Source organism: Anolis carolinensis, unplaced genomic scaffold (assembly GCF_035594765.1).
Source record: "Anolis carolinensis isolate JA03-04 unplaced genomic scaffold, rAnoCar3.1.pri scaffold_8, whole genome shotgun sequence".
In the NCBI taxonomy this organism is placed as follows: domain Eukaryota; kingdom Metazoa; phylum Chordata; class Lepidosauria; order Squamata; family Dactyloidae; genus Anolis; species Anolis carolinensis.
The window spans coordinates 23,838,814-23,910,902 of NW_026943819.1; the positions used below are offsets into that span (position 1 = coordinate 23,838,814).

The 72,089-nt window shown below is 40.4% G+C and overlaps 2 protein-coding genes across 4 annotated transcripts; both read left to right on the forward strand.

Annotated features, from left to right (window-relative positions):
* Positions 1-5,770: 5,770 nt before the first annotated feature.
* Positions 5,771-37,068, forward strand: adamts8 (ADAM metallopeptidase with thrombospondin type 1 motif 8). Its single transcript, XM_062961424.1, has 9 exons — positions 5,771-7,126; positions 20,323-20,562; positions 22,111-22,243; positions 23,590-23,757; positions 24,605-24,903; positions 25,586-25,769; positions 26,295-26,467; positions 27,433-27,608; positions 28,413-37,068. The coding sequence occupies exons 1-9, from the start codon at positions 6,455-6,457 to the stop codon at positions 29,161-29,163; spliced, it is 2,796 nt and encodes a 931-aa protein (XP_062817494.1). The 5' UTR covers positions 5,771-6,454; the 3' UTR covers positions 29,164-37,068.
* A 5,920-nt stretch (positions 37,069-42,988) lies between these two features.
* On the forward strand, positions 42,989-69,751 carry zbtb44 (zinc finger and BTB domain containing 44). 3 transcript variants are annotated; one of them, XM_062961425.1, is made up of 6 exons: positions 42,989-43,131; positions 56,270-57,339; positions 60,695-60,779; positions 61,798-61,961; positions 62,676-62,976; positions 64,620-69,751. In XM_062961425.1, the coding sequence occupies exons 2-6, from the start codon at positions 56,322-56,324 to the stop codon at positions 64,900-64,902; spliced, it is 1,851 nt and encodes a 616-aa protein (XP_062817495.1). In that variant the 5' UTR covers positions 42,989-43,131; positions 56,270-56,321; the 3' UTR covers positions 64,903-69,751. The 3 variants fall into 3 exon arrangements, with proteins under 3 accessions (XP_062817495.1, XP_008112554.1, XP_008112555.1); XM_008114347.3 differs by lacking the exon at positions 42,989-43,131 and adding an exon at positions 44,985-45,283; XM_008114348.3 differs by lacking the exon at positions 42,989-43,131 and adding an exon at positions 44,985-45,283 and having other exon boundaries at positions 62,676-62,759; positions 64,620-64,762.
* The last annotated feature ends 2,338 nt before the right edge of the window (positions 69,752-72,089 follow it).

The following is a 72,089-nucleotide window of genomic DNA, read 5'->3' on the forward strand; positions in this document are numbered from 1 at the left end:
ATAAATGCACATCTCAGAATTTTACAACATCAACGTTGTCAACTTTAAGCAAAACAAAGGATAGCCTCAAGTGATCTAATTTTCAGTTGCTGCTGCTGCAAAACTCACTGTCAAGGCACAGCTTCAGCGCATAGGAAGCAAATGATTCTTAAGACATCATAGCATGAATATGGTGAGCCAATGTCTTAACAGCCAGCCAGTGGCTCCTTGCAGAACTGATCATTGTCCCTGCCTGACTTCTGGTGCTTCAGAGGCAGTGACCCAATGGCTGGCTGCCAAGACACATTTGAGTGTTATTTTGCACACACAGCTGTTGCTCCTGCATCTGCATTCACAGGGACAATGTAATTTGTCTGCTGGCAGCCAACAGCTGTGAGAAAGCACCAGCCGCTGGCACCTTGGGGGTGCTTTTCTTCAAACAAGATCCATTTGCCTTATGTTAACATCTGTGAGATACTGGACCACCCCGTCTTCCTTTCATGAATGCAGAGATGTGGGAGATTGATGCTCACATGTGGAAAACCCTGTCCCTATGTATAATGTGGGAACCAGCCTTAAACGGATGTTTGATTTAGGACAGTAATCATCGCCGGTGCCGCACTTGATGAAAACAAACATGTGAGATCCATCCAACAAAATAGCACATTGACACGTATCAAGTGGTACAAGTGCAATATTCCCTTGTACTTTTGCAGACACGTTTAGAACATTTAAGAGCCCAAGAAGGATGAAATGAATGAACTAGAATCCTTGATCCAATCCAGCAAGAGGCCATAAAGGTTAAGGATTCTGAATGTTGTAGCTTTCCAGGCTCTGCTTGAAACTTTCAGGGAGTTTTGCTATTCACTTCTTCTACTCCCCTAGTTAAAAATGGCTCTTAAATAAGGTACTAGTTATGGTTGCCTGGGGCTGTCTTGGTCTATTCTTCCAAAGGTACTTTAATCAGCCCTTGGGAGGCTGCCTGAAACGACCAGAAATTCCAGGCCACCATTTAATGAAACTAATGAAAACGGAGACCACCTAGAATCAAAAACCACCAACCGTGTTCTCAGAGGTCAAAAGTAAAAGGAGGGCATGGGAATGAAATGCATCCTGCGGCAAAGCATTGTGTGCAAGCATCATGCAGGCAGGACTTTGTGTTCTTGCTGCTTTCAAACTAAGTATTGATTGATTGACTGGTTCGCTTGCCAATAGCCAGCAGATGAGGTGCCTGCAGATGCACATAGATGGCAAGTTACAATAGAGTGATCTGGCTAGCCTCCTATGTGCTTAGCAATGCAGATATTTGTTTGACTAGGGGAAAAAATAAGAAAAATAAGAAATAAGGGAAAAGAGGGGGGATCTAACCAGCACATGAATCTCTCTTAATCTGAGTATAGAGACTTCCAGAATGCATGTTTTCCCTGCATAGGGCTCTTATAGAACAGGTCTCACCTAATATGTCACTGAGCCAGCTTAGTTGAACTCAGTGCTTCTTCAGTTGAAGGCAGATTTTGTGAGTGTTATTTTTTGTGTATGACAACTCCTAGAATCCTCCAACTCCACATTTTCCCACCATGAGTGTGAGCATATGTTGGCATGTTGAGAAAAGTGTATCTTTTAATTACAAATCTCCTAGGCATCATGGCCACAAAAAAATGAACGGCCAGTTTAACATTCAGAGTGACAGTTTTATCTCATAGGAAGTTTAAAGAGCTTAGTTGTGAGATGTAAAGTCCCTTTTCAATAAGGTAAAGGTAAAGGTTTTCCCCTGACATTAAATCTAGTCGTGTCTGACTCTGGGGGTTGGGGCTCATCTCTATTTCTAAGCCAAATAGCTGGCGCTGTCCATAGGCACATCCAAGGTCATGTGGCCGGCATGATTGCATGGAGCACCATTACCTTCCTGCTGGAGCAGTACCTATTAATCTACTCACATTTGCATGTTTTCAAACTGCTAGGTTGGCAGATGCTGGGGCTAACAGTGGGAGCTCACCCACTACCCGGATTCGAACCACTGACCTTTCAGTCAGTAAGTTCAGCAGCTTAGTGGTTTAACCTACTGCGCCATAGGGGGCTGCCTTTTCAATAGGAGAGAAAAAAGTTAACTTTTTATTTTTTATTTTTTTTGAATGAGAAAGAAAACCAATGAAAAATGTAACTTGCGTAGCAAAATGTTTTGATCTCAATAGAGATGTGCATGAAATGGGTTTCTTTGTCAGGTTGTTATGTAACTGCATTATATGGCAGCATAGATGGGGCTAAAACAGCTGAGAGCATTTGCAGCTTGACTTTCTGGCTTGTGGGCTTTCTGATCTCAGCACATGGCAGCACACAATTAATTTGAAAGCCAAATATCTGACTGTTTGAGCTCTTGACTGCCTTATCAGTAGACACAGCTATCTTTCAATGAACTTTCAATGAAGATACCAGCAGAGGGCTCTTTTTCTCCCAGTCCATTCTACTTCCAGGAACAGCTTATGTGACACATAATCGGGTCAATCCAAAGTTTGCCCTGTGGACCAGATTCCTTGCAGCAATTCATGAGACGCTGTAGGTTTCAACCCATGCTTTTTAATATATCAAGCTTCTTGCAACTGTGATATCAGTTTAGGAATCTGAAATTCTCAGCCCAGTGAACACCCATCGTAGCTTTGCATTGTTGTTATTTTGGGGCTGTTGTTTTTTAAAGCACCCAAAAGGGCTGCACTTTATAAAAAGACATCCCGTCATTAGAAATGTTGGCCCCTGGGCAGCACGCGGCTATTTCGAGAGATGGCTGGTGTGCGTCTGAGTATATGAAGGGGGTTTTTCAGCCACAATGAGCAGATGGAGATATTCTTCCCCCCAACAGTCACGTTTATGCAGAGTCAACGGTCTTTAAACATTGACCCTCGTCCCCAAGACTTTACCAGAAAGCTGATTTCTTAGCTCTCGGGGAGGCAGGTATCTGGAACCTCAAAACACTGCTTATATTATTCGTTCAAATATTTGGGGGGATTAAGGCTTTAAATAGCGCGTTGTAAAGGGGGAGGTAGGGACCACTTTGCGGGATTGCTCCAATCCTGATAACCTGAAGCTGCATTGTAAATTCAAGCACGCCGAGGTGGGGGACTATTAGGTGCTTATCACTAGGCAAAATTGACTCTATTACAATAGGATGGGGATGAGGCTGCAGAAAATTGCACTGCAGAAGGGTGACAGAACAAATGCATGTATAGAATGTACTTAGCTCCAGCTCATGCAAAGGATTTGTTCAATTTTCTATTAGCCCCTTTCATTCATTTCTGGTATTTAGACCCGTTGTTTAAGGATTCAGGGAGTTGTAGTCCAACAATATTTGGGAGTCCAAGATCAGGAGTTGGTGTTCTAGATCAACAAAAGATATGGCCGACATAGAACCCGCCCCTTCCTTCCCTTAATATTTGGGAAATATTTATGGTCTAATGAATACTAACTTTTGAAAGAACTGGCTTTTTTATTTCAGACCATCATTTGGTTGATATGCAAATTCCTGAATTATATTTGGTGCTGTTCATTAATGTGAGGTTTGGAGATGCATGTTATTAATATTTAAACCCCACTGGATTATTAATGTTATATCTGGAAACCTGGGGCCTCAGTGGTGCAGCAGATTAAACCACTCGGCTGCAGAACTTGCTAACCAGAAGATCAGCAGTTCAAATCCACAAGTGGTGAGCTGCCGTTGTTAGCCCCAGCTTCTGCCAACCTACTTACTTATTTATTTACTCTATTTATACCCCTTTCTCTACTCTGAAGGGGACTCAAGATGGCTTACATAGAGACAATTATTCAATGCTTTAAACACATAAAATTCCAAAAATTATAGTTAGAATTAGTAAAGGTAAAGGTTTCCCCAGACAATAAGTCCAGTTGTGACCGACTCTGGGGGTTGGTGCTCATCTCCATTTCTAAGCCGAACAGCGGCGTTGTCCATAGACATCTCCAAAGTCATGTGGCCGGCATGACTGCATGGAGTCCTGCCGGAGTGGTACCTATTGATCTACTCACATTTGCATGTTTTCGAAATGCTAGGTTGGAAGGAGCTGGGGCTAACAGCGAGCGTTCATTCTGCTACCGGTTTTTGAACCTGGGACCTTGTGGCCTGCAAGTTCAGCAGCTCAGCGCTTTAACACACTGTGCCACCAGGGGCCCCTACAGTTAGAATTAGATTACATTAAAACATATTAAATATTTAAAAACATTACACTCCATAATTAAAATCTAGCCATTCAGAAACATGCAAATGTGAGTAGATCAATAGGTACTGCTTCGGCAGGAAGGTAACATGCCGGCCACATGACCTAGGAGAAGTCTACGAACAACGCCAGCTCTTCGGCTTAGAAAAAGAGATGAACACCACCCTCCAGAGTCGGACTCTATTAGACTTAATGTCAAGGGGAAAACTTTCCCTTTTATCTGGAAACCTGGGCTTTACTGAACCATTTAAATACAATGGACCTATAACCAACAGATGCAGCCTCACATTCTGCCTGTCACTTTTGCAAACCTTGGTGAAGAAAGGCAGTAAAAGTCTATAAAAACAAATCCAGGGACACCCTTGAGGTTCTGCACAGTCATGATGTTCCACATGAAAAAGAGACGTCTTAAAATAAACCCAGTCACTCGACCAGAGATACACATAAACCAGAAATTGATCATGTCATGTAGCAGACAGCTTGTAAGTAATAAAAGGCATTTTATAAATACAGTAGAGTCTCACTTATCCAAGCCTCTGGATTATCCAAGCCATTTTTGTAGTCAATGTTTTCAATATATCGTGATATTTTGGTGCTAAATTCGTAAATACAGTAATTACAACATAACATTACTGCGTAGTGAACTACTTTTACTGTCAAATTTATTGTATAACATGATGTTTTGGTGCTTAATTTGTAAAATCATAACCTAATTTAATGTGTAATAGGCTTTTCCTTAATCCCTCCTAATTATCCAACATATTCACTTATCCAACGTTCTGCCGGCCCGTTTATGTTGGATAAGTGAGACTCTACTGTATATCCAAAGTATAATAGCCTCATTTCCCCCTTTTTTTCCTTCCTTTTTTCTTTCTTATATGTATTATTGTTATTAATTTTGTCTTTCTTCTCTTTTTCCTTCCCCCTTCCCTTACCTTATGTAATATTTCGGTCTTATTTAATTTTTATGTTGAAAAGCAGTAATAAAAATATTTTTTAATTGTAAAATTTTTGATGTTTAATGTTTTCCTTAATCCCTCCTTATTATCCAAGATATTCGCTTATCCAAGCTTCTGCCAGCCCGTTTAGCTTGGATAAGTGAGACTCTACTGTAAATACAGGACCAGATCGGCGAGATCAAGAACAAAAAAGGTCATATTTTGGGATGTTGTTATCAAAAACAAACACAAAGTCCTTTTCCTCCCCATTCTTGCAGAGGGGAGTTCTTTTCCTTTTTATTCCTGCGATGAACATATCCTGGCAAGGAGGGGAGGAAGAACAGTGTGTACTAAGTAATACGAAGTAAGATTTTCCTTTTTGAAAAAAGAAATGACGTACTCCAGAGCATATATCCCTTCTTTGAATGTGGAACAACCGAAGCCACTATTTTATTTCCATGCAAACCTCTATAAATCATGCCTTTACCTACTCGGTTGTGCCCTTTCCCAATTTCCAAACTGCGATCATAATAAATAGCAAGGTTTTTTCCCTTGGAAACAAAATATATGACAGAACAAGGAAACAGGAGCAGGAGGCATCTTTTCGTGGAAAGAAAAGGGAGATAAAAACTGAAAATAACTCATTATTATATTCCAACTTCAGGCCTTGACAGGGTTAACTCCAAGAGAATGGAAGGCTGAGACTGAAGCAAGAGAGGCGGGTCTTCCCAGCTCAGATTGCATCCCAAACTCCCCCCTTGCCATACATACAGATACACACACCCGCTTTTTGATTCTCCTCCTCTTCTAGGTCCCAGGGGAGGGGAATGTGGGATCGTGAGATCAAAAATAACCCTCTTATGTCAAAGCAGGGGGAAGAAAGTATAAATACCGAGGGTTCGGTAGCCTGCTTTGGTGCTTCCAAGGCTGGAGAAGGAAGGAAGGGAGGAAGGAAGGAGCTATCCATCGCAAGCTCTCCAAGCCTCCTGCAGACACCCTTTTCCAAGGGGACGACTCGCCTTCCTCTTCCTCCTGCTGCTATTTTTGCTTGACACTGTGCAGCATCTTGCTTGGAAAGGAGCTTGGCAGGCCGGGTATCAAAACCCACCACTTTGGGGAGCAGAAAGAGGACTTTGCCCACTTTTCCCTCCCACACTTGGGCAACTTGCATCTTCTAACTCACCCAGTCTTCCCCATTTCTCTCTCTGCTTCTCTCTATCAATTTCTCTTTCCTATCACTTTTGATTTCCCCACTGCCCTCTGATTCTGTGGTTTCCAGATTTGCTTCTCCAGCAACCCAAGTTTTCCTCTGCCTCTATGCCTGCTTTCCCTCCAAGGCCTCCCTCTTTCACTGGCAGGCTGGCACCTGCTCCTGGCTCTCCTTGGGTGCTCTTCTGGATGCTCCTGCCCCATGCCCTGGCCCTGTCCATCCCCACCGGAGACTCCCAGGAGGTGGTGCCAGTCTGGATGGGCAGCAGGGAAGGGCAGGTGTGCTTCTCCCTGGCTGCCTTCGGGAGGGAATTTGTGCTGCACTTGGAGCCCGATGCCAGCTTCTTGGCACCCGGACTGAAGATCCAGCATATCGGAAGGAAGGAGCCCACTGCTGAGTTTCTGCCCGAAGAAGAAGAAGAGGAGGATGCAAGGCTGCAGAGAAGATGCTTCTACTCAGGGACTGTCAACTCGCAGCCAGACTCCTTGGTGGCCGTCAGCTTGTGCCAAGGCATCCATGGCTCCTTCTTAGTGGACGGAGAGAAGTATGTCATCCAACCTCAAGGCCAAGGAAGTGGAGAGCTCCTGCTGCAGGTCCACCAGCTCCAGAAGCAGGGCTGGGCAAAAGAGGTCCCTGAGGACATCCCAGAAGAAGCCGCTCAGGCTGAACCTAGCAGCAGCAACAGCAGAGCCAAGCGGTTCACTTCTCAAGCTCGCTATGTGGAGACTCTGCTGGTGGCAGACACATCAATGCTCCGCTTCTACGGGGAAGACCTGACGGTAAGGTGCTCTTTTGCTCCCTCTCCTTTCACAAAGCTGGAAGCTGGCACAGATGGGCTGGCACGTGCAAGTTGTCTGGGAAAGTCCTTGGCATGGGAACTTCTTGTTGTAGTAACTCTCCCATTACCCAGTAGCATGCCATGTATAAACTCCTGAGCCAGGAAAGTCCTCCGTTCCAGCCCTGCCAGCCTTAACTCACTACACGGCCTCAGACAGACTATGAGTTTGAATCTGGAGCCTCCCTCCTATTGTAAAGGTTTCCCCTGACGTTAAGTCCAATCATATCCGACTCTGGGGGTTGGTGCTCATCTCCATTTCTAAGCCAAAGAGTTCGTGTTGTCCATAGACATCTCCAAGGTCATGTGCAAGGAGCACCGTTACTTTCCCACCGGAGCGGTAACTATTGATCTACTCACATTGACATGTTTTCGAACTGCTAGGTTGGCAGGAGCTGGGGCTAATAGCGGGCGCTCATTCCGCTTCCAAAATTTGAACCTGGGACTCCTATTGTATGGGGCTAATAATCATTCTGATGAACTTCTAAAGCTTGTTTGAACAATAACTGGGGCAATCCCTAGGAAGTCCTTTGAGCACCATAAGGCCAGGGCAGGTATCCTGGTGACCTCAGGATGCTTTGGACTATAATTTGTCAGTCACTGGCTATCTTAAGGACACAAGGAGCGCATCCATACTGTAGAATGAATTCAGTTTGCCACTACTTCAACTGCCATGGCTTAAACTGTGGGATCCTGAGACCTCATAAAACAACAACTCCCATGATTTCATATCATTGAGCCATGGCAGTAAAGGCGACCTCAAACGTCATTGCTTCAACAGTGTAGATTCTTGCTAGACTGCTTGCTCCTGTCTAATGCATAAGTAAGAGAAAATGAAATAATAATAATAATAATAATAATAATAATAATAATAATAATAATAATAATAATAATCTTTATTTATATTCCACCCTATCCCCCCAGGGGGATTGAGTGCAGATTCAAAAAGAGGAAAGAAGAGGAAAAAGGCCAGAATAGAAATTATGTAGGACAGGAGAAGGTAGAACTGTAGCTTCTGTTGCTTCTTAATATGGGAGGTCTGATGGAGTTTGCAGTCGTACGAAAACTTGTAAACTACACTTTCCCCATCCCAGAAAGGTAGCTGTGGGACAATAGGGACCTCACTGTGGTGTCATTTGCTTCCCTGTTTCTTAGCATAGAGCGGTAGTGTGCAGTAACAGATGTGGAGCTGCTTCCAGAGACTCATCTTGTATTGGGGTCCCTCTCCAATGTGCTGTATGACACATTCTCACACACTGTGATGTCATTGCATTATTGATTTTTCCCATCCCCACCTGCAGCTTCATATCACTAAGCATTGCCCAATAGATATTGGAGAAACCATGCGGTCAGGTGAAGTCATCCAATGATTCTACATGGAGAGTTTGACACCCAGATGCCATTTTTGGCAGCAGTAACGAGTAATTCCACCATGTCTGTAAAACTGTAGTTTTTGGAATTGGAAAACAGACCCAGGGTTGGGGCAGATATCTGCATTTTAACCAACCTGTATAGACATTTTAGTGTAGCTTCCTCTCTGGTGTGCCCAGTAAAGTGCCTTGTAGACATTGAAAGCTGGCTAATTCCACTGGGGTTTAGTTCTAGGACAAGCACACATACCTTGGGGATATCAAAATCGATGGATATATAGTCTCATTATATGCAATGGTGTAGTTAAATGGTTTCCCTTGCACAAAATGATACAATCCACCCACCCTGCCCCCAGGTCATGGATAGTTGAATCTACGGATACAGAATCTGTGGCTGCAGGATGCAAAGGGCGAACTGTATTACCTTTTTGTTTACCAAATGATGTATCATATAGGACATCTGCCTGACGTGTGGTAAAGTTGGAGCATTGTTTTGTCAATAAGCCTAATTTTTCTGGTTCCAAAGAGCATATTTTGAGATGTGGGGTGGGGGGGGGGGGGGGAGGAAACATCTCCTTCTCTCGTGCTGTCTTTTTTTCCCAATGGAAGAAGACAACCATTTAGAGCAGAAGTTCCATTTATTTCAGACCATTGACACAAGGAATTTCATATCAGGCAGTGTTGAAATCTAATTCAAATATATCACCTCAAGGGGTTAAAATGTCGAAGAAGAGTCTATCTACAAGGCAAAAATACTTTTCTACTGTGCTACCACCTTCACAGTGGAGAAATTAAACAGCAATTGTATTAAGAATATTGCATTAAAAGGGGAATGAAAACAGATATGCATAGTTCATACCAGTGGCCTTTGCTAGTGAATGAATGTTTTGTAGCTTTGTGTTCACATCCAGTTAAGAATGCTTGAGGATTGGAATTATTTTGTCTGGGGAATTAATGGCAAAAGGGCATTGGGACAAATTAGATTTATGGTGAAGAAACTTCTCTTCAAGCATATAGTTAATGGAACTGCAGAAAGGCTAAACATAGTCATCTGTTCCATTTAGACTCATGGAAGATCTCCACGATATATTCTGTTCAAATGGAACCAAATGCAGATAGATGGCTGAACAAATAAAAACTTGAGCCTAAAGCTAGAGAGAGCAGAAAAGCTTTTGAAATTTGCACTTTGTGTCCCATACAAACATACATGCATCCACACATGCCTTTTATCTCACTATTACTCCTCTTTTTCTTTTTAATGTCAGGAGCGACTTGAGAAACTGCAAGTCGCTTCTGGTGTGAGAGAATTGGCCATCTACAAGGATGTTGCCCAGGGAACGCCCAGATGTTTGATGTTTTACCATCCTGTGGGAGGCTTCTCTCATGTTCCCATATGGGGAGCTGGAGCTGACAGATGGAGCTCATCTGCACTCCCCGGATTCAAACTGCCAACCTGTTGGTCAGCAGTCCTGCCAGCACAAGGGTTTAACCCATTGTGCCACCGGGAGCTCCAACTATTGTTCCACATCAAATAAACTCTGTGTATTTTCTAAATCAGTCCAAAGAACCTCCGAGATTTTCTTAGCAAGGATGATATTAAGATGAATTGCTAAATATACAACAACTACCAATCCGCCTTTTCAAATGATTTCAATTTGGGGTGGATGGAAGGAAGCAGGTGCAGGCAGAAGATTCTACATTATACTTGCTCAAGCTCAATCAATTTCATCCAGCTTCTTGCTGTGAAATTGATCTACTTCAAACATCTGGCTTAATCCTTTAATCCTTATCTTCAAACTGAAGTGTAAGCACACATATTTTCTTCATTTGCCCAGAGACCCTTGGCTCTTCTTTTTCTCCCTTCTCACTCGACTTTCTGAAAATCTAGTTGCTTCTTTGTAAAATGTCAGGGATATTGGGTGGCACTGTGAATAAATAATAGTCCAGACAGGTAAATCATTAGGCTGAACTCTGGCTTATTTTATAGGTTCCCTGCTAGAATGTCAAACCTTTACAGCCCTCTTATATCCAGACATCATGTGGATCTGGGAACCTTGCCTATAATAGTGGAATGTCTAAGCAGAGCAGAACATGAATCATAAATGTGTACAGTGGCCGAGAAGCGTAATGCATTTCTCAAAAAAAAAGATAGAGAAATGCTACATTCAAAAGGTCTATGCTTTTAAAAAAGTATTATCCCTATGACAAATTAGCTATAATTAATCCATTTATTTGATTTATACAATGACCTTGCTTTCTAATGGAGCTCTGGCTGGCCTAGATTGGATTCCCATGCATTTCCCTTTCCAGCATTGAATCAACTTTTGACTTTCCTACATTCCACCCATTTCATATCTCAGTGTTATTTTTTACTCTGGTTTATGAATTATGATATTACATTATGATATTATGAAAGCAAAAATGCAAATTGATTGACGACGCGGAATCCTTTGGTTCAGTGAGATTTACCTAGATGTTGAAGTTATTCTGTTGCCGATTCAACAGTTCTTCTCTGGTTGGAGCCTCTTGTGTGGTTGAGAGAATGTGACTGATGTAAGATCATGGCGTCAGATTGATGGCTGAGCCAGACCTGGCCTTTGGATGACCCACTAACCATTTTATAAATATCGACATCTACCCTTCCTTCCTATAGCTGAGCTAGCAGTGCTGCATTAGGAGGGAAAATATGTTTGCAATGGTTTAGTCTAATGTATCAGGTGGGCACGGAAGAGAAAAGTCAGAAAAGGCCATGTTTACTCAGGTTTGTGTACAGTCCTTATAGCTCTGTTTTTTATTTCCTAAACATTAAAATGTCAAGAGGAACAGTGTTTGTGAGTTATTTCCTGAGATGAATTGAATCCCAGACAGCCCACGAAACAGCTCCGAAGGAACACTCAGAGGAACAGTGTGCCATTGCTAAATCGATGCCAGGATTTTTTAAAATATTGAAATTGCACAATTGGAAAAATAACAGAACCGCAGTAAAAGGCGAGGTTATAACAATGTGCAGAAGTATGATTGCAAGCCCACAAATTGATGAATCATGTAATACTGAAGGTGCCTAACGTAGTATGTATTCATTACACAGCCAATACACATGAAAAATTCTTGGTGTCAGTTTTTAGGCTTGTTTCTGGGCTTCTTTGCCGTTCTGATTCAGTAAATAGGATTGGATAGACTGTATCCACTCTAATTTCTTAGATATGGTTATCATGATTTTCTATGGGAAAGCGGATGAAGAATGGTATATGGCATATGTTCTGTATCTCAAAAACTACAACTGATAGGAGAAAATTGGTGCCATTTATGGAATGAGCAACTCAAATATATCCAGAAGCAGGTGTAACATTTGAGGCACCAAAATGTGTCTTGACCAGTGTTACCTATCAATGCTAATAAGACTATAGCAGAATAGTAGGCTGGTGTGATAAAATCCAGTGATGAAAAAAACTCTAGTATTAACTTTGGGGAATTCCAGCCCATTTCATCATTAGAGGCCATAGAGCTTATGCTAGAAATGTCTTTGCAACCATTAGTCTCAAGGGTGTTACAGGCTTCCTTTATATCTTTTTATCTCCAGCCATGGTTCAGCTTCTTACACACTCAACACACACACACACACTCACCAAGGGCACCAGATTCTTCTCCACTTCCTCCCCTACTTTCCATGTAATGTTTAACATCTGCCACAGTCTGCCTCTGGAGCGGCTGCTGGCAAAGCAACTCCCGATTATGAAGCACTCCGGTATGAAAAACGCGCCACACAAGTGAACTTTGTTATTTTGAAGACAAGGGCTAAGGAGGCGTTGTGAGTAAGCGCCAAGCAGAAATGCTGTCTGTTGTGATATCATTTCCTGATATCTTGCCAGGTTCTAATGCTTTCAGATTGCCCACGGAAATCGTTTCTGTGTAACCGCACTGCTTGCAACATCTGTGCTGAAGCTCTCCATTCCTGAAAAGGCAAAACCATGTGGACTGCCAGGTGTTGGTGGATTGCATCTTCCAGCATCCATTACTATTGGTTATACTGGCAAGGACTGGTATGTGTGCAGTCCAACAATGTCAGGAGGACCTCATGACTGTCACCCATACCTAGTACAGTAGAGTCTCACTTATCCAAGCTAAACGGGCCAGCAGAAGCTTGGATAAGCGAATATCTTGGATAATAAGGAGGGATTAAGGAAAAGCCTATTAAACATCAAATTAGGTTATGATTTTACAAATTAAGCACCAAAACAACATGTTTTAAAACAAATTTGACAGAAAAAGCAGTTCAATACGCAGTAATGTTATGTTGTAATTACAGTAGAGTCTCACTTATCCAACGTTCTGGATTATCCAACGCATTTTTTTAGTCAATGTTTTCAATATATTGTGATTTTTTGGTGCTAAATTCATAAATACAGTAATTACTACATAGCATTACTGTGTAATGAACTACTTTTTCTGTGAAATTTGTTGTATAACATGATGTTTTGGTGCTTAATTTGTAAAATCATAACCTAATTTGATGTTTAATAGGCTTTTCTTTAATCTCTCCTTATTATCCAACATATTCGCTTATCCAACATTCTGCCGGCCCGTTTATGTTGGATAAGTGAGACTCTACTGTACTGTATATATGAATTTAGCACCAAAATATCATGATATATTGAAAACATTGACTACAAAAATGGCTTGGATAATCCAGAGGCTTGGATAAGCAAGGCTTGGATAAGTGAGACTCTACTGTACCTATCACCAGAGGCAGTTTACTATCTATTGGAAAAGATGGTCCATGTCTACAACGTTCCAATGGAATAAGGGAGGGATGGGCAAAGTATGACTCAAGTATGACACAAAGTATGACACAGGTAGACCCCAAGACCATTCCATCGCTTCTCATTCTTATCATTCTCAAAGTCCAGCTGAAGCACTATCCCAAGAACTACAGCGTGTTTCCAATTCCGCACCAAAGAATAACTGATCCCTCTCTTCACCTCTAATAAAAGGCAGAACCTCACCTCTTAAACTTGTCCCCACTTGGCAACTTTCATCCAACATTTTGAATGTCCCAGCTTCTCTCTCCTTCTTCCACTTTCCCTCTTTGTCATCAGCTTACTTAAATTGTTACAAGTTGAATTCAAACTGAGCAACTCATTTAACTCAACTGCGGAGGGGCAGAAAAGAGAGGGCACACTCCTCTCCTTTCCTGTTGACAGGCAAAAGCAAACTTCTGCAATCTCTCCTAGTTTGGATGTTCTTCCTCACTAATAGCTTTTGCCATGTTGATTGCACTTTGATTGTTGCTTGGGCACATGTGTCCCTGTTTTCACCTTTGAAAGGTTGGAAGGCACTTAACTGATGCTGCACTATAACTTTGCAAAGGATAGGTAAAGGTAAAAGTTTCCCCTGATGTTAAGTCCAGTCGTGACCGACTCTGGGGGTTGGTGCTCATCTCCATTTCTAAGCCAAAGAGCCGGCATTGTCCATAGACACCTCCAAGATCATGTGGCTGGCATGACTGTATGGAGCGCTGTTATGTTCCCACCAGAGAGGTACCTATTGAACTACTCATATTTGCATGTTTTCAAACTGCTAGGTTGGCAGGAGCTGGGGCTAACAGTGGGTGTTCATTCCGCTCCCGGGATTTGAACCTGGGACCTTTTGGTCCCAAGTTCAGCAGCTCAGCGCTTTAACACACTGTGCCACCAGGGACTCCTTGCAAAGGATAGATAACCCATTTTCTTTGTCTTCTGCTCAGGTGTGTTCAACATCAGTCCAGTCACATGACTTTACTCTTCTTCTTGGTTCAGGATTAAGATAACACTTTCTGACATTGCTAAGGGGACAGAGAGCCCTTCGTATCCTCTAGGATTTGGTCCCATATCCCCCGTGGATACGGAAACCTGTGAGTGCTCAAGTCCCATTCCATACAATGGCACAGTAAAACGATAAATTATTTTAAAGCCTGAATGATGGAATCCATGGGTGCAGGTTCTATGGGTATGGAGGGCTGACTGCATCGACTACATAGGCATGTTCTTTTGTACAGAATCTTTCCTTATGTCACACTTGCAATACAATGAAATCCATCTTGTGAATTATGGGTCCGTTCGCATTCTGCTTGTAGTAGGACATAGCATCTAGCCAAGGGATTCCTAACCAGTTAGTCAGAAGACTCAAAACAAAATTCACAAGTGGATTACTGGGAACAGCTTCTGTGGGTGATTCATCAGGATGTTGCAAAAGCTATGCAGAAGGCAAGCATGTTAAGAGGCCAGATTTGGGTCAGGGAGCATGATGGGCAGGTGCAGTTTAAAGTTGTAGTGGGAAAGTCCATTGAATGGCCAGTTCTGAGGAATTATTGCAAATATATACTTGGAATAGATCAGTGGTTCTCAACCTGTGGGTCCCAAGATGTTTTGGCCGTCAACTCTCAGAAATCCTAACAGCTGGTAAACTGGCTGGAATTTCTGAGATTTGTAGGACAAAACACCTGGGGACCCACAGGTTGAGAACCACCAAAATAGATTTTCCTGGGTTTCCTTGCCTTCTTTAGATGTCGTGGGGAGGGGTCTTTTATTTGGTTGTTTGTTTTTCCATTTTATACTTTTATTCCTTTTGTAATAAGATAGTTTCAGTCTTCATAGCCAAGCTTAACGTTGTATAGAAGGAAAACACTGTTGGGGGGACATTCGGGAGATTTTCAAGTTAATTTGCTCAACCAAACATCATTTTGTTGTTGTTCCTTCAATGCGTTCATCCCAAGGCGAACCTATCATAGAGTTTTCCTGGCAATATTTATTCAACAGGGGCTTGCCATTGCCTTCCTGAGAAAGAGTGACATATCCAAGTGGGTTTTATGGCGGAGTGATCCAAGGTCCTGGTCCAACGCCCAAACCACTAAACTGCTCCTCTATTATATATGGGTTTTTTTCATGTCAGGAGCAACCAGAGTTGCTTCTGGAGTGAGAGAATTGGCCGTCTGCAAGGACGTTGCCCAGGGGATGCCCAGATGTTTTTTGATGTTTTACCATCCTTGTGGGAGGCTTCTCTCATGTCCCCGCATGGAGCTGGAGCTGATAGAGGGAGCTCATCCATGCTTTCCCCGGGTGGGATTCGAACCTGGCAGCCTTCAGGTCAGCAACCCAACCTTCAAGTCACAAGGCTTTTATCCCCTAGGCCACCGGAGGCTCCATTATATATGGTGAAATTAGTGCTCTTGTGTCATTTAAGTTTGAATGTATTCAAGTACAATTGAACATTAGAACCCAAGGGAGGGAATTTGGTGGATCTCCGCATTTGACTGGTTATAACTCCGAATATGCCTCAGCATTGGCTCTGCCGGCTAGGGCTTCACTGAGTTCCAATCCAATGACATTTGGAGAGGCAGAGACGAGGAGGAGGAGAAAACAAGGAGCTAAGTGCATGTCTGCAATGTTCAAGAAATAGACAGGGATCAGAAAGAATGTTGGAAGCAAGAGAAAGGCATTTGCTTTAAAAGGCAAAATGCAAGACGGTTGCGATCCTGGCAGGATGGAGAAGCGGTGTGCCAAAGAGCACGGCTCCTCGGCCTCTCCAGCTGCCTCATGCCCACTTGGCTGGGTCTCCTCTTGGCTACATGTAAGGAAATTCCTGGCATACACTTCAAACTGACGAAGGAGGTGCGATATTTGAGGTGGGAGCCAAGACCCTTGCAGAAAGCAGCAGAACTTGGGGAGATAGCCTGGTAAACAGTGCAACAAGCTACTCACTTCTCTGCCCTCTCTCCCCCAAGGCAAGTCATTCTGGAAAAGCTGGATCTTATTAACAGCGCATCGATGGTGCCAGGGCAGCTTCTAAGTTCAGTCCTGTGTGGTCAGTTGCGGTTTGGCCTTCCCACAGACATGATGGAGGTTTGCTTGCATTTCTGCTTCCAAAGAGACACCAACAGATATATACATTTGCTCTTCTTCCAGTCTGATGCTTTTCAGGCATGTGCTTACAACAGTTTATACTATTAAGGTTGCAAATGTACCAATAACACTGGTCAACACACATTTCAATGCCTCAGATGTTAGTCCTGTTTCTGGGTCTATTTGACCTGCTGATTCCAAAAATGGCACCAGTTTTCCCTTATCAGTTTTAGTTTTTGAGATACCTAACATATGCCATCTACCATCACCATTGTCTTGCAACTCCTCCATAGAAAATCAGGACAACCATATCTAAAAAACAAGAGCTGATGCAGTCTATCCAAAGCAATTTTCTGAATTTGCACCTCACATAACTCCAGGAACAGGCTGAAAAACAGAGTTGTGTTGGGATGTGTAATGAATAAAATGTAACCTTTCAAATTCATTCATATTGTCATTGCTGTTGTTGAGTGCAAAAATGATTGTTCTTTTCCAGGGCAGATATGACCACTTAGTTAATATACCCTCCCAAACCCCTCTCCTGTTCATAAATATTCCCTTGACATAGATTTTTACAGAGCAACATAAATCAATCTAAGGGTATTAACAGTCCAGCTCTAATCTTGTGGTCTTGGATTTTGGCTGGTTGTGGTTTGCGGCAAGTCAGGCTGGACTGATTTATGCAGTTAGTCACTTAGTGAAGCAAGAACTGCCAATCCTATTAGAAGATGTGTTTCATTGGACCAAGTCATTAGAATCTAACTTGGCTACCACCAGCTCTGTAAAAATCTATGTCAAGGGGTATTCTGGCATATTTATGAAAAGGAATGGGGGTTGAGGGGTATGCATTTTATTTATGTATGCAAAATGTGTACACTATCACTGAATAATAAATAATAATGGTCTCATCTGCTTAAAATATTTTAGAGAATACTCATCAGCAAGTGCTAGGCTCACTACACCCGAGTGCCAGAGGGATTGTTTCCACTCCATTTTGGAGAGTGAGCCAAGTGAATGCCAAGGATATGAGTACAGTTCAGTGAGTCATTATTTCGTGCCACATCTGTACATGATTGCTTTTTGTTCAGGTGGAACTGAATCACTGTACGAATTCCACAATTATTGCCATAACAACAAACCCATTGTAAGAGGTCTGAAATGATGATCTTTTGTATTAAACTCTGACCTGAAGTTCAGGTCAGGAAAACGCTGTTGAAACACTCTTTGGGTGGCCATGAGGAAGTGCTTCTCCCAGCATCTCTAGTCATCTTCCTTAAATGGTGTTAGTGTTGGAATGCAATCAGGAAAGCTATTGGGGAGTGGAAGCGATTGAGGGAAGAATCCTATCTCAGTGGTAGAGAAGATGCTTAGTATGCAGCTGATCATGGTTCAAACCTTTGCCTCTTTCCTAGAATAGTGGTGGGAATCACGTGGTTCTACAGATGTTTTAGAACTGCAGACTTCATATTTCTCACAATTTGCTATGCTGGTTGGAGCTGCTGGGACATGTGATCTTCCCAACATCTGCAAGGCTAAATGACTCCCACCTTTATCCTAAATATTCGAGTATATACGGTAAATAGCAGGAGCAAGCAGGGAAAGAGAACTGGTCTCTTTCGCCTGTCCTTAATTCTCGCCTATATAACTTAATTAAACAGGGATTTGTGATTTTGCAAAGCAAAGAACATTACAAAGCAAAGCGAGGAACAAAGTGACCCTTTGCTGTTTCTCAGTTGCTTCATCGTTGTGTAACAACTACATTTTTGTCTTGTGAACACAGTCCTATGGGCCAATGCCAAAAGGAATCAGAATTCCGACTCGCTGATAAGATGTTAGCATCAGGCTTCGAAATAGCTGGAGTGCCTGGCATATGAAGTCATCTCCCCTCTGTCTCATTTACCCAAACATGAGGTGCTGTAGGGTGAACACTTGAGTGCGTACGCAAAAGGCCTGCATGGAAATAGGTCCCATTCACAAATATGTCACTGGTGTTTATCTCCCATGTAGGCTGCGGAAGGCAACGGTTGTCATAATACTCCCTGTAGTAAAAGGCCTTCCTGTGTTTCTTGGAACAGGCTACTAGAATGAATGAATGTCCATGCTGGATGCCACTAAAGGTCCATCTGGTCTGGCATCCTGTTTCCATCAATGGTCAGTCAGATGCTTCTAGGTTGGTATATTCTGGGGAGGTAAAATCAAACAGCTTCTGGTGTTTTGTGCTGTCAAAGGTTTTCATGCCCGGAAAACACACAACAACCCTTCTGGTGTTTGTTTTTTCTCCCATTTCTGTGGTTATGTCCAATTGCAGGGTAAAAAAATTCCATGGCTAAGAGCAGACAAATGCCTTCATATAGGCTTTCAGTGCCTCTGGTAGCCTAGGGGATAAAAGCCTCGTGACTTGAAGGTTGGGTTGCTGACCTGAAGGCTGCCAGGTTCGAATCCCACCTGGGGAGAGCGTGGATGAGCTTCTTCTATTAGCTCCAGCTCCATACGGGGACATGAGAGAAGCCTCCCACAAGGATGGTAAAAACATCAAAACATTTGGGCGTCCCCTGGGCAACGTCCTTGCAGATGGCCAATTCTCTCACTCCAGAAGCAACTCTAGTTGCTCCTGACACAAAAAAAGTGCACATTTTAAAACGTATGCTAAAGTCACTAAATGAAGGATCAACGGCTTTGATATTACGCCAGCCCTGGTGGATTTCCCCTCAGCCCAAATATCTATATATATAAAAGGGTAATGAAATTTCAGCCTAGGACAAAACAACAAAACTACACACCCCAGAAACACTAAACTTGGCAGCACAACTCCTCATCCATGCCTTTACGTTCATACAACAAACAGCTCCAGCTACTCCAGAAAACGGCCAGGCTTTGAGACTGCAAGGCTATTCACTGCTATTCCACCTGGCCAACAAAGGATTTCCATAAGCCACAGCAACACATGGCCGGGCACAGCTAGTATGCTTATATAACCACTCTATCCCAGTGGTTCTCAACCTGTGGGTCCCCAGGTGTTTTGGCCTACAACTCCCAGAAATCCCAGCCAGTTTACCAGCTGTTAGGATCTCTGGGAGTTGAAGGCCAAAACATCTGGGGACCACAGGTTGAGAACCACTGATCTATCCTGATCTTGAATTCTGGAGAACTCTGTTTTATAACATAATAAAGGTATTATGCTAGTATGCATTTTGGAATTAGAGAACAGAGTGTCTAGTTTGCAGTCAGGGCAAAACGCCATACAATGGTTTTAGAAAGTGAACAGTCATCTCCTACTCAAAGCAAACGGATACTACAAGGTAAACATTTGTTCTCCCTGCTTCTACAAAGCAAACCATTATTCCTGTACTAATTCTGAGGAGAGAAAGTGGGGAAGGAAAGTAGGCTTAAAATTATGTACTTTTAGGATTCAAGATATCTTAATGTCTACATTCATTTGAATACATGAGAGCTTGAAATAGCTTGTCAGTTAAACAATGACAACACCTCATGCAAGCAGCTTGGGATCAAAAGTGTTTTTTAAAGATGCTTTACTAGGAAACACTATTGTCCTCCTACCATTCTGCAGAAAACACTGCCTACACCAAACTTTGAAATCTAAAAAGTAAATAAAAACCAAGATGTTGTTTTTGTCTTTTCTGTTTTTTCTATTTGGTTCATGACAAACCAAAGCCTTAGTCCAATGTTTCTCAAACTTTGGTCTTCCAGATGTTTTGGACTTCAGCTCCCAGAATGCCTAAATGTTGGCCAAGTTGGCGGAGGCTTCTGGGAATTGAAGTCCAAAATCACTGGAGACCAAAGTTTGGGAATCACTGTCTTAACCTCTATAGCTTTGTCTGCTTGCAGGATATTTATCTAATGTGTCATTTCTTTTATCCATTGCCATCTTTCAGAATCATATCCTCACTTTAATGTCCGTAGCTGCTCAGATCTACAAACACCCCAGCCTGAAGAACTCTATCAATTTGGTGGTAGTGAAGGTGCTGCTGGTGGAAGACGAGAAGGCTGGGCCGGAAGTCTCGGACAATGGAGGGCTCATGCTACGTAACTTCTGCAACTGGCAACAGCAGTTCAACCCTCCAAGTGACCGTCACTCCGAACACTATGACACAGCAATCCTCTTGACAAGACAGGTATCGAAAAGGCCTGCTGGCAGAATCCCTCAGAGGCATTTGGGTGGAACTGGGAAAAGAACAGAGAAGTATTCATTTTTCGCATAGGTCCTGTTCTTTAAGAAATAACCCATGCATTGAATTGTGCTTATTTGGTCTCCTAAAAGTGATTTTAACTTAATGCAGTTTAACAGCACTTTAACTGCCATGGGTCATTGCTATGAAAGCATGGGAGTGGTTGTTTTACAAGGTCTTTAGCTCACTCTACCAAAGAGTGCCATTTGTCTCACCAAATTCTGACTCCTACGATTCCATAGCATTGAGTCATGGCAGTTAAACTGGTGTCAATCTGCATTAATTCTTCAGTGTGTGACCTTTACAAATATGACATTTACATAGAATGGGGAGGGGGAAACTCTGTAAACACCATCATGTCTAAATAAAAATGCCCATACAAACTCAAAGCCCACCAGAGATGCATCAACATCAGCAGCATCAATTATTACCACCCTAGAATTCAATGACAGACCAGTTATCAGACTCGAAATGCGCCAATTGTGTATTTATATGTATATTTTTATCAATGTTTAATGTGTTTAATTTTAATTGATTGAATTGTCTGTAATATTTTTATATTGTGCTTTATTGTAAGCCATTCTGAGTCCCTTATGGGTGAGAAGGGCGGGATATAAGTACAGTAGAGTCTCACTTATCCAAGCCTCATTTATCCAAGCCTCTGGATTATCCAAGCCATTTTTGTAGTCAATGTTTTCAATATATCGTGATATTTTGGTGCTAAATTCGTAAATACAGTAATTACAACATAACATTACTGCGTATTGAACTGTTTTTTCTGTCAAATTTGTTGTATAACATGAAGTTTTGGTGCTTAATTTGTAAAATCATAACCTAATTTGATGTTTAATAGGCTTTTCCTTAATCCCTCCTTATTATCCAAGATATTCGCTTATCCAAGCTTCTGCCGGCCCATTTAGTTTGGATAAGTGAGACTCTACTGTATTGTTATAAATAAATAAATAAAATCAAGGCCTTTCGGTATTTCCTTTGTCTCAAAACATAAAATCCAGGTGACTACTCCGTACCAACAAATACCAATTTTCTGCCAATTAAAATAAATAGTAAAAAAGAAAGGATTTTTTAAAAAATACTTTCATCTATAAGGGACCGTTACTCATGATGGCTTTAAAAGATAAGTGATACCAAAAGGGGTCTTAAAACCATGTATGAATAAAACGACATTCACCTGGCATTAAAGGGATAACAGGTAGCCACCAAGTGATCTTCCATGGATAGGACATCATGGGAGAGGAGTGCTACTTATGAAAGGGTCATGTCCCCAATTGTCACCCTTCATACCTGAACAGGTGATACCATCTAAAAGACAGTCTCTACTGACAGCAATTGGATGGACCAGTTTGGGACAGAGGGAAAATGATCTGATCGATATCTGATTCCATTTATGTGCATAAGAAAATTCACCAAGGACATCACAGAGAGGAACAAGGGTCTTTAAAGTATCTTACACCTTACATTTTTCTTCACTTGCAGGATTTCTGTGGACATCAGAGCTGCAGTACGCTTGGAGTGGCTGAGACTGGCACCATGTGTGACCCCAACAAAAGCTGTTCTGTGATAGAAGATGAGGGCCTCCAGGCTGCCTACACTTTGGCCCATGAACTAGGTAGCTGCTCTGCCCATATAGATAGGTAGACCATCATCATGACAGCATAAACAACTGCTTCATAGATGATACCAAGGTGTCAAATGGAATATTCTCAAGGTCAAGAGCATGGCAGAAAATGATAGCACAGGAGGGAAAACAGAATACTTTCACTGAATGAAATATTTATTTATTTATTTATTTATTTATTTATTTACAGTATTTATATTCCGCCCTTCTCACCCTGAAGGGGACTCAGGGCGGATTACAATGAACACATATATGGCAAACATTCAATGCCAACAGACAAACAACATATATAGACAGACACAGAGGCATTTAACATTTTTTTCGAGCTTCACGATAAGTACACCATCACCCCAATACCATCCCTGGTGTCACAAAGTGTGTTTTATGCCCATGGCTTGCAGTTTCTCAAGTCGCTCCTGACACGAAAAAAAAATGCCCATGGTTTTTTTAATGTCAAATATGGATGTTGCCATAGAGACATACAGTAGAGTCTCACTTATCCAACACTCACTTATCTAACATTCTGGATTATCCAACGCATTTTTGTAGTCAATGTTTTCAATGCATTGTGATATTTTGGTGCTAAATTCGTAAATACAGTAATTACGACATAGCATTAATGTGTAATGAACTACTTTTTCTGTCAAATTTGTTGTATAACATGATGTTTTGGTGCTTAATTTGTAAAATCATAACCTATTTTGATGTTTAATAGGCTTTTTCTTAATCTCTTCTTATTATCCAACATATTCGCTTATCCAACGTTCTGCCGGCCCATTTATGTTGGATAAGAGAGACTCTACTGTATGTGCTGTAATCCTCAAACTATATCTTAAGACTTTCTGGGAGAACATTCATATCTTGCAAAACCATTACAAAAAATATATATCTTTGTGTTGGTGCTGATCCCATTTTGCCAGTAGAGTGGTGTTTCAGTGTGGCTTTTGGTCTGTTCTTGCTTAGAAGAGTTATGGTGAAGATTCCTTTAGTATATAAAGTCATGCTGTGTCCTTAATTTTGTAGAATGTTTCAGCCTTAATAACGCTATGGATCCCTTCACACTACACACTTACAACCCAATGATTCCACTTTAACCGCCATGATATCATTGTACGGTCTCCTGGGATTTTCAGTTTAGGGAGGAGCATTAAGAATTCTCAGTCAAAGAGTTGTAGTGCCCCACTAGACTACAAACTCTGGGACTATACAGTACGACCTCCATATCCACAGGATCAGTATTTGCAGTTTGGTTTACTGACATCCAACAAAGTATGTCCTCTCCAGGCCTTTTCTAGGTTCATCTATTGACTTCTTCTTTCCGTTTTCTCCTGTTCCAGGGCACGTTCTCAGCATGCCTCATGACGATTCCAAGACATGTGAGAGACTCTTCGGGAGCTTAGGAAGGCATCACATGATGGCTCCTCTCTTTATCCATCTGAACAAAACTCTGCCATGGTCACCATGCAGTGCCATGTATATCACAGAATTTTTGGATGGAGGACATGGTAAGGATCATCTCACTATCCATTTGGGGCTATTTGTTCCTAGGGCTGTTCTACTGATGTTCACTATTGAGCAGAGATGAGTGTGCCTTTGATCTGAGAAGGACCATACTACTTTGGACATATTCCATTGCTAGCTGCATGACAATAGCTGATAAGGCTTCTTGAGTTGGTTCAAAAACCAAAGACGAGTGGTATTTAATTCACTGATTTGATTTGTATCATGTGTTCCTCCCCAAAGTGAAATTCCATGAAATTCACACCACGATTAACTAAAACAATATATAAGCAACTGCATTAGCTATTGACCAGGTGGGTAAAACATTACTATTAGTATAGTTGCACTATTATTACAAAATTAAATAATCTATAATATTCAAAACATAGCTGAATGGAACACAATTTAAAACTACATGTCATACTCAGTCTCATCAAGACCATAATATTTCTGTTTTCTATATATCTTTGTGAAAGCTGGGTGGTAAAGAAAGATGATAGGAAGAAAATCAATTTGCGGGAAATATGGCTCTGGAGAAAAGTTTTATGGATACCATAAATGGCTAAAAGAACAAATGAATGGGTCCCAGAGCAAACCAATCCCAAATTGTTGCTAGTAAAGAAAATGGCAAAACTAAGGATGCCGTACTGGGTTGAAGTCATATTGTTAGTATTGGGGTCTTTGAGTCATATTGATAGTATTGGGTTCTTTGGGCTATTTGTCTCTCTCTTTTTCCTCCTATTCCCCAAGTTGGCTACTTCAAGGAAGAATCTCTTTCTTTTGGTTTACAATTAAATAATAATTTTAACATAACCCGCAATGCAACCTTCTCATGATTTTCTCACCCAATAGGTGACTGTCTGCTTGATGAACCAGCCGAGCCTATTGCCTTCCCCACAGACCTTCCTGGCCAAGTGGCCTTATATAACCTGGATCGTCAGTGTCAGCAAATCTTCGGCAAAGAGTTCCAACATTGTCCAAATGCCTCTCAGGAGGACATCTGCTCCCAGCTCTGGTGCAAGCTAGATGCAGGAGAACGCCTGTGCCACACCAAAAATGGCAGCTTGCCTTGGGCAGATGGGACATCTTGTGGGGCAGGGAAGATGTGCTTGGATGGGCATTGTGTAGCGCAGGATGCCGTGATCCCTGAGGTAATCTCATAGTGGGCATTAAGCTACTCTTCTATGGAACATTAATGCAAATCCTCTTTCCATTGTTGTAATAAAATGTGTTAGAAATAATCTGAACTTGGACCCGAAGGACTGGCATAGGGAAGAGATACATCATCTTTCCTCTAGGGTCATTTCCAAGAAATTTAGACCACTGTTTCTTAAACTGTGGGTCCTGGCCCCTTAATTCAATGTCAGAATCCCAAAAAATTGGAAACTAAGTTTTCTGAATGCCACCTAGTGGCTGTTTCAGGCATTTACATGAATCTGTTGTGCGGTGGTGGACTCTGCAGAAGATATCAGCTATACTTCATGAAAAGGAAAATGAGCCTCTTTAGCAAGCCTTGCAAATGCTGATTTCTCATCCGTAAAAGTTTGATTTTATACCTATTTTATATATCTATATAAAAGATTTGTCAGGTGGAAAGGGGTCCTAAGTGTAAAAGTTTAAGAAGCCCTGATATAGACAAAATGTATTGTGATACAACACAAAGAGAAAAGGGAATGGAGAGTAAAGGAAACCAGTACTGAAGCAGCTGGTCTGCTGTCTAACAAATAAGATAAGATTAGTTTTCCCATTGTAATGATTTTCTTCCTGAGGGCAGCCTTCCAGTATCAAATCACAAAGGATGTGAGCCATAACCTGAGGATTTCTATCTTTCAGCCTCCAGTGGATGGAAACTGGGGACCCTGGAGCTCTTGGGGACCATGTTCCAGGACATGTGGTGGAGGCGTGCATTTCTCCTACAGAGCCTGTGACAATCCTGTGCCTAAGAATGGGGGCAAATACTGTGAAGGCCAAAGAGTCCAATATCAGTCATGCAACACGGAAGAATGCCCACCTAATGGTAAATATCAACTGTTTATAAGTGCAGGTCATATTGTACTGCATTGCAAGTATTGTTGTTCAATGCAATAAGTCCTCCTTGTAATGAGGGCATACCAAATCTCAGTTCAAAATCAATGTGACAGCAAAGAATGTGATTAATGGAAAGGTATACAAAATACTTCCTAGTTACTTCCTAGTTGTTTTCTAAGGGCATTTGAAAATGTATTAAAGCATTGAAAAGGCTTTAAGGAGAATAATGATGTTTCAATGCTAAGGTTTTTTGTTTCTATCTCCCCGCAAAAAAATTAAAAAGCAATCATCAACATAGCATGCATTGCAATGAGTTAAACCCATCCCAAATTGCAATCTTTGGTTAGAAGTTATGTTAGTGGACACTTTGGTTGTAGCGATAACAGCAATAGCCACATGTATCAGTCATTTGGATAATTATCATCTAATTATAGGTTCGAAATGAAACATGATAATCCTCCATGTCTGTATTTTCAGTGATATGTGTTTGAGATCCTCTTCCCTTTCTTTGTAGACAAGAGTTTTCGAGAGCAACAGTGTGAAAAGTACAACAGATACAACTACACAGACATGAATGGGAATCTGCTGGAGTGGGCCCCTAAGTATGCAGGAGTATCACCTCGAGATCGCTGCAAGCTGGTCTGTCAGGCGAAGAAAGGGAATGAATTCAAAGTGTTTGAGACTAAAGTAAGAACTCTCTTTTAGCACCCACTGTCTTACTTTGAGAGTGACCACAAAGAATCTTGGGCACTTAAAGCACACTGAAGATCCCCTCTTTCACTGTGTGACTATGGAGTTCATCACACAAAGCAGGGAAATTGCAATTACAAAATTACTTGGGCTTCTCACTCCTCCCCTGCTGCTCTTCTGGTAGGAGAATGAGTGGGAAGCACTTTGATTACAAATACAAATAATCTGCTAACAACCTTCTTTTGTAAAAGAAATACCTTGCAATGGTATCTCACTAGGAGAGCAGCAGGAAAGGATTGAGGTCATGTGATAAATCCAAAACAAAGATGCTTTTGTCCTGCTGTAATTGCAATTTGCCTGTCTTGTGTGATAAACTCCTATGAGTGCTTCCATGCTTTCCTGTGCACATGGAAGTCACTTTTCTATGGACAATGGAACAGCCCAAGCAAGTTGTCAAGGGAGGAACTCCGGCCAACCTGAACCCAAGACCGTCACTCTACTCTTTGTAAGTTGATGGTCCCAGGTTCAATCCACAACTTCTTCAGGCAGGGCAGGAAAAACACCTGTCTGAAACCATGAAGAGTTCTTGCCAGTCAGCATGGACAATACTGAGAAAGATTATTTAATTCAACATAAAGTACTTCCTACAGGAATAATGTTCACTTTGATGGTATGGATGATCAATATGCCAACTGCTGTTACTTAAGTCAGGATAATTACATTGAAAATATAGGCAGGCAGTAGAAATGTTGGCACTTACAAAAACATTTCTCCTCCAACTGGCAATAAGGTGGAGGTTCTAAATAGCACTTGCAACTGGCATTAATATGACAAGAAGGGAGCACAGAAGGAAGCCACTTGTAAATGGATCTGATCCTAGCCATTGGAAGATCTATCACCCCACCATTCATTGTATAATAGACAATATGTTCTTACTTTGTTTTCTTTTGTTTTTATATCAGGTGATTGATGGGACTGTCTGCGCACCGGATACACTCTCTGTTTGTGTCCATGGTCAGTGCATCAAGGCTGGCTGTGACCACATTATTGGATCACTCAAGAAATTAGACAAGTGTGGGGTTTGCGGCGGCAATGGGTCATCTTGCAGGAAAATAACTGGATCACTCAACAGATCCAAGTAAGAGACACACTGAATCAGCTTCAGTTGATCCAAGTAATTCGAAAGAGGAGGGTGGAATTGTAAAGGACGAAAGCCTAGGGCTGGTTTGCATCCTTATTTAGTATGCTTCTGAAGCTGAGATTTAAGCATGGTTCTTCATAAGCACAAGGTTATATATCAGTCAGGCATTGGCTCTCTGACAAAATGCAGCTGAGCTAAGGAATCCAAGAAGGATAGCTTTGGCAAGCGTACAAAACCAGAAATTTGCCAGCTTCCTTTGCTTGGGATAATGGATGAGGCACCTGCAAGTGTGATGTGATGCCCAAAGTTCTTCTCAAAACAGATTACCAGTAACAACATTTCTTTAGTGCTTTGATTTTTCCTTTTACAGTACTGTTAAGAAGTAGTCTTAATACTATCTCATTTATGATCCAAGCATGTTGTTTTTACTTTCTCTGCCCAATTTTCTTCTTACTCCCAATTTCAAATATATCTGCTATATGTCTAGAATGCTATTCCAAATATAGCAATATTACTAAGCTAAACTGAGCCTTCAGTAATCCTGGAACCTAACAGTTAGGTGATGACATTGGGATTATGCTGAAGATCCTTATTTCCCACCTTACATAATCATATACTTCTCAAAGGTAACTCAAAGGTAACAGTTTAAGCTCAGTCTATACTATGGGTATTTGCAACAGATTCTAAGAGTTAGATACAGAAACCAGAGTTTTTCTTGTCATGGAATAAATATAAACAAAAAATATTTTTGCACACTTTGCCTATTTCTGCAGATAACAACCATCTCTTTGGTCTCTATAGGTTTGGGTATAATGACATTGTCACAATTCCTGTGGGAGCAACCAACATTGATATCAAGCAACACAGCCGCCGAGGAGTGAGGCACGATGGGAACTATTTAGCTTTGAGGACACTGGATGGTAAATACCTCTTGAATGGAAACCTCACTGTTTCTGCCATGGAACAAGACATTTTCATGAAAGGGACTGTCCTGAGATACAGTGGCTCCCTTACAACCCTGGAACGCCTTCAGAGTTACCAGCGACTCCCCGAATCCATTACTGTCCAGGTGCTGTCAGTTTCCAGTGAGATGTTCCTCCCCAAGGTATTCCCTTCTCCAAAGGTGAGATACACCTTCTTTATCCCCAAGGACACCTACTTTAGCAAGCAGAAGAGCAAGGAGAAGAGCTTGGCCAATGTCATCAAGCCCATGTTGACGTCGCAGTGGGTGCTGGGAGACTGGTCTGAGTGCTCGAAATCCTGTGGCTCCGGCTGGCAGAGACGAACAGTTGAATGCCTAGACGTAGACGGTCAGAGCTCCTTGACCTGTGACAAGGGCCTCAAGCCGGAGGACATCAAGCCCTGCAGCGACCTCCCATGCCCGATCTGGCAGATGGGGCCTTGGTCCCCCTGTTCCCAGACGTGTGGAGAGGGAGTGCGGACACGAAGTGCCTTGTGCACTGACTATGTGGGGAAGCCCATTGCCTCAGAGAAATGCAGTTCACCACGTCCACCACCAGCCACTAGTCCTTGCATGCTCCAGGAGTGCTGAGGCAAAGCCAAAGTTCCGACACATGAGAGGCATGTGTAACATAGGCTAACTACTAACCCAAAACCAGGCTTGGTCTGGCCAAGCAGGGCTGTAGGTTTTAAAGGCAGATGTGCACTAACTGGCCTGAACAGGCCCTCGCCAGGTAGATCTGTTGAAAAGATTAGGAGGCATTGAAGATCAGCCACTCTTTCTTTCCCTCTTTCTTCTTCCTGCTTTGTCTTCCTCCAAAGTGACATCTACCTCAGTGTGGGGGAATGGCATGGGATTTTTGACAAATCATATGACTTTTTAAAATATTCTTTAGGGTGCTGGGGGTTATGGGCTTATATTTAACAACTAGGAGGAATAGAAATGTCTCTTAGGTGTGAGCAGAAGGTAGATGAACCAATAAGATCTAGCTACACTCCAAAGTACTTCCTCTTTCCCAGGGGGTGCCACCTTAATAACCCAGAGAGGAGCAACAAAGGTTACTAGATCAGGAGCTAGCCACTTTCTACAGCACTTGTCCTTCTTTTTTGAGGTGTTGGGTATGACTGACTTCATTTCTTCTCCCTCTAGCCATTTTTAAAGTCATGACCACAGAACTAGTAAATATGACTAAAGTCCAATAATTCTTGCAATTTTCATAGTCATTAGCTTTGCCCAGATTTTGCAAACAACTTGGAAAGAGCTGTAGTATATCCCTTTCTGGCACTGGTTGTGTTTCTTATGTAGATATTTGTTCATTGCTTTCACTATCAATATCTAATGACATCCCACTCAATGTATGATTCCTGATCACCCATGTGACTATTTTAGGGAGGAGAAAGAAATCGCTATATGGCTACTGTGCTGATGCTATTATAGCCATGGGAAATATTTGTGCCCATTATAATAACTGGTTTCTTCTTGGGTTGAATTCAGCATTAAGTAAGGCAGGATATCTTTAGCCGGAGTCCCCTCGAAGGAGAGGGATTGTGTTTCTGCCTTTACGCCAGACCCATAACTTGCTCATTCATCTCCATCAGGGTCATTATCCTGTATGTGTCTCTCCTTTGCTGTCTGCAGCTGAGGAGGCAGATAGTCTTCCTGTCTGAGGCGGGAGCTCTTCCTTCCCAACCAGGAGCCTGGCCAAAGCAGAGCAGAACAGCCAAAATATCTCTCTCTGGCCCAGACTGTCTGGCCCAAGGGGAGACACTCAATCAGCCAACGAACTTTCACCCTTTCCAGCAAATTGCCTTCAAGTGAACTTGTACCAGGACAAGGAGATCCTAGCAGCAAGAGGTGTCTTAGAAAAGATCTGCAAGGCAACTGAGAAGTGTCGTATTTGGAGGCCTCTGAGAACAGCGTGTGCCTGTATGTGCCTTCAAGTTGCGTGTCAACTTATGGAAACCCCATGAATTTCATAAGGTTTTCCTATGCAGGAGTTGTTTGCCATTGTCTTCTTCTGAAATATAGTCAACAGCACTTGACATTCTTTGGCAGCCTTCCATCCAAGTGCTAACCAGAGCTGACCTTGCTTAGCTTCCAAGATCAGACAGGATCTGGTGCCTTCAGAGTATTTAGGAGTCAGGGAAAGAGAAGGCCATGAAACAATTCAACATCCTGGCCTTACTTTCTCAGCAATTTTTATCCTACTTCTCGGTTTTCCCCAATTGCATGGATTTTTGCTTTAGAACGAAAGCCGCTGAGCCCTCAGCTGTCATTGCTCTCATTATCTGTCTTTCCTTTATTCATTTTCAAAAAATAAGATGTGAGAATTTCAGACTGTGTTTCTTCATCTCGCTCCAAAATTGTCATTGGCAACAGCAGATAGACTTTGGGATTTATAAGCAGATCAGCTCAGGGGAAAGTGTCCAGCTTGGCTTTGCAAACATTGGGCTTCTGCATGTATGGACAAGTGCAGCATGCCAGCCTATTGCTGGATCAGCCCGTTCGCCTATCCGTCTGTGGAACACATACAGTACCCTGCTGCTCAAGTGATAAAACTTTGTTGACAGACTGACAGCGAAGAGTACCAGCTTGCCAACGGAAATGTCAGGTTTGGGGCAGGGCATCTTGCTGCTCTTGTAAGAAGCTGTCATGCCTCCCCCCTCACATTTAAAAGGCTTTATGTTAATATAAGCTTTCTTGATGTGTTTGTTTTTCTCACAAAGCACAGTCCCAAATGTTTGGAGACAATTAAGAATATTTTGATGAAGCCCTTTGTGCCTTGGAAATGTAAGACTTCCTGTTGGTGTAGACAGAAACCTAGAGCCATTCTAAACATTAGAAAACAATTCTGGACTTGAACCATTTTGGAGTGTATGGAGAAGGAGACAGTATTTTTTTCTGAAATACCCCTCTCCCCAATTTCTTTTAATTATGTGCTGCCTGTGCAGACAGGATAGTGATAAATGTTTCATCTTGGTGTACTAGCATGATACATTTGGGTTGTTTCTTTACACAAAGGCATTCTGATTCCCTCTAATGGTATAGTCCAAAAGCTTACCAACTCACTGGGCATAATGGATGGAAGAATTTGCTGCTGCTGTGCAACATCCATCAACAAATGGATGGTGTGGTCCCAGAAAGTGCTCTGTTTTTAGCCCCTTTGTTCCTTTAACTCCCAGAAAAATCCCACATGCGCAAACTTTGGAGCTAGGAATGAGCAGCCTTTCTGTAGCACATTGATCATTTTTAATGCTAATGTTGAAGGCCATTGCACTGTGTATCTGGCTTTGTGGAACGTTGTGAGTTAAGTGGTCTGTGCTTGGGAAATCCATGGTGTTGCTTGGCTCTTCTCTCTTGGGGGCGTAGCAGAGCAGAATGCGCTCTGGCCATCTCCAGGGAGGGCTTCCTGCCGACAGCAGCCTCTCCAACAAAGCTGCTCGGCACAATCGCCATGTGTTTTAAGTAGAGATCTCTTCTTCGGCCATTGTTGCTCTGGCCAAGCATGAAGAGTTAGTTCTGCCTGTGTGAAAAGGAAGGGAAACCCTTTCACAGCGGATCTGCCATGAAGCAAGGCCCCTGACCCTCAGCACCTTCCCTGACAATAGAAAGGAAGCTGGTTTTGTTCCTCTTGAACAGAGCAAGTTAATGACTGCCTAAAGGGTCTCTCACTGGAACAACCCCAGGAGGGAAACGGCTGTAGCCTCAAACATATATATTAGGGAGCAGTTGGAAGACGAGGATTTGGGCACAACAGACGCTCGGTCAAGAATTCACTGGGTGGCCTCGGAGGAGGGACTGTCTCTTTTGACCCCGTGCATCTACCACACAGAGATAATAGTGGCCTATGACACTGAGCCATTGTGGGAAGGATGGTTGGGGAAACGTGAAGCACAAAAACGCCCAAACAGTAGGAACAACAGAGTCTGACAGCATCATCCTATGCATGTCTATACAGAAATAAACCCCACTGTGATCAGAGAGATCTGCCTCCATGGGACTGCAGCAACATGCACTCTGTTTATTATTAAGCTGGCACCACATCACTTTTTAGTGTGGCTTTTTGCTAAAATACACAAATGCCATCAGCTCTCTTTGGAAATTTGTAAAATATCTTTCAAAACTTTAAATTTAGATTGTTAGTTCTACTAGATGTGGAGCATTTTGGGTATGACTTTTCTCCCTCCTTTGCATTGTCTGAATATCCTGAAGTTGCCAAATCCTGTCTGATTTTAGACTTTAAGCAAGGCCAGGCTTGGTTAGTATTTGTAGGGGAGACCACCACCAGGGAACACCAATGGCAGTGGCCTCTATTCCAGAAGAAATCTATTATAAACCACCTCCGAGTACTCCCTGTTCAAGAAAACTCAATGAGTACAAAATACGTTTGCACTTTGAACTTAGTTTGCAGGAAATTGATAGACATGAGGATAAAAGGGGGAAAGTGGAATGAGTCTTCTTGTGGAGAGAAAAAGTGGGGTATAAATAAATATAATGGTGGTGGTGGTGATGATCGTGATGATAATGACGTGGGAAGGTATATCCTTTAAAACATAGGAAGAAGCAAATCCTGCAGCTTCTGCTTTTAGAAGGGCGACCTAAGCTTGATGTAATTGTATATGCCTAGATAGAAAACCTTGAATGCTTCCATTGCTTTTCAGGGTTCTCCTAGGTGCAACCTGAAATAGAAAATTCTACATAATAAGATGAAAGGCATTTCGAGAGAGCAATTTAGGAAATGCTGTGACTCACAGTGTCTACTTCGGGCCAGAACATTTTTCATTGTCAGACAGCTCTTAATTTTCTTAGTCCCAAAACATTGGGCAACTGTCCCAGTCTCTCTTAGCAGGATGTAGAGAGTTTTTATAGAAGCCAAGAATATTTCTTATCCCGTGGATAGGGGTTGGAGGGAAGGTAGGATTCCTTATGGCATGCAGTCAGTTTTCTGAGCCAAACAATTAGACTTGCAATTATTGCTGTCTTTCAGGTATCCCAGAGAATCCTTGGATGTAGTCATCCTTTTGCAAGAGATCATTCCTCTTCTAAAGTAACCTTTCCTTGACTTCTTTCCTTACTTTCATAAATCACAGGACCATTTTCCAATACAGCTGTAGAATTTTTTAAAATTTAACTCTTTTTTTAGCATATATCCTTTTGCCAATATTTTTTAAAATCCATTAAAGAAAAGAGTAGCTCAAGCCCTGTGTTCTCTCTTGTTAGATTGGTGGGGAAAAACATAACAAGATGGTTACATAATCCAGTTTTCTGGATTGCCCTCTTTTAAGAAAACAGAAGGCAGTTGCCACATTTGGACTGATGTTTCTTTCTTATTCCATACTATTTAAGTCCACTGCTATTGGCCACAGAAAGCTTTCAATTATCAAGGAGCACATTTGAAATATGCATATAAGCAAAACTGGAGTCAGCGAAAGCATAATTCTAATTATAAACCACCTATCTTGAGATCAATATTGTTGTTTTATGGAGATTGGCAACATTATGAGAGTCCTTAAAGATCTCTGGTCATCACTTGCTCTGCTCAGGTCTTGCAAACTCAGAACCATGTCCTGCGTCAATTTAACTAGTGTGTTCTCCCTCTTTTCCTATTGCCTTCCACTTTATCAAACTTTAGCCCAATAGGCAGGTTTGCAAAACTGAAGTTTGATAATGGAAGTGGTGCTTTATTTAGAGGTGAAGATAAGGCAGGCATACTTAACTATGGCTTCTTCTGTAGCAGAGAGAATCTGGCTTTACATCTTGCCTTCCACACATTACTTGTGTTACTAAATCAAATGCTGGGCCAAAGAAGTCCTTTCTGCATTTTATAAATTAGTGCATCCTTCTTACACCTTACAAAAACGTCACTGTTGCAGAAGAGAAAAGTGAACTATAGCCAGCATCTCCTTGGCATCTCAGACTCTTAAAGCCATCTCTCTTTCTCAAGTCAGCAAAGGTGCATTCCAGCCACTTTTGTTACATTTAAATCCATCTTCACCCTGTGCTGAAGGCTATGCACCGGAAGTAAAATTCCGTATGTTTTGACAGCCTGCTGGATGCTGTCATTTTTCTCGATTCATTATTCTCTCCAGCACAGTGTTTCTAAACTCAAAAGGTCACCGCATGCGTCTTTTCTCTTTGCCTGTAACTAACACCACTTTGGAATATGCCCGGCATTCTAGTCTGACATTTCCCGGAGGCTACGTTAGAGATACGCACACACGTTGTCAGAAAAGTCTGTGCAAGAATCAGAATTGGGGAGAGCAACAGCTCATCCATCAAGGCTGTCAGGATAGTCTGCTCTTTAGTTTTCCCTTTTACAGAAAAAAAAAATCAATCTCAGTCTGTGAGCTGCTGCTTCTAAACCCCAATTTGGTCCGCTGTTCTGATTGTGCTTTCCTGAGCAAGTGAAGGAAGGAGAGAAAGGAAGGAAGGAAGGAAAGCAAAATGTATACAAATGCCTCCTGAAACCAGTGTGGTCTGTTGGGTGCCAATTGGCAAGCACCCATGGCACCAACAATGGCCTCACAGAGTGAGGGAGGAGGTTTCCCACAAGAGGATCATTGCTAAAGGAGGTTCAAGGCTTTCCTGGCCCCAGAGAAAAGAGAATGGCTTTTCCTATCTACAGCTACATGGCCATTTATTCCTTGAGCCACAGTATTCAAAAGCAGCAGAGCTTTCCCTTTGTTTTTCAATGGCATGTCATGCATGATCTTGGACTCTACTTTTGGGAGGATAATACATCTGGCCCTGGCTTTACCATCATTTCAAGGTTCCCCTTCCTTGAGAGCTTTTCATCAAAAACCTGAGAACTGTTGTGCATAGTCTGGGCTGCATTTTGGGTAGGCAAAAAACTCACCATGTGTAAAGCTTGGCCATAATCCACAAAATTATAAGGTTCCCAACACTTCCCCCTTCTTTTTCTGCATAGAAATGGATGGAAGACCATTGGGCAGGAATTACACATTTGCACAGCTCTTTTTTTTAAAAAAGGGACGCAGGGGGTTATTTTCAGGAACTTTACATGCTACCCAACCCCTTCCTTCAATAGCTGTCAAGCCAATGTGGGAGCACTGCTTTTTACGAGTGGGCAAGCTACATAGAAGAGAATCACATGGTCCTAGCTCCAGAGGGAAGGGAAATGGAGACATACTCCATCTGATAATGCACTTTCCTTTCTCCCTCACAACCAAGAGCACCCAGATCATCTTTGTCTAAATTCCTTCTTCTTCCCGTCAATAACCAACAGAAACAGTGCACCATGGGAGCTGACAGTCTTAGTGTGGGGAGGAAATAGAACCACTTGATCCAGGATCCTGACAATGAATAACAACTAAATAAACTTCCTAACAATTCCAAGGAACTCCAAGGTTTAGATGGGTGTGGCATTGCTCTTCAGAGGAAATGTTTGCAGGAATACAAGAGACTATCAAAAAGTAATTTGCTGCCTGGGGAAACAACATGATGTTGCCCATGCTAATGCCATTTCCAAAAATGGGAAGGACTTTTGAACCTTATGCCAACATGAATCATGGAACAGCATGAAGACCAGAAAAAGAAGAGCAGGGGGAGATCAGATACAGCTAAAAAAAAAAACCCTAATGGTGTGTGCATGTGCCTTCAAATCGCCTTTCAACTTATACTGACCTCATGAATTTCATAGGGCTTTCATGGGCAAGAAATAGTCAGGGGTAGTTTTGCTAGTTCCTTCCTTTGAAATATAGCCTATAGGAACTGTTATCATTGGCAGTAGAGTGGCTCTATTTACCTTCCAAGATCAGACAGCATCTGATGCCTTGTGAGAGTTAGTTCGTAGTCTCAGAAGCAACACTCCTATCTAAAAAGGATTGTGTCTATAGTATAAAGATGCCTTCTTCTGGTTGTTCTCATCCAGCCTTCTGGCTGCCAGCATCCTTCGTGGTCCCCTCTCCAATTCTGTAATGCTGGCATCCAACAACATTTGGAATGCCTGCCTGACTTTGTCTTTCTTTCAAATAAACACAAAACATGTAGCATTTATGACGATGTACGTAAAATAAGTTATATATAGGATTTATATGTATATATGTTTCCCTTCAGTGAAGGATTTTAGCATTATACTGAGCCTCTTGTAAAAGATATTTATTTTGTGTACAGTAACTGTTTTTAGCAGCAGGAGAGAAAGGGCAACTGCATTCAACAATGTTGCTGCCTCTCCCTTCTTTTGTGTTGAGGAGTCAAGAAATCTTGCTCCTTTTTCCTAACGGCTTAGTTGTACAGCTAGTATCTCAATACAGTTTGGCATGTAAACCTAGAAAGCTGGTTCCAGTGAAGATCTGCAGTAAATAAAAAAAAAGCATCCTAATCTCCTTTTATTTTTTGTCTTTTGAAGAAAAAAAACAAGCCCTATTTTTTTTCTTTCCTCTCCCACTTTTAGTCTTTAGAAACAGATAGCCAGATTGTAATAAGACTGTACTAGCCTTTGGCTGTGAATAAAATACTTCAATTAAATTCCCTCAATTTTGTTGTATATTTTTGATTTGCCATTACAATTTGTTGTTGAATTTCCTCTACTGTCAAGCTTCATAATTACAGTAGAGTCTCACTTATCCAACACTCGCTTATCCAACATTCTGGATTATCCAACACATTTTTGTAGTCAATGTTTTCAATATAACATGATATTTTGGTGCTAATTTTGTAAATACAGTAATTACAACATAACATTACTGCGTATTGAACTACTTTTTCTGTCAAATTTGTTGTATAACATGATGTTTTGGTGCTTAATTTGTAAAATCATAACCTATTTTGATGTTTAATAGGCTTTTTCTTAATCTCTCCTTATTATCCAACATATTCGCTTATCCAACGTTCTGCCGGCCCATTTTTGTTGGATAAGTGAGACTCTACTGTAATTATATGTGTATCCTTCATGTTTAAGATGGAATGAAAACAACCCCACCTGCTGATGAACAGCTACAAAACTTGATATGTGTGTGTATGTGTGTCTTGAGGATTAAATAGGCAAAGAACAAGCAATAAATGGGCACTAAACCTTTATTTCATCCCATTCCCAGTCAGTCCCAGATGCAATCCCATTGGGGAAAAGAGAAATCAATGGTCATAGGTCAATATTATTGATTCCAGTTGAGCAAAATCTCTTCCACCTCAATGGTCTTCATCAAAAAGCTTGCAAATTCTGGAAACCTCTCATTAAAAAAGAACAAATTCTCACCCAAAATAATATTGGTGATGGTAGTAATGCTTTGCTTTAGATGCCTAAACATTGTGTGCCAGAAAGGCATGAGAATGAGCCTTCAGCCCCATCGAAATGTCAGAAACCACTGACAAGGTTTGAATCCATGAGATAGGCACACAGCTGGAGATGCTGAAAGACAATTGACTCAGCCAAAAGAAAAAAATGTAGCCTTAGTCAATGCTTCACATCCTTTTCAGTATGTACTAGAATACACACACACACACACACACACACATACTCCTAACCCAAATTAGCCCATAAACTTATTTTTATTGATGTGGGCATTTTGGATCACATGCGCTCCACTTTGGTAACACATCCATCTCTACAATTGCCCCTTGCTTAGGTCACACAGCGGCTGGGTTTTATTTACAGAGCATGACATGATCGCTGATCTATTATTCTATTTATACGCAGAGCTCCAGCCAAAGATGTGTCTAGCATTCCAACTGGGGAAAGTAAAAATATATCTTGCAATACAATACACGGAAATGCATTTGTTCCCAAAATCTGGTTTCGTGCCTTCTTCGGAGAACTAATAATAAGGAGTCATGGAGCTGGAAAATGAAAAAAGAATGCAATCATAGCATTCCATTTCCAAAACAGGATGAATCCACTGAAGACTCAACTCTTCTTGCGCCCTAATAATAGTGCAGTAGTTGGAGTGCTGTCTAGGACTGAAAGGAATGGATTCAAATCCTTAGAGGGTTGCTTTGGGGTGAAATAAGGTGCCAAGAGACAGACATATGCATCTTGATTTCTCTTAGGAATAAAGAAGATACATATATATCATAATAATGATGTATGATAATAAAGATGTTATCATCTATACAGTTAAATCCAAATGCAGGGGGGAAACAGAATATAAATAAATATTAACACAACCAAATACCATTAAAAGCTCAAAGCATAGCAAAATGTATGGAATTTTTTTACCCCAAAGGAGTGAAGAGATCTGTTTCAGTAGTGCTTTTTACTAGGGGCCCTTTTGCACCACATAGTTAATAACAATTTAATTCAATTTTAACTGCCAGACACAACGTAAACTGAAATTTGTAGTAAAAAGAAAAAGGAAGCAAATGTTCATATTGGGCCAAGGGAGGCTTCATTTACACTATGGGGTTATGCCATCTGTTACACCCCATTATTACTACTGCAAACACAAAGGGGATCTATGACATAGAAACTGATAAAGAAAAGATCGTCTAAAGCTGGACATTTTAAAAAATAGTCATATTAGGAAAGCAAAGCAAGACAGATAAGAGAAATGACTTCTGGCAAAAGGATGATTCCTGTCATTGTCCTCAGGGCGCCAGCTTTGAAGGATGAAAGCTCCACATGCCTCAAGTCAAACATTAATCCCAGTCTTGGCGGCAGGAAGAACAAATACTGACATGAAAGGAAATGACTTGGGTGGGGAAGAGGGTGATATGGATGCATGGGACCAATCCATCACAGATCTCGGTTGTCAGCAGTCATTACAAGAAAATCTGTGATATTGAAAAGGCAACTACGCCATGACAGCTATTGGCAAGCCAAGACTGCCCACTCTGGGCCCCCATATTGTAGAGATTTGCCCAGTGAATGACCAAGAAAGTGCTAGGATAGGAGTTGTAGATTTAATGATCCTCCTCACTGGTTTAAAATAACAATGAGGAAGATCAGGGTTCAAGAGGCTATTTCTGGGAGTGGTACGACAAAGTGTTCCTTCACGATCCCAGGTCTAGCGTGTTTCACAGGAAGTGATTGTGAAGTGCTACAAGCTGTGAAGAGTGATACCAAGCAGTTCTGATAAGCCACGATGGTGAGCTCCAGGCATTGGCTTCAAAGGGATCGGCAACAAATGTTCTCACAACTGAGGCTCGGAGAGCAACAACTCGTGATAAAGGCTGGAAGGGAGAGGCAATGCAGGGAGGAGGGGACTATTTTGAGCCAAATGAATAGAAGAAACCTCTGCTCTTGGCATTTTCATGGGCAAAACTAATACAGGTCCCTCTGATAGTCAGAGATATTGAGAATACTGATGAGGATAATGTCACTAACATTACCATTTCTGAAAATTTCTGAAGAAAGTGCAAACGGGCAGGAGGAAATACATGAGTGTAACAGGGTTTTTAAATTTTTGCTCTGTAGTTTTACAGCTGTTATTTTAACCTTGCATTGGACAGTAGCTCTTAATTGTTTTTAGAATTTTATTGTGATTTTTTAATTGTCTTGGAAGTTGCCTTGGGTCCCACTCTGGGAGAAAGGTGGCATACAAATGTAACAAATAAATAGCAACTATCCCAGGAATTAATCCTGAGCACTCATGACAGCTGTTCCTGTCTTCCCAAATAAACTTGTTTGATTTGTCCCATAATTCACAGCTAACATAATCAATGTGGAGGGAGAATAGTGTTGGACAGATGTGCCTTTTGGGGTCAGCAAAAACAAGGGTTCTCAGGCATGCTCCTTCATTCATCCCACTTGTGTGCATTTTATGAGAGAATGTGCACAAATAAAGCAACGCTGTCCATTTATTAAACTTTTCTCATTTCCTTCACTCAGAGACATTAAAAGCCCATTTGGCAAAACTATGATTAGGCTACTGATCTCATGACATCAAGTCACTTTTCAGTAGTGGCTGTAAAAAGACTCCATTACGCAAAAAAAATAAAAGATTTGAGGCTGATTTTTCCTGCTGAAATGTGCCTTTATGTATAGGTTATAAAAGGAGTCGGGTTCTGGTCAACTGGATTCAGGGATCTAGAGTATAAGGAAACCAATTGCTGAGCCAAGTGTGTCAGAAGCAGATGCATAGTGGAAAACAGGCAAAGATTGGGTTTCAGGGGAAGAGAAGGGGAACAGATGCTTAGGAAGCATTTTAAACTACAAAACATTATTTCTTCCATAAGTTCTGTGGCCGAGGCAGGATTATAGAGCTAGTCCCTAGAACTGAATGAATGCTCAAACAGGCAGGAACTGATTTCCTGCCCAAATGTATGTTACAAAACAGATGCTCAAGAACTTGCATTATCTGTGAATGGCAATGACATCCCAAGTGAAGTAGTTGTTTGATTACTCTACCCCGTTTTCCAATCTAACATTGAAATACATCTTCATTTGAAACACTTAGATGAAGAATCCTATGGCAACATGGATGTTCTCAGACACTAGTCATGTGAATTGGCTCCCACTAGAGAAGCATTAGGTACATCTGTCCAAGAAGAAATGGGACACATACAGGGCTACATGGAGAAATAACAACACACTGCACGGTTAATGCCAAATATGCGTAGAATGGAATGGATGTACATATTCAGCAACTGACTTCACTTTTAAACAGCAGCCAAGTTCCAAGCAAATTAAGCCATATTGGAGGAGACTGAACAGAACTGGGAATGGAAGTTGGGAAACACAGCAGAGAGGACTGAGATCCTTCTCAGAACTGGCAGATCCTTCTCAACTGTGTTGAATCGTTGGTCCGGTGAACTCAATTTGGCATCAATAAAGGAGCTGTCACAATGTACTGAGTTTATCCAGCTGCAGCCTCGCACACATGTGCATGCACAAACACAATCAGCTTGCGAACCTAGTGGAGTGAGCCATTTTCTTCAAAACCGAAGCACATCCATCTAGAAAAGCTAGGCTATGGGAAAAGTACTCACTTTGATTTATGAATTGAGACTTGAGAGTACCTAGCACCCGTTGCCACATGAGCTCCCTTCTTGTTGCTATTAAAGCTCTGTTTTATAACTCATTTTCACAATGATTTAGAATACTCTACAGCAGATAGCAGGGCCTTTGCTGTTTTAGCTCCCAAGTAACAAAATAGCTTGCTAGCAAGCGTTCAACAATTCCTCTGATCCTTTAAAAGAAAATGTCTGCTTCCTTGGCAGGACGTCACAACTATAATGGTAAGTTATCTGAAGGCCCTGTTCTTCGAGTAGCCAACTCATCTTTGGACTAGTTCGCTTGAGCTTTTATTATCTTGCTGCAGTGTTTTAACCTGCTGTGAAGTTACTGACTACTTAGAATTATTTTAACTCTCTAGAGGCTTCATGGCATCATGAGTGTTATATTGATGTTGTTGTTGTCTTCATTTCTAACCAAAGTTAACCCAAAGGAAAATGTAGGACCTGTTTCCTACTACTGTATAACTATCTAGATGACTCTTGGAAACCTAAAAGCCAGTCTCCCTTGACTGCTGCTCAGCAATTGGCAATCCCAGTTGCGCAGCCTCTGATTCGAATCCATCATAACTATTTTGTTTGTTTGTTTGTTGTTGTGTCCTTAAAGTCATTTCCAACTTATGACAAACCCAAAGCAAGCCAATCATGTGGCTTTTCTAGAAATATTTGTTCACAGGGGATTTACCTTTGCCCTCCTCTGAGGCTGAGAGAACATGACTTGACCAAGGCCACCCAGTGGGTTTCCATTGCCAAATGGGGATTCAAACCCTAGTCTCCCAGTTACCCCAGTCCAACATTCAAACTACTTTACCATACTGGCGCTCTACATAATAATTATGTAGAGTACTATAAGAAACTGAGATTTTGATCTGGAGCATAGTTAACAGTAACTGAGTTCAATGGAAGTTACCATTCTTTAGCATTGCCCTTCCACAACCATACTCCTAAATATGAGCTGAGGTGGTTTCAGAAGTTGAGATTTTGTTGCACAAAACAGAGGAAGAAGATTAAGACTAAGTGGTTTTTATTTTAGCATTTGCTTACATGGATAAAAACCCATTGTTTTCAAAGGTGATCTCTTTAATAGCCAACTAGAAAAAAGGGATTGAGAAGGAAGAAACTATACTCTTTGTTTGTAATACTTTAACCACGACAGTTTAAAAGACAAAATTTTAGACAAAGAGGAAAGATTAACTTTAAAAACCCACATCAATTGCAGAACTGTGAACAGCCTTATATCCTGTAATCAATGTTTGGAAATTTGATTGGATGATGGATGTTTGTGTTAACTTTAATCAACAATAACATTCACAAGAACAGCATTTTGTAAAGCACTTATGCATGAGAGGTTCACAGAACACTTTGCTTTGACAATGGTCTTCAGAACAGAATGGAGGCCCAATGGATGGTTCTGAAACGGTTTTGTCATCATTGAAGTCCATTATGATGCAATATTGAAAGGTGTTGAGCAGTTAAAGAGTGATAGTTGACCAACTAGTGTCCTTTCGAACGAGAGAAACAAGGAAGGCATTGTGGCAAGTGACATTTTTAGGGCTGAGCCTTTACAGGACGAGAAAATGAAACTTCATGTGAAGGCTGAGGGTCTTCTCAAAAAACCAAACCCAAAGAAGTCATATAACTAAATGCTTGGTAAGCCTTTGGTTTAAATAGCCTAATCTTTTTGGTAAACTTTCCTACAAGAAGACTTCAGCTGGACTTCTCTTATAAATTGCCTGCAGTAATCTTTGCACCTAGAAATACAAAGGCTGTCACTGCTCCACGTTTTCTCCTTCTATTTCCCAGTTATCAACCAGTCTGGTTGCCATCATCTTGGGTTTTTTGATGTTTAACTGCAACCCAGCTTGTGCACTTTCTTCTTTCATCTTGGTTATAAAGTGGTATCATCTGCTATAGATACAAATAACTAGGAGCCAGATATCAATATATATAGGAGCCATAGATCGATAGACAGGGCTGTATCCTCTCACCCACCTATTCAACTTTTATGCAGAACACATCACGCGACATGTGGGGCTTGACGAATCCATGGCTGGAGTTAAAATTGCTGGAAGAAACATTAGCAACCTCAGATATGCAGACAATACCACTTTGATGGCTGAAAGCAAGCAGGAGCTGAGGAGCCTTATAACCAAGGTGAAACAAGAAAAGTGCAAAAGCTGGGTTGCAGTTAAACATTAAAAAATCAAGATGATGGCAACCAGACTGATTGATAACTGAAAAATAGAGGGAGAAAACATGGGGGCAGTGAGACTTTATATTTCTAGGTGCAGATGCAGACTGCAGCCAGGAAATCAGAAGACGTTTCCTTCTTGGGAGGAGAGCAATGACCAACCTTGATAAAACAGTGAAGAGTAGAAACATCACACTGGCAACGAAGGTCCGCATAGTGAAAGCAATGGTATTCCCCGTAGTAACCTATGGATGCAAGAGCTGGACCATAAGGAAGGCTGAGCGAAGGAAGATAGAAACTTTTGAACTGGGGTGTTGGAGTGCCTTGGACTGCAAAAAGATCCAGCCAGTCCATCCTCCAGGAAATAATGCCCAGCTGTTCACTGGAGGAAAGGAAATTAGAGGAAAAGGTGAAGTATTGTGTTGTCGAAGGCTTTCATGGCCGGGATCACAGGGTTGTTGTGTGTTTTCCGGGCTGTATGGCAATGTTCTAGAAGTATTCTCTCCTGACGTTTCGCCCACATCTATGGCAGGCATCCTCAGAGGTTGTGAGGTATGGAGAAACTCAGCAAGGAAGGGTTTATATATATCTGTGGGAAGTCCAGGGTGAGAGAAGAATTCTTGTCAGTTGGAGGCCAGCGTGAATGTACTTTGGCCACATCATGAGAAGATAGAAAGCTTGGAGTAGAGAATGATGCTGGGGAAAATGGAAGGAAAAAGGATGAGGGGCCAACCAAGGGCAAGATGGATGGATGGTATCCTTGAAGTGACTGGCTTGACCTTGAAGGCGCTGGGGATGGCGACGGCCGACAGGGAGCTCTGGCCTGGGCTGGTCCAGGTCACGAAGAATCGGAAGAGACTGAACGAATAAACAACATAGCTCCCTTTATATATCTATATATCTATCTCTATTTATATAGCTCTTTTACATCTATCCATGGCTCCTTTCTAAACCTTAAGTCTACATTTTGATCTCTATGGCTCTTTTTCCTTTCCCCCTCAGAGAAGCTCTCCCTCAGAAGAATGGCCTCTGGCGCGCGCCCCCTGCTCTCAAGCGCGCATGCGCGCACTCTTTCCCTTTTCCCTGATTTAACCCCGCCTACTATTTTTTTTCCTCCCACTCACTCCGAACGTCTCCCTCCCTGCTTGCTTGCTTCCTCAGCAGACGCCGCGTTGCATTGTGGGACACAAACAAAGTGCCCGGCTCGGCTGACAGACAGAGAGAGAGAGAGAGTTAGAGAGAGAGCCAGTTAGCCAATCAGGGAGCGGGAGAGTGGCCGCGCGCCGCCGCCGTCCCCTCCCCCTCCCTCACACTGCGCCTGCGCGGGAGGCCTCTGCCTCCTCTTTCCCCCTCCCCTCCCCGTTTTTCCCAACGCCCGCGGCGCGAGCGCAGGGAAGCCCAACGGCTGTGGTGGGGGGGCGGCGGCGACGGTGGCCGCCATGGCCCAAAAGGGGCCTACGCGCGGGGCCAGCTAAGGGGAGGCGGCGGCGACGGAAGCCGAGGGGGGCGGAAAAAGGAAAGGCCGGCTTCCTACTCACAAACACGCAGGTTAAAAAGAAAGATACGTGAACACACCGGGCCCGGAGAAGAAGAGGGCCTCGCCAATCGCAGGTAATGAGGGGCCTGGGAAGGCGGGGAGGAAGAGGAGCGTCTTTTCTGTGGGAAGTCCCTTCAGGGCCACCGTTGCCCCTGGGTTGGGTAATGTGTTTATGTGCCTATCTATACAAGGACTCCCTATTGGGTTGTTTTGCTTGCAATGCTGCCGCGCACCTTGATGGCGCCACAGAAATAAACGATAACAATAATAATAGTGGCGGTAATGAGGCGGGGACAGGCAAGCCCCGCCCCCTTGGGCTCCTATCCCGCCCCCGTGCCTTTATTTACTCTTCCATTCAGACCCTCCTCTTTCCTTCCCTTCCCTTCTCTGGAAAACGTAATATATTGGTAGTGTATTATCTATCTATCTATATCTCACGCATGGGCAAACTTGGGCCCTCCAGGCTGTTAGGAATTGTGGGAGTTGTAGTTTAAAACACCTGGAGGGCCCAAGTTTGCCCATGCCTGATATATGTGTTATAGTACAATATAGTACAATATAATATATAATAATTGTATATTATATATTACATGCATTATTATTTATTTTTATTCCACTTTTCTCCCATGGGTGGGACTCAAAGCAGTGAACAATTGTTAGAACAACAGAAATTACATGGCACATAAAACACCACATCATAACTCCAAATAAAACAGATCAACAAATAACACATTGCATCTCCCATATACAACAAGCTTAATAAACACAACATATACCATTAAAATTCCCTGGTCCTCTAGACCACTGAGGTTATCCACAACAACATTGTACTAAGATCCTAGAAGCTCCACTTTTCTAGGCCATGTTAAGATTTCCAAGCCCGAGGTGTCCATCAGTGATATGACTTACCAATAGCTGCCTGGTCATTGCCTGTTACAGGTTATCAGGAAAGGCCTGAGTCCACAGAAAAGTTTTAAATTTTGAGTGAAAGGCCAGTCAATCGCACCTCTTTGGGAAAGGAGTTCCAGAGCCATGGGGCCACAACCGAGAAGGCCCTCTCTCTTGTTCCCACCAACTACACTTGTGATGGTGGTGGGACGAAGAGAAGGGCCTCTCGTGATGATCTTAGGGCTCATGTGGGCTGGTAGGAGGAGATGCGGTCCCTTAATTAGGCTGGGCTTGAACCATTAGGGCTTTCTAGGCTAAAGCCAGCACCGTAAATTGCACCCGGAAACAAACTGGGAGCCAGTGTAGCTGCTTCAGGAGTTGGAGTAGTTCTTCCCTATATCCTGCTCCCGTAAGCAGTCTAGCTACTTACCTTTGTATCAGTTGAAGTTTCCGATCACTCTTCTGGGGCGGCTCTACGTAGAGCATGTTACAGTAATCTAATCTGGATGTCACTAAGGCGTGTACTTATAATATTAATTAATATTACTAATAATATTGCAGTACAGTGTTATCATACAATATACCTAATACTAATATTGTGCTGTGCTAATCATACCATATATTACATATGCGTATATCCATAATAATCTTAATGTAACACAATATAATATTAATAATCATACTAATATATTAAATATAATATTACTGATAATATGTAATGCTAATATTGTTTTATTATTGTATATTTGAAGTTGTAGTGTTTTTACTTGTGAGCTGCTGTGAGTCTCCAAATGGAGAGATAAAGCGGGATATAAATAAATAAGATAAAATAAAAAAACTTGATGCGCCTCACCTTCCAGGACCAACCCTGTTTCCTTCTAGTATGGCACCTCTGCCCATTCTCCCTTCTTAGGTGTGGAAGCCTTCTTTGGGCCCACCTGTCTTCAAAAGTTACATGGAAAGGTAATGGGTTTTTTAATGTGAAAAGATGGCTGTTTTGTTGCAGTGTTGGAATTGGGCCCAGTTTAGCCATTGTGCACCTTGCCTCTTGATCACAGCTTCTTGGACCATTTCTTTTTCCCCAAGAGCTCCCCGCTGCCCTTTTTTGCAGTTACTTACCTGACTCTTCTATAATTTTAAAAACTAATTTCTACTCATATCTTCTTCCGCATTGTTAAAGTGTATTTGTAAACAATCTGGTATCCCTTTCAACCCACTGCCATTAATTGAGACAAGACGGCTCAGCTGATTACTTTTCTGCTCACTGTCTGATCTCTCTTTGTAATGTAAGGGCTCTTTCCTAGTATTTCACCTATTTTTGAAGCAGTTCTGAAATCTTTCATAAACCATGTCTCTTTTGGTTCTTGAGTGTGGTGATAGTATGCTAAAGGGCACAGGAGGAAGGGCAACATAAGTTTTCAGAACTGAAGATTTTTATTTAGTGAGCAAACGAGAAAGGGTATTGACTGAACTCAATGTTATTTTTAAAACCAAATTCACAATTACAGAGAAGATTACTACCATTTTACTCCAGCCAGTGCTGTCATTTCTGATGCCTTCCAGACTCTTGTCCTTAAGATGACTTGTCTTTAGTTGACTTTTCTTAACAGTTTAAAAAAACCTTTCTAAAGAGTTTCTTGTAATGTATGGATTTATTCCTCATAGGTCACTAAAATTGTTCTGTTGAAACCATTGAACCAATTTCTGGATAGCAAATCAACAGTTATATAAACCAGTGAGTCAACTTTAATTGGGGTTTAGTCCTCTCACTATAGAGCATTTTATAGAGACATTTTATTACTGAAAGGTAGCTTTGGTGATCAGTATATGTTGGAAGGTATTTGGTTTTTTTCTGAAACATATATATGTTTAAATAACCTGTTTACAAGTTGATGTTGTCAAACTTGTATGGAAATAGTCTCCAACCAATCCTAGCTCATGTCATTAACTCTGGATGATTTTGAATGATGAATTGTTTCAGGCTAACTTATTTTGCAAATAGTAATCTGTCTTTATAAAACTTTTCACAAAAGATTGTAAATTAATAGAGCATTATCTATGAGAGTTAGGGTAATTTAATCCTATAGATTTGAATTAGCATAAGTACATTAAACTGCATCAGATCATAGCCTAATAGTAATATTTATATAGTTACATAGAAGTCTTGGGTGAATGCATAAGAATGCAGCTGCTGTTGCTTAAAGTAGGTATACAGTTATACAATATCTGGTTTTGCATTATTTCCAGTATGAGGTGTTAAAGCTACACTGATAAAAGGCATCTATCATCTTCCACCCCTTTAAGCAGTGCATATCACTGTACTTCAAACTAAACTTGTGCTTGTTGAGTTCAGAAAGTGCTTGGAACAATATAAGATTTCTGTCATAAGAGCAGTTCAGACAGAGAAGCCCCAGGAGTGCTTCTTGGTAAGGGATATTTGCATGATACGAGACATGACATAAAAGGCAGAGTAGAAATAAATATGAGTTTATGTGTAAGGGAACTGAACAGAGGCTAAACCAATCTTTGGCATTATTGATGCTTTATAGACAATGGATCAGTTTGCAAATCAGGGCTACCGGAAATTTCACAGTATTGTTGTCTGAAGCCTATGCTGATCTAATAATCCTTGTTTATACTGATGGGGAATCCTACTTTATGTTAGTCATAATATGTTGTTCCTCTTCTCGTGCTATTATAGGGTTACTACCTGCTTAAAGTAAATTCTGAACTTATGTTATTTTGTCAGCATGATTATTTGTCCTGCTGTGAACTACAGGTGGGCCAAGGTAAGGTCTATAGGCTTTTTTCTTGCAGCAAGAAATAATTAGAAGCATGACTGGGAATGTGGGGGGTACTGGCTTCTTTTTTGAGGGGAATATTCAGCCCATGATTAATAAATACATCTTGTTGTTTAGTGCTATAATAGATAATGGACTAATAGATACTTTCTTTATACTCTCTGAATGACTATTTCTGTGGGTAGATAGTCTTCTGGATGTAAAGGTTCTGGTTGCTTTTTTGCAGATTGAAGGACATATGAGGTAGGAGAAACCTGGCCTGTTTGTACTGGAGAATAGCTTCCTTGAGTTCTCTTTATAAATGTTGTATTTATATAGGAATGTGTTACAGAATTGGAGGTGAGTGGTAAGAGGTTTTGCCTGTATCCAGCTTGGTTTTACTCATCAGGTTTTACTTTCTTGGGGGGAAAATATAAAAAAATATGTATAATCTCATAAATTTTCAGGACAGCAACTAGACTAGCTACTTGCTGAGCTTTATGGTTAATAAATATTGAATCTGCCTTTGAATTTTGCATCTCATACCCAGCACATTGCATCTACCACATTACACCAGCATCAAGAAAAAAAAGCCCAGGCACTCTCTCTCACTCAGCCTCAGAATCCCACCTGCAGTGTAGAGATGGTGATAATGACTTATCTTACAGAAGTCTTGCATAAGGTTCACAACTGGGTAATGTAGGCCCTTTGAACATTTAAAAGCTCTGTACCAAAACATTACTGTGATCAAGCAATTTCTCATTCTAAAAGACACTTCAGTTCTTACTATTCAGTAGAGGCAAGGTATTGAGACATGTGGTTTGTTGGTAATAGCTTCATTCATATTCAGAATAATTATTGAAATTCCTAGATTGAGTGCAGAAGAGACTAATTAGATCTATTATGAAGAAAGGACATAATTTAATAGCTACATCATTAGACCTGTGATAAGTGCTTGGTATAATTAATTTATTGCCTACTAGCTATAAACTGCTTTCTTATGAAATTTAGTGGCAGATACTTAAAAGTTGTCAAGCTTGGAATAAGTCATGATAAAAGCTAGTTTTCTTCCATACAGATAAGAACAGATTGTACAATATTGTGTTCCTGTCATTCTGTGTAAGAGAACCTTGTCCATCTAGCACTCTTGCTGGAGAGAGAAAGGTTTACTACTGAACCAAAGCAAATACTTCTATTTTACTTTTACTCATCATACCAAAGTTATAGCTTTGTGGCAAACAAAAATACCAGTTGAGACCTACTGGCATACTGAAATTTTCTGGGGATTTTTTTCAGAGACAAGGATAAGCAATTGGAATTTGGAAGATTAAATATTTGGGCTATTCATATAGTGTGTTTTAGTTCTTTCTTTGTGGGGGAAAACGATTAAGGTTTCTTTGCCTCTGAGTGACATCTGTGCAGCTGTGTGATGTAATTGGAACATAACGGTACTGTGTTTGTTTATACACCATAAAGTCACCTGTCAACTTATGGAGACCCCGTAGACTTAATAGGGTTTCCTTCAGCAAGTAATAGTCAGAGTAAGTCTTGGCAGTTCCTTCTTCTGAAATATAGCCTACAGCACTATTCCTTGGTGATCACCCATCAAGTACCAATGAGGGCTAGCTTCCTAGTTCATATAGGGCCTGGTGCCTGTATTAGGCCACTAAATTCACATGTTGTTTTAGTCATCTTCTTGTTGATTGTACCGAAATGTAAGAATCGTGAATTAGAAGGGGGAAATGTAACTCACAAGAGAAATCAATATAAACAGTTCTAAACTGACAAAATTAAGGCAAACACTTCTTTGTTTTTCAAGTTGATACAACTTTGAAGAAACCATTTGTTTTCCTTCGTATTAGAGGCCACAGTTGCATAGATTTTAGTTGCTGGCTACCTTCCACAGGTTTTAATTGACAAAAGATACAGCGGTTTTTCCCTTTGCCTATATAAATTTTCATGCCTGTGTAAAATAAAACTGAATTGGCTTCACAGGCGAAACTTTATCTCAAGTTCTCTGCAGTTAATTGAAATTTGAGATTGCCAAATTTTGAGGCAGAATAGATTTTTACTGCAATTACATCTGTTAATAATAGATTTCTGAGCATTAATAAAATGCCTTTTGTGTTCAATGGATTGGCAAAGGTACTATTGTACTGCTATTGTATCAGCTTCTACAAAAGCAGTTGCAACAACTGCTAAATAGAGTTCCCTTGATACCTCGCTCTATGGCTCTGGGCAAGAAACAGGTAAATGAACGGAAGAGTTCCTTCCAGGGACAAACTCACTCATGTGTTCATTTACTGTGGCTTTATCCACACATACAGTAGAGTCTCACTTATCCAACGTTCTGGATTATCCAACGCATTTTTGTAGTCAATGTTTTCAAAACATCATGATATTTTGGTGCTAAATTCGTAAATACAGTAATTACTACATAGCATTACTGCGTATTGAACTACTTTTTCTGTCAAATTTGTTGTATAACATGATGTTTTGGTGCTTAATTTGTAAAATCATAACCTAATTTGATGTTTAATAGGCTTTTCCTTTATCCCTCCTTATTATCCAACATATTCACTTATCCAACGTTCTGCCGGCCCGTTTATGTTGGATAAGTGAGACTCTACTGTAAATGTAGCCAACAGTTTAAATATACAGTGCAAGAGAGCATTGTTTTAAAGATAGTTTCTGCTAGTGTGATTGCATTAACAGTGCAGGGGAAACAGCACTATGTGAGGGGAGAGCCACTGAAGTTATCTTGTAATGAATAGCTTAAAAAAATTAACTGTGTTTTCAAATATATCCATATTTTTCAAGAAAAAGATACATTCATTTGACAATGTGTCTTGTATTGCAAGCACATTAGCTCAATATGTACTTGAGTGACATCCAAGTGGGGTGTTCATGAAATACTGGATTTGTTTAAGGAGGATGACACTCAACATACAATGAATACTGGCATTCAAACAAATGATTCAGTGTACAGTTAAGTCATTGTAGAAAGGTAAGGATTGTACCAGATGCTTGTCTTGTTTAAACTTGAGCAAAATTCCTGAAAATCACTTCCTTTAAAAGAAATGGCTTATGTAAGTATGGGTGGCTTATTGAAGACATACACACCTCGGAGACTTCAGAACAGTAGTAACACAATACGTAGTTTCAGATCTAAGATTAAAGGATTAGCATTATTAGAAATTACAAAATCACTGCTACACAATTATTAAGTGGCTTCCAATGTTATAGTATACAAAAATACAGAGGTATTGGATCCAAAAGCCAAGCATGGAGTTTGCTAATCATATTTTATCTACAATATGGTACATAAGTTATTATGAACCACAATCTCAACTTATTGGTTTAGATTTCTGCAATTCTGAACTTCAGAACACAGTAGCAGTAGATTTTTTTAGAAATCGACCTTAATTAAAGAAGAAATAAATGTATGCTATATTTTCAAAAATAATGTATACTAGAATGAAACAAGGTAAATCAAATTACCATGGATTCAGGATAGCTACCTACCATTACTGTAATATTTTCTTGCTGATATATGTGCTTGAGAAGTAAGCTTAGCAAGCCTTGCTTCTTAGTAGACGATAAGAGTATTGCTCTTCTACAGTGTTGTTGTTGAAGAGATCAATAATAATTCATTTTCACTATTTTAATATCATATATAGTCATTCTATGTTTTTCTAAACCTCAGTATGGTAACATCTTAAGGAAGATATTATTTGAAAGAAAATAGATCCACTGGTGTTCAGTAGAAATTAGGCATCTTAACTCTGCACAGGATTGCAATCTACATAAGTAACAAAAAGCCAGTAAGATATATTTAAGTACAGCTTTTTAAAAACACCACTTATCTCAAAACTTGCATCTTTCAGTAAAACTGACTTAAGAAACTGACCTTAGATGTCCACTCTGGATAGAAAGTTGTGCTATATTTAGAAACCCATGAGTATCATTGAATGCAGCCACAGTATCAGATTGAGGGATTAAAGCTCCTCCAGCACTTGGAAATATTGTCGACTCATCTCTTGTAGTTTCTTTACTGTTTCAAGAAATACCACTGAGAAAGTTGCCATCTTGCTGTGCTGAAGTTTCTGAAGAGCAGTGCCTTTTTCCTACCTTTCACTCGGTGTTGACGGATGAGTTATCCTTGCTTTGGAAGTAGTCACAGTTGTCTTCCCAGCCAGACCCATTGAACCGTGAAAGCATTATGTATTTTGGTTATATGCCAGGTTAGATTCCATTATTTTTGCCTGATTGCGGAGCCAAAACTGTTGACTTCAGATTGGGCTTCTTATAGCTTTGAGATACAGAGTTGAGGAAGAACATTGGATAATATTAAAATATTTCACTTCCATGTTTTCCCAGTTCCTAATTCCATTAATTCAACATGCAATAATTGCTGCTGATGTGCTATGGTAGTTTTTAAATGTACAGCAGTCATAAAATTCTAAATTGGAGATTGAATTGCCTAATAAATCTTTTGTTAATCTTTCAAATTATCATGGGTACCTTTCAGCCATTCTAAGTTCTGTAGGATTGTGACAATATTATTTCATAGGGAGAAACTGGCTACTTTTTAGCTCTTCTCAGATAGAAGACTATCGTAATAAAGACATTGTGGTTTGAGGTCTTGGGCAGCAACTGCTTTGGCATAGTTACTAGCATAAGAAAGTACAGCTACTGCAATCTGGGATTTCTTCAGTGAGGCCTAGTTGTCAGCTGTCCAAAATAATTCTATATCAACTAGAGCTTTAGGAACCACTGGTGGCCTAGGGGATAAAAGCCTTGTGACTAGAAGGTTGGTTTGCTGACCTGAAGGCTGCCAGTTCGAATCCCACCCGGGGAGAGCACGGATGAGCTTGCTCTATCAGCTCCAGCTCCATGCGGGGACATGAGAGAAGCCTCCCACAAGGATGGTAAAACATCAAAACAATCCCCTGGGCAACGTCCTTGCAGATGGCCAATTCTCTCACTCCATAAGCAACTCCGGTTGCTCCTGACACGGGAAGAGAAAAAAAACTAGAGTTTTGATGAGGATTAAAAGGGTGGTTGTTACATTTGTATGCTGCTGTTAATTTGGTTGATAGTGTGCTAGTTTTTGTTAGCATCACTTAAGCATCACTTATCTGTAAATGTAAAATCCTAAATGCTTCCAAATCTCACATTGTCCACTTGGGGTGGCTAAGATAGTCACACCTTTGCTTTCTGAGGGTTCACTATACACAGACTTTGTTTCATATACAAAATTATCAAAATATTGTATAAAATGTGCATACAAGGTGTATATGAAACATACATAAATTCTATGTTTATATAATCGGGCCCCAGCTCCAAGATACCTCATTATGTGTATATATGCAAAGACAGATATTCCACAATCCCCAAAAAAAAACAAATCGAGAACACTTCTGGTCCCAAGCATTTCAGATAAGGGATAATCAGCATGACTTGATACTATAGAAATACATCACCTTTATGTACTTTATTATCATTAACAGAGATTTTGTGAGAGGTTGTGGAATAGTTAGAGCACTGAATTATTTTTAGAGATAGAGGATTGTGTTCTGACTGAAAATGTTCAGTCAAATGAAATTATTGCAGTAACTCCTTGCTACAAGGAGACTCCCACTGGAACTGAGAAGTAGTAGTAAGTTATTTGCAGACATACTATATAGTTATTGCTGGATATGTCTGGCATAGAGATTGCAAGGTCACAATATGGAGAAGTGAATCCATTTTCTAACAATAGTGGATACAACAAGGAGTTTTATTTCCTTACTGCTTATCATATTCCTTCTCTGTTTCCTGAAGCAAATGGCGCTCCAATTTGGCTGCACAGAAATCAGGGAAAGAGAATAAGTAGGACATTCGATAGTGTCTGTGGCACTAATGCAACTTGCCAAGCTTGAAGCCATACTCAGAAATCATATTAGCATGTAGCTGAAGTATAAGTACTGTTTGTGTTCCAGAATATAAGCTTTACATTAATTGAGTATTATTGATACATTGCACAGTGTTCCGGTAGCCATGGTTCCCTGAATATGTATTTCAGTGAGAAAATCTGGCTTTTTCTTGCAAAACGCTCTTCACTCTGGTATTCAGAAAAGCAAACAATAGTTTTGTTCATCAGGACAGAACCCATGGGACATCCCTTCAAGTTGATAATGTGCAGCCTATGTTGACTACAAAAGGATAGACTATTTCAGAGTAGCCTGAATCTAATAATCACATGGATTGTGCTGTTGTTGCAGGAGTCCATTATTACATTCTAACCCACAGATGTGTTCATTATTTCTTTTCAAAATAACATGAAATATTAGCTTAAGGATAGAAGTTATTCCAAAATAGATACATGAATACAGAGGGTGGGGGAATGAGTGACAGAAACCAAGAAAAATAAACATTATCCAATTCTACATTATTTATACAGACAAAACTTTTGAAAAGAAGATCCTTAAAGATATATGGTTATATTATATTGAGATAAAAACAATCTACTACCGTAATATTAGTTCTGCATTGCAAAAGGGGGTTGGACTGAATGACCCTTGAAGTCCCTTCTAGTTCTATAAATTTCATAGCTATTATAATGGTAACAGTGGTATAAAATATCTTGTAAGAAGGTCCCTTTAGATCCAAGCCATTGGTCAATAGATGTAAAATTAAATAGAAGTGTCCCAAAACTACAGTTTTCAGCAATATTTTGGGATTAGTGTAGTAGGTTTTTCTAAAACCAATTTATATTAGCTAATAGGAACTCTGAATATCGATTTGCCTATACAGTGAAAATAGCTTTCCATTTAGTCTTTCATGAAAAAAAAACCTTTATTTTTGTAGAATGTAGAATGAGACTTTGCCTTGTTAAATTGTTTATCTTTCTTTTATCATTTCTAATAATTCAAATAGATGTATCATTTGATATTTATAATACTCATAATTTGATTTTGTGCATTGGAACATACATTTTTTTTCTCCTGAAATCATTTGCAATACGAGAAAGCAGAAATAAGGTCACAATTCTTAGTATTTCACCAATGTAACAACTAGTTTCTCATAAATAGACTGTCACTAGAGTACATGGACTTGTTTGCAACATTAAACTATAGTCATCAACCCTCTCTTTTCTTTGCCAGCTAGATCCCAATATTTCATCCTTGTATGGCTGTCTTTTCTGTATAAGCAACTACTTCCTCCCAAGTTAGGATAGAAATGATAATAGTGACCAGGATGTTTTTGGAGTTGGAGTATATAGTGGAATGTTTCCTACTGAATTCCTAAGTGCTGAGTGAATGTATTAATATAGTATAGTAATATATATTCTAATTGCATTAATTATTTTGGAAATTGCTTTATTCACTGATTTTTTCTCTCTCATAGGTCCACTTTGATCTTTTATTTTTGGGATATTGGCCAAAAAACCAGGAAAAATATGGGTGTCAAAACATTTACCCACAATTCCCCTGCTCACAGTCAGGAGATGCTTGGAAAACTTAACATGTTACGGAATGATGGACATTTTTGCGACATTACTATCCGCGTCCAGGACAAAATCTTCAGAGCGCACAAGGTGGTGTTGGCAGCCTGCAGTGACTTCTTTCGTTCCAAGTTGGTTGGTCAAGCAGATGATGACAGCAAAAATGTCCTTGACCTACATCATGTGACAGTGACAGGATTCATGCCCCTTCTGGAATATGCATACACAGCAACGTTGTCTATTAACACCGAAAACATTATCGACGTCTTGGCTGCAGCTAGCTATATGCAAATGTTCAGTGTCGCTAGCACCTGTTCTGAGTTCATGAAGTCCAGTATTTTGTGGAATACTCCAAGCAGCCAACAAGAAAAGGTGTTAGATACGGGACAGGAAAATAGTGCAAACTGCAACTTCACCTCTCGCGATGGCAGCCTTTCCCCTGTGTCTTCAGAATGCAGCGTGGTAGAAAGAGCCATTCCTGTTTGTCGAGAGTCAAGGCGGAAACGCAAAAGCTACATTGTAATGTCACCAGAAAGCCCCCTTAAATGTAGCACTCAAACAAACTCTCCACAGGTTCTGAACACTTCAGCTTCATATGCAGAGCCTAGAAGTCACCCTGTAGACTCTTCCTTGGCTTTTCCTTGGACGTTTCCTTTTGGAATTGACCGGCGACTTCAGTCAGAGAAAGTGAAACAAGTAGACAATTCTCGGACTCTGGAAGTGCCTGGTCCATCTGATGCATCTCGGAGAATTGCTGATTATGTGGCTTGTGAAAGCACAAAAGCCAGCTCCCCTCTGGTGATTGAAGAGGATGTGCGGGTAAAAGTAGAACGGTTAAGTGATGAAGAAGTACATGAGGAAGTATCGCAGCCTGTGAGTGCATCTCAGAGTTCTCTGAGTGATCAGCAGACAGTCCCAGGAAGTGAGCAAGTCCAAGAGGACCTTTTGATCAGCCCACAGTCATCTTCTATAGGTAGAGTTCCTCATGTCTATGTGTATCAAAGTATGTTTTTATTGGAAAATATGTTCAAAATTTTCAGGTTCTTTGTTATGTAAATATTTCTAGTTCTTGACTTTAAGGTTTTTTATAAAGATAACAAAAAGTCATATAAACATTGTATTTTCAACATGCTTCAGTCAAATGTACTTTCATAGTAATGTTGGCATTGATCTGCTTTAAAACTCAGTGCTTAATCTTCATTCTTACAACTTCAGTATTTTAATTCAAAATCTAGTCATATTTCCACAGAGATGAATGCTGGTTTTTGTGATTTATTTCCTTCTCTTTGTGGTTTACAAAAACCTGGATAATAGTGATAAACCAGATTAAACTAAACTGCGAGCACATTCAGCGAGCCATAATTCCCATGAAGCCTTAGAAAACATCACTCTGTGAAGAGAATTGTCATTTGTGACTGCCTTGATCCTTTTAGGGAGGAAATAGCTGAGCCATGTTGCCATACTACTTTAGCTGCATCATTGCTTTAAGGAAGCAGGAACAGTGCTTCCACATATTTCTGTTGCTATTTTTACATCATGCTTTGAATAGCTCTTATGTTGACATTCTATATTGGTAGTAGTTCTGCTCAAAGTGAACTGCTTCACATAGCTGAATTTTTGCAGACTTCCTTGAATAGAAGGCACACAAATGTGAATGTTATTCATTATCTTACTAGACTCATTATACCTAATCTTCCAGAAATCTGTGAGTGGGGTTTATACATTAGTAGAGAAGCGAGAATGTATTTTCTGGCAGTCTCTTAGCAAGAAATGGGTTCACTAGAGTGATGTAATCTAACCCATGCCCTTAAACTCATGGAAGCGGGAGCTCAGGCAAAACATGACCAGGGACATGTGATCAGTTAAAAAAAAATCAGGGTAGGATATAGTTTTTTGCTTTATTTAAGGAGAAACTGACAGTTTTTCATGATGCACACAGCCGAAGGTTTTATTGTAATCTAATGAAGTACAGCTTGCTTTCCTTCTGAAATTCTTTGCCTACTCCATTAGCCAACATGTTTGCAGTATGCTCTCTAGTGCTTTTTCCTTTGCTGAATCCATCTTGGAAATCATTCCAAATTTGGCAAAGTTTTTTAACATTTTAAATTTTTTTAGAATAACTTTGCTTGGATTGATGTAATTTATACTTATTACAATCCTTAGTGTCATCTTTCTTTGGGATCGCATTGCATATTGAGCATTTCCAGTCTGTAGATCTTTGTTTTGTTTTTGTATTGGCTAGCAGATTTCTCTTTGAATTGGCTAGTCTCCATTCCTATCACTTGAAAAAGCTGTGTTTGTTCTCTGTAGGTTTTCCAAGTGTGTCAGTATTTTTTCACCCATTAAGTCAAACAACAGGCTTGTTGTATGTTTTCCAGGCTGTATGGCCATGTTCTAGAAGTATTCTCTCCTGACGTTTCGCCCACATCTATGGCAGGCATCCTCAGCGGTTGTGAGGTATGGAGAGTTCTTCCCTCACCCTGGACTTCCCACAGATACCTTCCTTGCTGAGTTTCTTCATACCTCAAAACCTCTGAGGATGCCTACCATAGATGTGGGCGAAACGTCAGGAGAGAATACTTCTAGAACATGGCCATGCAGCCCGGAAAACATACAACAACCCTGTGATCTCAGCCATGACAGCCTTCGACAACACATTAAACAACAGGCTACTTAGTACTTATAGAGCTATTTTATATTTCCCCTTGTGCTTTTACTGCAAATGGACATGCGTGTAGAATTCTTAAAAATATATATATAGCAAATAAACACAAAACACATTTTTGCTTCTTAGCTACAAATTGCATAATTTCTTCTTTTTTGACAGGGAAGGAGATAATCAGTTATTGTTCATTACGGTGGTTTGGAAATTAGGTTACTACTTGAATTCTGTGTTGCTTTTTGTTACTTTTAAAAAAAAAGTCAGGACAAATAGAATTGAAAAAATATTGTCAGAATGCCTTAAACATCCTTTTAAGTGTGATGTTTGGCAAATGTTACTTATTATATCAGTAACTAATGTTTGTTTCCAATAATTACATTATTTTTTATCTGAAACTTCACCATTGTTACACTCTTGCACTGAAACCTTAATAATTACAGATAGCTATGATCATTGTAACATTCCTCGTAAGCTCTTAAATATTCTGTCATTTCATTCTTCAGTCATCTCTTTTAGTCTTCCACGACTAAATGCAGATATTACTTACATGTATTTCAAAGTCAAAAATACAGTTGTTAATTCTATAAAAAAATCTCCCACTTAATAGTTATGACATAATCTAAATATTACAGTAAGAGTTGCTCTATGATAGCAATCACATCCTCAAGAGTCCGATAGAATCTCCTTCTCTGGAGCTTTTTAAACAGAGGTTGGATGGCCATCTGTCAGGAGTGCTTTGGTGGCAGAAGTTTACTGGATGGCCTTTGGGATCTCTTCCAACTTCGTGATTCTATAATTCTGTGGCTTTGCTCATGAAGCACAAATAAATTGTGAAAACCTAGATGTGCTTATCAGTCGATTAGTTTCGAAAATTTGTATCCTCTAGCTATTATAGTTACCTTTGATCTGTTCAGGAATGTACAGATTTGTAGGGTGCTGTTGTGGGGGCTAAAATTAGAAAAGAGCTCTGTATGGGACAAACTGAATACTACTCTATTGGATACTTATTCCTGGGTGGTATCCAGAGTTCAGTCCTACATTCAGTTGTGCATATATATCTATATCCTAATCTACCCTGGTTTAAACCCGGTGGTGCAGCGGATTAAACTACTAAGCTGCTGAACTTGCTGACCGAAAGATTGGCAGTTCAAATCCAGGGAGCCAGGTGAGCTCCCACTATTAGCCCCAGCAAATGTGGGTAAATCAATAGGTACCGTTCTGGCAGGAGGGTAACGGCACTCCATATAATCATGCCAACCACATGACCTTGGAGGTGTCTACGGACAACACCAGCTCTTTGGCTTACAAATGGAGATGAGCACCAACCCCCAGAGTCAGACATGACTAGACTTAATGTCAGGGGAAAACTTGTACCTTTACCCAAGAATCTTCTCATAGTATGAACCAATCAAATGGATCTGACTGCAATATTTTCCAATACTTGTGAGCCCTGTTGAGCTATTTATTCAGCCAATATTAAGTTATTAAATTTGGCAGTATATGGAGAGTACTCCCATTTTTGAAATGCTGATGCTTTCAAGGCAGAAGTCATTGATAGTTCATATTGACAAGGAAGAGTGTTGGAGATTGTACCGAACCTCCTCTTGCTGCATAAATACATCAATTACATTGAAGATTAATCTCTGTTGTTTATTTAATTGCCCAGGTTCAATAGATGAAGGAGTCACTGAGGGATTGCCAACCCTACAGAGTACCTCTGGTGGCAATGTTCATGCAGATGACGATGATCGGTATGGTTCCCAGTGACTTATTATGTGCTGTTCTGCTTGTGAAATTAACTCTTTTTTTTAACTGCTAGCTTTGCATGTTTGTTTGTTTTAGTGTATATTTTCTTTTGTATTCTCTTATTACATTGTACTTTAGAGGTGGGCAAGTCTAGCCTTCTAGATATTGTTTATCTTCAACTCCCATCACTTCTAACTGGCGCAAACAGTGATTATGGGTTTTAAGCATTGTCCACAGTTCTTCTGTGTTAGTTGTATATCAGCTGCCTTATTTTGAATTTGAAGAACATATAATACCAGTCCTGTGAAGCACATCATTGTTGTGTTTCTTTTGAATGTGAAACTTAGATAATGACTTACAGTAAGATTTAAACTCTGATCTCATTCCTGACTTCATTATGGGCACATTCTAGTTTTGTTAATCCTTCCTAAATGTCATGCGCACAATATCTGTCTATGTAGTTTAATATACATGCATTCATTTCTTTCCTGAAATTTTTAACAAATTTTAGTTGTTTGGAGGCTTTTAAGCAGAAGTTGGATGGCCATCTGTCGGGGTGCTTTGAATGCGATTTCCTGCTTCTCAGCAGGTGGTTGGACTGGATGGCCCATGAGGTCTCTTCCAACTTTATGATTCTATGATTTTCTCACAGTTTTGTGTTCATCTTCATACATCGACCACTTACTGTTCATCAGTTTTCTCATATATCCCAATATAAGTGAAACTATGTTTTAGAGCAGCGATTCCCAAACTCTAGTCCCCCAGATGTTTTGGACTTGAGGTCCCATTTGCTTCAGCTTCCTTGGCCAAAGATCAGGAATGCTGGAACCTGAAGCCCAAGGCACCTGGGAGACCAGAGTTTGAGAAACACTGGTTTATAGGTTTTGGGCATTTCATAGATTTTAGTAGAATTTATGTTTCCATTTTTAATGTAATCGCTGTCATATCTGGCATACATTCACAATATAATGTGATACTTTTGTCTTGATTTGCTTCTAAAATACTTGTTGTTTCCATCTTCAGATTGGAAAATGTCCAGTACCCTTACCAGCTCTATATTGCGCCTTCAACCAGTAGCACAGAGAGACCCAGCCCGAATGGCCCCGATAGACCTTTTCAGTGTCCAACTTGTGGTGTTCGATTCACCCGTATTCAGAATTTAAAACAGCACATGCTCATCCACTCAGGTAAGAACCTTCAATGTTGTTCTTCTAAAAGATACAATTTGATGTCAAGCCTCTGTGGTTTGAAAAGTAAGTGACTTCACTTTCCTAGCAACCCACTCACAGCTCTTTTCTTTCCTTATCATCAGAAGCTATGGTAGAAAAATCCAGACAAACCCCAAGAGTGAATCATCTTTTCCTGCAGAAAGATAGTTTTGTTTTTCTTTACATTATCACTACCATAAAAACTTCAGGGGGGCCCTAGACGAAGGAGAATACAAAAAAAACCATTCCAGGCATGTTTATTCAGATACAAGTTCTGTTGATTTCATTGGACTTACATTGGTCCCTTGGTATCCACTGGTGTTTGATTCTAGAACACTCCCAGGGTACCAGAATCCATAGATATTCAAGTCGCATTAAATAAATGGCACAGTAAAAAGGCGTTCCTCGTACAAAATGGCAAAATCAAGGTTTGCTTTATTTTAAATATTTTCAAACCATGGGTAGTTGAATCTTTGAATACAGAAAAGTGACCATTTGTTCTCAGCTTTTTGCGAACAGCTTCTGCTGCTCTAAAGCCTTGGCAGAGTTTTCTCTCGTCAATCCTGGTTTCTGATAATAGCCTCTGTATGGATGGGTGTAACTACTGTCAGGCCCGCAATAGAAGCTGGAGTTTTCCCAAAGCTGTTCTTCCAATGCAGAGAGTCAATTCCTTTCCTCCCTGTCTTCCCCCAGGCATTAAACCCTTTCAGTGCGACCGTTGTGGGAAAAAGTTCACCCGGGCGTATTCGCTAAAGATGCATCGCCTGAAGCACGAAGGTAAACGCTGTTTCCGGTGCCAGATATGTAGTGCCACTTTCACTTCCTTCGGGGAATATAAACACCACATGCGGGTTTCCCGGCACATTATCCGCAAGCCTCGGATTTACGAGTGCAAAACATGTGGCGCCATGTTCACCAACTCTGGAAATTTAATCGTTCATCTGAGGAGTCTGAACCATGAAGCGTCAGAGCTAGCAAACTACTTCCAGAGCAGGTGAGGTGCACCGCAATAAAACCTACCAGGGAAACATGTTTTATTTTCCTAAACCATCTCTCCCCGCTTTAAGGGCAACCTACAGTAGCCTTTTCCCCCCATTAGGTTGCCAGTTTATTGCAATCCAGTGGGCTATTGCTTTCCTATTGTCAGTAATTTCTGTGCTACTTTTCAAACTGTTTCATTTTCAAAATGAGTCATTTTGCTCTCCAGGAGTGTTAACGAGCATTTAAACAGTATTAATGTTAGGTTGAAAACCTGCATACAAAACAAAACAGTCCATCACATATATGTTGGTTTGAATAGTTTTACAATGCATGAATACTGTTTTATGAAATGGAATTAAATGTGGATAACATGGAATAATAGTCATACTCGTTTTAGAAAGAAACAGATATAACCAAGATTGCTCAATGAGATAATTAGACCCATAAATGTTAAAAGTTCAAAAGCAGGTATATAACTTTTCATTGAATTAATTAAGGCATTTAACTCCTTTGTTATATTTCATTTTGACTAGATTGTAATTTGTTATCATTCTGTCTATGACACCTTTGCCTTCTGATGTTTCAGTGTACACAAGCTTGGTTTCATGTTCACACATAAAATTATTTTAAAACACCATGTTTATTATTACCTGCAGGCTATGTATATGAAACCTAAATGAATTTCATATTTAGGCTTTGTGCTATCTCCAAGATATCTCAATGTACAAATATTCCAAAATCCAAACCACTTCTGGTCCTAAGCATTTCGAATAATGGATACTCAACCTTTATTGCTTGATCTGTTCAGAACCTTCCTTCGTTGTGTTTTTGAAGGCTCAGGTTAACAGTTTTAGATCTATAGCCTTTCCTTCTCATATGAAGGCATTTACCTGTAAAACATGCCAATCACCCTCCTGGTTTGCCTCCTCGAGAGGTGTCAGAATTTGACTCCATACAAGAAATGAAGGTACCTCAGGGAGAAAATGCAAATAAATCTCCTGGTGTACTTCCAATTTTACATTTCTTCAATTTGGGGTCGCTTTTCAAGGTTTGACCTAGATGTGACATTAACTTTTGATTGGAGAATATAGTACTTCTCCATGTCAACACGGACATCTTAAAATAATACTTCAGGATGACATAAAGATAGAGCTATAACAGGCATGGGCAAACTTCGGTCCTCTAGGTGTATTGGACTTCAATTTCCACAGCCATTAGATTGTTAGGAATTGTGGAGATGAAATCCAAAGCACCTGAAGGGCCGAAGTTTGCCCATGCTTGAGCTATAACGTTAACTCTTCCCATGGGGTGAGTTAATAGATAAAACAATGTAAAAATCTTTCCAATAGTAAACACACAATATAGGCTAGTCCAGTGGTTCTCAACCTGTGGGATCCCAGATGTTTCGGCCTTCAACTCCCAGAAATCCTAACAGCTGGTAAACTGATTGGGATTTGTGGGAGTTGTAGGCCAAAACACCTGGGGACCCACATGTTGAAAACTACTGGGCTAGTCAGTTGCATTCTGTCCCAAGGGTTTTCAGGACAAGGATGTTAAGTAAGTTTCCTGTATGCAATGCTGTCATTATTCTGAGTATATCCAACATTGTTTGCTAACAAGTAATTGTTTCTTCCAACCTTTGGCCCTCCCTTCTAGTGATTTCCTAGTGCCGGACTACTTAAACCAAGAACAAGATGACACCCTCGGCCAGTATGAGCTTGGAGAGCACGGGTTTGAGAGCAGCTCCTCTGTCCAAATGCCTGTCATTTCGCAGGTGTCATCCACTCAGAATTGCGAGAGCACTTTCCCCTTGGGGCCTCTGGGTGGGTTGGCAGAGAAGGAAGAAGACCTGCCCGAGCAGCCAAAGACGGTCGCGGGCGCCGAGGCCAGCAGAGAGGACCCCCTGAAACCGGGGCTCTCCTCTATTACTATCGAATAAGTCAAAACGTTTGGTTTCAGTCGTGTCTTTTTGGAAAGTGCCTGTGTTTGGTCTTGTACATTTTAATTTAATTTTCAGAAAGGAGGGGGGGAGGGAGAATGTACCCCTTTTTCTTTTTGTAAGCTATGCTGTTTAAACCATAAACTGCAACAGATGTTACGCTATTCTTCACAACCCAGTGTCACTTTCGTGGAAACATTTTTGAGGCTGAAATGCACAGTAAGGTGTTGTCAAAACATCATATACACTTCTAAAGAAAAACGAAGCACACACAAATTACTAGGGTTTTTTTTTTGTTTCTATGGCAGGCCAAAAGATAAGGAAGGGGCTTGTTTTGCCACCTTCATTTCAAAGAGCTTCTGGGAAAGGAAGAGGAATTGATGGCTCTGAAAATCATTTTTAAGTAGGCTGTCAAGTGTTGAACCGTCAAATTGCACATCTTAGTAAACCTTTGAATACTTTTTGCCTAGGAGGAATCACTTCTCTCTCTTAATTTTCCTTACTTGTAATAATTACTATAACATGCAAGGCCTCTGGTTTTAAAAATGGAAGTTTGATTGGCTTTGGCAAAACTAAGGGCAGTGTGCCCAGGTATGCTTACCTTCAGTATGTCACTAAAAACAGCTCTTGCAAAAGACCTTATAAGGGTTTCTTTCTCTGAAGTGACACATTTAAAAACCCTCTTGTCAGGAAATTATGGTTGTATCTCACAGTTTGGAATAGAAAAAACTATGACAAGGAAGAAGAGTTTAAAAAAGGGCAAAAGAGTATTTTTGCATTCATATGCTCTTGTGATTTACACACACAGCTATGTGTACTTTCCACAGTTTTATTGACCTGTTTCTTCTTTTATAAAAGAAGCAATTTTCCTTTGGAGGCCAAGTTTCTAAACCAAAAGGAGTTGTTTACAGAAGGTCTGTTAGAAATGATAAAATGTTCCTATTCTAAAATATTTTGTATACCTTTGCCAAGCCAGTTTCAGAAAAGCCATTACTCTGGCAGCATATACAACTCTAGCAAGTAATGAACTGAATTATTTGCCATTTTATTTTCACCTGTTAAGTTTATAAAGCATGTGCAATGTAAGATGGCACATTTGGTTGGCCACCAGTTCTTGGTTTGTTGCCAGTGCCTTTCAGTGTGGCTAAGGCTTAGGAATTTTAATTACATTGATTTTTTGCTCATTCCGAGTATCCTGAAGTATTCCAAGATTAACATTTTTTAAAGAAGTGTAAAACTTACTTGAGAAGGTACTTAACCTGAATTTCATATGAACATTAAACTAAGAATAAAACAACAAAGGGCTGATGGGGAGGGATTGTTGAATCGCTGCAGAGGACAAGTAACAGGGCTGATACATTATGCAACTAATACTGAAGTCTGTGGACATTCTGGAAGAAGCATGTTTCTGCCAAGAGCAAATTCATCAAAATCTAAGGAAACTGATTCTTGTACTTCCCGCTACTTTTGTAAAGGGCTTCACAGAATGACTAACAAAGTTTAAATGTAGGTATTTTACTCAATAGCTTTAGGGGGTTTTTTTTCTTCCCATTAATTTTGAATTTAAAAAAACCTTCCAGATAAGTACTTCAGTATTTTCAGCAAGGGATGTCCATGCTGACGTTGAGTCCTCCTTTTCAAGGCAGACCAATGGTGGTTCTGTCTTGTAACTAAAGCAAAAAACAAACAAACCCAAAGCTAGCAATTGGGTTATATATACATTGGTATTACCATTCCAATAATTCCTGTAAGGACTGTCTATTTTTTTTTTCAAATCCAGGATGGAACTGATTTAAGGCAATGGATTTCAAAATGCAAATATCTTGTAGCAATCGCATGACGTCCATGAGATTAATTGGTATAAGCTACATATCGGTTACTTTTATGTTCATTCTTAACGTAGTATTGTATAGTTTGATTTTGTATGGAGAGAGGGATTTGTTCTGCCTACACAATGCATTTTATCTTTTGTAAAGTCTGTTCAGGGGGCGCGCTTTGTTAGTTCAAAAATTGTACATTTGATATGTGCACATGTAGAGCAGGTGATCTACATTAACAGAGTTTTAGGATATTTAAAATATGGTATCAGACAGTTAGCTTTTCTGAAAATTATACTACTAATAAAAGCACTAAAACTAAAATACTACAAATAAATCATTTGGAGTTCATAAAATGTAAATGTAGACATAATCAGTGTTTGCGTGAAAACAGCAGCTACTGTGTTGCATCTTAGTACAAAAACTCAATGAATTGTGATAATAATTCAGAATTCTAACATTCAAGCAAAGGATTCATCCAGAATTCTCTTTGCTATTGGGAGATCTCTTTGCAGATATTATTTCTTCTCAGTTAAAAAGAACACCCTTTCATTCATAAAAACCGTCATCCTATCTGTTTTCTTATTTTTTTCTAATTCCTTTAGAACATTTAAAAGGAAACCTTCTGGGTGAATATCCAAGACCTAAAACCAAGATATTGAATATCTTGAACAGTTTAAACTTGAAAAGCTTGAACCCACATTTTAAGTCAGGGATAACAAACAGTGCTTTATGATATATCTTATCCTTCCAACAAAAAAAAACCTGTCAGTCCCCTCAAAGCCTGGGTTCTGTGGAAAAGCATTTTAGCACCTAGTCAATACAGTCACTACTTTCTCTTGCCCAACTTTGGGCATCAGACCATCACGCATCCCGTCTTGACTCTGCAAAGAGAACGATTGTTTCCCAAAAGCATCACTTCCAGAGGACCTGAACTGGTCCAGACCTAGGTAGCCTAACTGGGTGATAGTGTTACCAACCCATAAGGGTTGGCCATCCTTTTAAAACTGGTTAGATGTCAGCTGTTTTCCAGCTTTGTCAAATTGTAATTGTGATAATGGGCTTCCTTTGTTCACAGAATCATCTGAATGTTTGGGTTTTCCTATCCAAATTTCTCACGTGGTTGAGCCAGATATGTAATATAGCACCCCAAGAATCAGGATGTGCTGCATGGCCTCTTTCCCGGTCATGAAAGAAAACATATTCAAATATGAAGCATCTGTTCCCACACACGGTTGAGACAGAGGAGCTCAATTGTGGGGTAGTGCCTACCCCTGCCATGGGCCAGCAGAGAATATATGTACCTGAGAAATGAAATCACAATCCCTCAGAATATCAGTTCCATCTTGCTAACATTTGGTCACCAGCTTCTCGTTCAATTTCCCCTGAGTGCATTATTTGGAAATCAGTTTGGCATCTTTGTTGCCAGTAGATGCTCCCGGTTCTGATGCAGAATGCACAGAGCCAGCAATGTCTTTCAGATCCGTCCCTGTTTGGGCACTTATCTTTTGTCTGAAAAGTGTAAATGTGATTTTTTTTTTGTTCATCAACCAGTGCCAGTGTAGCAAATATATATTATATATATTATATTTTATAAAACTATAACCCCTAGGTCCCCAAAAAGAGATTGAAATTGTATTTTTTTAAATGATGCATTTGCAAATTTTTAAAGTAGTGGCTTTAGCCAGTTTTGTGTGGGGTGGGAGGGCATATCACTGATTTTTCTTCACCAGCCTCAACACAGCAGAGGGCTAGATTAAAAAAAAATCCCTGTCTGTTTCTTAAAGTCTGCCGAATTTGGCATAATGGAAATGGTTTGGATAGTGTTTGATACAAAAGAGATGCAGTTTTTCCCCTTCCTTGATTGCCTTTCTGCAGAAGGCAAAGCTTCCTTTTCTTAAAAAGAAGAGACAGAATGTGGGTCAATCCATTGACCTAAGAGAGGAGTGGCTCAAGCTTACGTTCTTCCATACCACAAGACTTTGCAGGTCATATTTGGTCAGGAAGCGGGGAAATAATAACTGAGGGGGTCGGATATAATAAATAGTACAGCTGATATTTTTAAGATAAAAGATTTTAAGTGGTTCTAAAGCTCTCTGGTTTGTTGTTTTGTATGTCAACTTTTCTGTATGGTATCAGAGAACTTCAGAGAAAAGGATGGTGCTGTGTGTTTGTCTCCTCTTCGGCTGCTGCATGCTACCATTTTTATTCTCTCTCCAGTCACAGCCAGTGGAAGCTGTTGAGTGTGCTTCCGGGTCCCAGTCTTGCAGTGCTGTCTGTCTCTCTGTGGACCGTTGTACAATCCCCAAAAATAAAGGAGGGGAGGGAGGAAAGCTGGAGCCGGAAGTGCAAATTGAATTCTCAGAGGGCCTTCCAGGCTTCATCTGTACCTCCCTCCCCCTGTTAACTGTGCCAGTCTTCAGTCACCAGCCGCATCTCATAGAGCTTTTCTTGTCTGTGCCGACCACAGCTAGGCTACTTGGCATGTTTATTGACTTAATGGAAAAAATAATGTTTTTTGGGTTTGGTTTTTTTTTAATGTTGAAATACACTTTGCATTTTATATACTATATCTGGCTATTAGTATTTTTCAGGAACCCATAGTTCTTGGTGGCTATATATATATTTTTGTGACTTTTTGTAAACTAAAGTGCCGTTTCACTGTTACAATCATTTCTAGAGTTCTTGTAATCAATGTGAATATCATGGTTTTTTCGAACTCCGTTCTGAGCCCGTAGTGTTCGCTTTTGTGATTCTCCGTGTCATGTATATATTCTGTATAGTTTACCTTGTATTGAAATATTAGCTTGTTTGATATAAGAAGAATATGTATTGGGTACCTTTTTTGCTAGCCTGGTTGTTTAATCTTTAAAAAAATGCCTTGAAAAAAATTCAACAAAAAAAGAAAGAAAGTATCTCCAGATTGGTCACATGAGTCAAAATGAGCGGGAAGAAAAACTAGTTTTGAGTGTCTTTGGATAGAAACATGATGCTAAGATTTTTCATTAAAATATTAATGTTTTATGGAGTAAGCACAAATGTCTCTGTTGTTATTTTAACAGTATTTCTAAGTTTTGGTTTTCAGTCAAGACCAAGAGCTTGTGAGTCTTCCCATGGATAAGACAGATGAGGAACGTTCTGTACATATGGATCGAGGCCAGGTTGCATCCTCACAGACTCAGTGTTGTAAGAAGTAGACTGTCTGGAATGTAGGCTATTACCTTGGCTCTTCAGGCTTTCAGGGTGAATAGGAGGTGAAATGGAGTCCAAAGCCTGTGTGTGTGTGTGTGTGTGTGTGTGTGTGTGTGTGCATGCTCCCTGCAATTTCATACCTCTCACCTACATACGATTTGAGAACATGGTGATTGGCGTTCAGTGTTAGCTTTTGTTGAGGTTTCTGCACATCTGTTTAGTGAACCCCAATAGAGAGTCTGCACATTAGAACTCCTGCTTCATGGCAGAAGGCAGGTTCTCCTATTATGTATGCCAATGATAGAGAACATGAAACCCTCCCATAATCCCTTATCACCCATTGTGGATGAAGCTGGTATGACTTATAGAAGATCTATTCCTTTCTTGGATTAGTTCATAGATGTTCTGTGAACTGGCCCAGGTTCAAAGGAAATGCATGTTGTTCTTGCTTGTGTGGCTAGTAAAACTTTTCTTGAAAGTTATGGCATCAAGAACTACTCAAAGCCCAAACACCATTGCCAAAAAGAATGAAGCCCCTTTTATTATATTTATATCCCCCTTTTCTCCTAGCATAGATAGCTATAGTGGCTTGCTGCACACTGATCTGGACCGACATAGCTGTGTCTTCATGTTCATTAATTACATAACATGTAAAGAAGTTACAGCTTTGCAGTAAATCTATACAGATGAAAAGTGATGTTGCTTTTTCTCCTCTCATAGGATGGGGTTGGGTTCTTTGAGCAACTCAAACAATGGAAAAGTCACATTTCACATTCTCTAAGCCAGTATTCTAGGAAACTTTACATTTTAAAATAAGCAGGTTGGTATGCTGTTTAGGGTGGGATTTAGTTTTGGACATTTGGCAATCCCTGTGTGAAATGTGAGGGTTATGTCTTGCCTTGGAAATCCCAGCACCTCAAACCATCTGATGATTTACTTCTGAAGAACGCATCAAATTTGGGGTTAAGGTTTGAACTGGGAATCGGTGAATGTGAACTGACAATCTGAGTGAACCCTTAAACCCCACCATGCTCCAATGTAGAGCATCGCAAAGTGGTTTGACTGCATGTCCATGACATGAAAATTAAAGATGCTATCTGATTTTTTTTAAATGCAGTCATGTATTTTCAGTGGGTATTTTTAACAACAAATACATTGGGTAACAATAACCACACCCAAATAAGGAATCTCCTGTAATACATCAACTGGATTGTGGCAGTTTTTTTAAAAAAAAATCCAAATTACAACTATTTTTATCATCCTGTAAACAGACTAAGTATTGCATAAGAAAGTCCAGGGGTTGGGAAGCACAGCTGCATAATGGGTAATGGAGTATTTTTGAAAGAATGTCTTCCAAACATAGACCCCTTCTCCGTCCCCAATTAAGGGAAATGTTTCCTTTGCATAACGTTGGCAGGCTACACATTCATTTCAGGGCTGACGGGACAAAAATTATAAACAACTGTTATGCAACCACCAGTTGATTGATTTGAAATTAATACAGCAAAATGAGAAAAACAAACAAGGGAAAAGAAGCTCTAAGGAGAACGGGTTCAGTTAAATGTTTTAGGTTAACGTTTTCTTCCAGAGGGTATTATATGAAAATAAATCCCAGTGAAATGCTGGTTGGAAGTGTTGCCGTTTATTCTTAAAGGTGGCAGTGAGGAGAGAATGTGGAAAATATTTGGGCGCTAAGAGGCAAATTGTGTTCTGTGTTCATATTTGTTGTTTGGTGTAAGGGATTACATTGATTTCAGTCCTATTTTGTTCAAAGATGCTTGAATGGTTGTCTAAGCCTGTGCCCTATATCACTAGTACTATTCCTTCCATGGGGCTCCACACTTCCTATGACATCAGCTTCAAGGGGTTGCAAAAGTGGGATGTCCCATCTGGGAAAATACAGGTAATCCCCCATATCTTGTTTTCCCATTCAGTTTGAAAGATAAATACGTTTGCTATCTAATTTCCTGATGTTAGGTGGAGAGGACTGAGCTGCCTCCCTTTCTCTAAGGCCCCTTCTGCACAGCTGAATAAAATCCCACATTTTCTGCTTTGAGCTGGGATATATGGCAGTGTGGACTCAGATAACCCAGTTCAAAGAAGATATTGTGGGATTTTCTGCCTTGATTTTCTGGGTTATATAGCTGTGTGGAAAGGCACAAAGATGACTTCAAACCA

What these genes read in the sequence shown, in the direction of transcription:
- adamts8 (XM_062961424.1), top strand. Translation starts at nt 6,455, where the DNA reads ATGCCTGCTTTCCCTCCAAGGCCTCCCTCTTTCACTGGCAGGCTGGCA. An exon ending in AGGATGCCGTGATCCCTGAG is followed by an intron (nt 24,904 to 25,585) that starts GTAATCTCATAG and finishes TCTATCTTTCAG; the next exon opens with CCTCCAGTGGATGGAAACTG. An exon ending in GGAAGAATGCCCACCTAATG is followed by an intron (nt 25,770 to 26,294) that starts GTAAATATCAAC and finishes CTTTCTTTGTAG; the next exon opens with ACAAGAGTTTTCGAGAGCAA.
- zbtb44 (XM_062961425.1), top strand. Translation starts at nt 56,322, where the DNA reads ATGGGTGTCAAAACATTTACCCACAATTCCCCTGCTCACAGTCAGGAG. An exon ending in CCCACAGTCATCTTCTATAG is followed by an intron (nt 57,340 to 60,694) that starts GTAGAGTTCCTC and finishes TTAATTGCCCAG; the next exon opens with GTTCAATAGATGAAGGAGTC. An exon ending in GCAAACTACTTCCAGAGCAG is followed by an intron (nt 62,977 to 64,619) that starts GTGAGGTGCACC and finishes CCTCCCTTCTAG; the next exon opens with TGATTTCCTAGTGCCGGACT.